The sequence below is a fragment of the Schistocerca serialis genome, chromosome 5 (assembly GCF_023864345.2).
Source record: "Schistocerca serialis cubense isolate TAMUIC-IGC-003099 chromosome 5, iqSchSeri2.2, whole genome shotgun sequence".
NCBI lineage: Eukaryota > Metazoa > Arthropoda > Insecta > Orthoptera > Acrididae > Schistocerca > Schistocerca serialis.
In genome coordinates, this window is record NC_064642.1 from 329649508 (window position 1) to 329721596 (window position 72089).

Below are 72089 nucleotides of genomic sequence, written 5' to 3' on the forward strand. Positions count from 1 at the left end.
AGGGAATTAGATTAGGAAATGAGACACTTAAAGTAGTAAAGGTGTTTTGCTATTTGAGAAGCAAAATAACTGATGATGGTCGAAGTAGAGAGGATATATAATGTAGACTGTTAATGGCAAGGATAGCGTTTCTGAAGAAGAGAAGTTTTTTAACATCGAGTATAGATTTAAGTCTCAGGAAGTCATTTCTGAAAGTGTTTGTATGGAGTGTAGCCATGTATGGAAGTGACACATGGACGATAAATAGTTTTGAAAAGAAGAGAATAGAACCTTTCGAAATGTGGTGCTAAGAAGAATGTTGAAGATTAGATGGGTATATCACATAACTAATGAGGAGGTATTGAATAGAATTGGGGAGAAGAGGAGTTTGTGGCACAACTTGATTAGAAGAAGGGATCGGTTGGTAGGACATGTTCTGAGGCATCAAGGGATCACCAATTTAGCACTGGAGGGCAGCGTGGAGGGTAAAAATCGTAGAGGGAGACCAAGAGTTGAATACACTAAGCAGATTCAGGAGGGTGTAGGCTGCAGTAGCTACTGGTAGATGAAGAGGCTTTCACAGGATAGAGTAGCATGGAGAGCTGCATCAAACCAGTCTCAGGACTGAAGACCACAACAACAACATGTTCGATATGCCTGCCATGATTGCCGATGATGTGGCGCATGCGAATAACGAAATTATGTCTGACCCACTGAAGTGTCCGAACATCGATGTTGTCGATAACCTTCTGAATGGCTACTTTCAGCTCAGTAATGGTTTTGGGGTTATTGCTGTACACCTTGTCTTTAATATAGGCCCACAAAAAGGAGTCTCATGTGTTCAGATGCGTAGAATGTGGTGGCCTGTGGATACCCCAGGCATGAATGCGGTGCTCAGAGTGCTTCTCCAGGACATCACTCTCCTGCTTCGACAGGGTCGAGCTCTGTCTTGCATGAACCAAATCTTGTGGAAATCACGGTTACTTTTGGCAATGGGGATAAAATCATCTTCCAAAATCTTTTCGTACAATTCGGAAGTCAACGTGCCATCAAGGAATACCACACAGTCACCCATTGAGGGCGAAGAGACTTCTCGATCGTAAAAGCAGATTCTCAGCCCCCCAAAAGCGCCAATTTTGCTTATTGACTACTTCACCCAAATGAAAGTGAGCTTCGTCGGTAAACCGGACCATGCATGCGTATACTACACTCCTGGAAATGGAAAAAAGAACACATTGACACCGGTGTGTCAGACCCACCATACTTGCTCCAGACACTGCGAGAGGGCTATACAAGCAATGATCACACGCACGGCACAGCGGACACACCAGGAACCGCGGTGTTGGCCGTCGAATGGCGCTAGCTGCGCAGCATTTGTGCACCGCCGCCGTCAGTGTCAGCCAGTTTGCCGTGCCATACGGAGCTCCATCGCAGTCTTTAACACTGGTAGCATGCTGCGACAGGTCTGCGTGAGGTCTCCACAGTACATCGATGTTGTCGCCAGTGGTCTGCGTGAGGTCTCCACAGTACATCGATGTTGTCGCCAGTGGTCGGCGGAAGGTGCACGTGCCCGTCGACCTGGGACCGGACCGCAGCGACGCACGGATGCACGCCAAGACCGTAGGATCCTACGCAGTGCCGTAGGGGATCGCACCGCCACTTCCCAGCAAATTAGGGACACTGTTGCTCCTGGGGTATCGGCGAGGACCATTCACAACCGTCTCCATGAAGCTGGGCTACGGTCCCGCACACCGTTAGGCCGTCTTCCGCTCACGCCCCAACATCGTGCAGCCCGCCTCCAGTGGTGTCGCGACAGGCGTGAATGGAGGGACGAATGGAGACGTGTCGTCTTCAGCGATGAGAGTAGCTTCTGCCTTGGTGCCAATGATGGTCGTATGCGTGTTTGGCGCCGTGCAGATGAGCGCCACAATCAGGACTGCATACGACTGAGGCACACAGGGCCAACACCCGGCATCATGGTGTGGGGAGCGATCTCCTACACTGGCCGTACACCACTGGTGATCGTCGAGGGGACACTGAATAGTGCACGGTACATCCAAACCGTCATCGAACCCATCGTTCTACCATTCCTAGACCGGCAAGGGAACTTGCTGTTCCAACAGGACAATGCACGTCCGCATGTATCCCGTGCCACCCAACGTGCTCTAGAAGGTGTAAGTCAACTACCCTGGCCAGCAAGATCTCCGGATCTGTCCCCCATTGAGTATGTTTGGGACTGGATGAAGCGTCGTCTCACGCGGTCTGCACGTCCAGCACGAACGCTGGTCCAACTGAGGCGCCAGGTGGAAATGGCATGGCAAGCCGTTCCACAGGACTACATCCAGCATCTCTACGATCGTCTCCATGGGAGAATAGCAGCCTGCATTGCTGCGAAAGGTGGATATACACTGTACTAGTGCCGACATTGTGCATGCTCTGTTGCCTGTGTCTATGTGCCTGTGGTTCTGTCAGTGTGATCATGTGATGTATCTGACCCCAGGAATGTGTCAATAAAGTTTCCCCTTCCTGGCACAATGAATTCACGGTGTTCTTATTTCAATTTCCAGGAGTGTAATTCCCACCGTGCCCCGCGAGCAACCGTGCAGTTTGAATCTTCTAAAGCAAACTGTTCAGAAGTTATGACGATTTTATTTTATATAGTTCAACAATTGTCACCTTGTACCTACAACACTAGAGGGAAAAATAACCTTTATTACCAATTATTAAAGCTGTCTGTGGCTCAGAGAAGAGTTCAATACGTAGCAATAAATTTTTTTGAGCATTTACAAAATAACATAAAATGTCTGACTGGTAGCTAAGCAAGTTTTAAAGCTATTTTAGAACAATTTCTCCTGCACAACTCCTTGTATTCCATTGACGAATTTGTACTTAAAACTGGTAGCCAGTAGGAAAAAAGTGTTCATTAACACTAATCATGATAAGTTTCCTGTAGAGTGACTCGTTCCACATAATTTCGACTTAAGAATCGTTCAGATGATCTATGGAACATGTAACTAATTAAGTAACAGTAGGACCGAGACGCTGTAGAAGAAGAGAGCAGAATTCACAAATACACTTTCAACGAGAAGAAAATTATTGACGTCATTTAGGAACCACAGTGATCCTAAATTACAGTTTTATCAAAATCTTCCAGACTGCAATAAATTATTTCTTTTCAAGTCCGGTAACTGGTTTCGGTCTACATGACCATCTTGAGAGCACAAGCTCAGATGACGTGACAGCCGCTATACGGATCTGCTGTGACTACCAACTGGTAGCTTATACCAACCTTTTTACCGTCTCCTCGCGTCGTCCAAGCCTATGGTCTCAAGATGGACATGTAGACTGAAATCAGTCACCAGAATAAAAAATAAATAATTCATTATGAACTGGACGTTTCAATTTTTGTCTGACCTTCAAAATAACTCGGCCCCACATAACCAACGCGGTGGTGAAGGATCTACCAAGGAAGGCTAGCACATTTCTGATAAGAATAATAAAAATGTTTAGTTACTGAATATTTTCCCCACATCCAAGAGAGAAACGACCTGGCATTACACAACAACTGGTCAACATTCTTCCCACTCTTTGAAGATTACTAGAAAGCGTGCTATTGAAAAAAAAAGCCATCTCCAACTCTTGCGGATCACAGAACATAAACAAATTGTCTTACTGTCTCACGTGGTCAGAATGGAGATACTCGATCCGTTGAATTGAAGCTGCGGATGCAGAAATAATTTTGATAGTCTAGATCTCAATTTCATTTTATCTGATTGCTAGTTTCGGCTTGCCAGTTGTTTGGAAGTTGTACTCTGATCAACGTATTTTATTTTGATCTGAAGGTGACTTCTATATATGCCGGAACTAGCGCCCAAACAAAATAAAATTACTATCCTGATTACCAGGTTTTTTTTCTGAAACCAGAGCTTCTTACATTCAAACCGACTCGTACAGAAGCAACTTCCGATAGGAGTATTCTTAGATGTGGAGGAAGCATTTAATAAACCATGCAGAGTGAATCTAGTAGCAAAATTATGTGACCAAACCCATATCTCTGACTGCTACATAAGAATCATCGATAATTTGTAACGGGACATGAAAGTTTTGTACAGATCGATGACAAGAAGTCAGAACTTCAAACCATGACGGCAGGCACCACAGAGATCTGTGATACCCCATCTCCTTATTAGTACACTGTACATGTCAGCGACCTGCCAACCAGTCCTCGCGTTAGTTCCAGCCTCTACGCCGACGTCACGGCGTTCTAACGACAGAAGGAACATTGTACAAATAATCACAACGACGCAATGGTAACTCGTCAGCACAAATGAACGGCACATAACAAACAAGATCAAACTGAATCCAACTAGACACCAGACGTCCTCTTCACAAAACATAGGCCAAATGTCAGGAAGAACTTGTAAACCCGAAACCAAAGGATACCATAGTCTAACAACTTCAAGTATCTAGGAACTGTACCAAATAAGTGCCCTGCGTATACCACACCCATTGAAGAACGGAAGAAAAATACGGCAAAAGTAACCAGAGCACTGAAACTTTCTTTACCAATAAGGAACTGAAGTCTGCCACAAAGCAAAAGCTTCACAGAGCTGCAAAACATCCAATAAGTGTGTATGGAGTGACATAATGGAGAACAACCTGTGCCTTCAATATTAAAAACGTACAACCCCTACACAACATGCGCCAGAAGTGGAGGCCACAAATGGACAAGAACTACAGACCTGCAAGAAGAACTTGGAGATAAATATCTCGTCGATACGAATAGACAGCACACGAAAAGACTTTTGAAACAAACAGTTGCAAGAAGAGGCGTTGTATGTTAACTGGAGAACGTGGAAACAGTCATGCCTGAGAGATGACACAAATGAAACGTGCCAGCAGCTGTCACTGAAGACAGATTATGGATGTTAAAATACTTTAATTAATAACTACTGTATAAGGACCAGACTAGACAGCAAGATCAGTGCGCCAATGCACCCACACCAACTCAGAGGACGAAAGGACCAAGCAGTGTGCTCAAACGCCGTGTGAAAGTGATAAATGGACACACATACACACACACGCAAACGCACACATATTGTTCTCATTGCACATGTCGCGTCAATTCTCTACAAAAAACGGAGTTTCTCTAAAAGCTATTGTCTTCGTTAGGAAGTAATTAAATGTCAAAGTAGCAACGAAATCAAAAAAGAATACTTTGTCGCCAACGATGAAACTCCTTTGTTTCTAAAACGATAAATAATACAGGCCATATCCTTATACATCTACAAAAAGAAAAATATCGGTATACTAACTTTTCGCCTGACAACTTACTAATCAATAGGTCAAAGGTGAACAGTCCGTCCTATCTGAAGAGTGGTGAATGAGAAGTATTAAAATATATATTAAGAACTATGTAATTCCTCAGTATCCAACTTCGGTATCCAGTGATCACTTCCACGTGTTTCTGAATGCGAACTCCGTATTTGTATTAAAGCTAAGTTAGTGATTCAGATTCTAATTCTCCACATTCTCTTTGACATAATTACAACTGCTAGATTCAGTATCTGCTCAAATGAATAAGCACAAAATCTGTAAGAACAGAGTTCATGGTTACATTCAGAGAATGTTGCGGCTGCAACTTAAAATAAAAGGAAGCATTAAAAAATGCAGTAATACCTATGAGGCAGGTTTATAATTGCATTTTTTTTTGTACTGCCTTCAAGTTTTTTGGGTACACTCTCGATGCCGCTCTCCGTATCTTTGATTTAGGATTATTTTATTTATGTGGCGGGCTGTTAACACTTGGTTGGAGGTAAGAATCACCAAGAATCGCACTTCCCAAGCCTGCTTCCTTACCAAAACCACAACCGCACCTGAGCAGCCCTCCGGCAATTCCCCATCACAGCGCCATTCGAAAGAAATTGTGAGATACGGCTACATGCCCTGACATGCGGAAAAGAGCGTACCACAAGTTTTCAACACAGTGAGTCTACTTCTTGGAGGCGAATATTGAAGCTCATTTTCATTGCCAATTTACGAGGGCCATTTTTTTTTCGACTTCCGATTGATCGCGAAATGGAAACCACAGTGAACATCAAAAATGTTTGATATGTAACATTCAGCTACACCTTCCAGCTACTTCACTACATAGTCGCCGCTGCAACTTAGACATCTGTCGCGCCAACTTTCCAATAATCCAATAATCTCTTCGTAGAAGGTAACCGCCATTAATTCACGCCAATGCCTTGCGCTGTTATCGAGGGCAGTAGCGCAGCAATTAGCCCACTGGACTTCCTTTCGGCAGGACGACAGTTAGAACCTGCGTCCGGCCATCCTGAATTTGGTTTCCCGTGATGTCCCTAAATCGCTTCCAACAAATTCCAGGATAGTTCCTTAGAAAAGACACTACCACTTTCCTTCTCGATCCTTCCTTAATCCCAACTTTTATTGCGTCTATAATAGCCTCGTTGTCACACGACGTTAATCACTGATCTCCTCCCTCCCGCTCCCTACGCTGCTCTGCAGCTCGTCTGTGCCGTCATAGCCAGCGGGACTGTGTGGTGGCTGTTGAAAACGTTGCAGGAGCGTCTTCGTGTATCCGCAGTATGCGACCGACAATTGTCATGAGTAAGCAAACGTATGGCAATTACATTGCGGAACCTCTCAGCAGGACTTCACACTTGGCTGGAGACATGATCTTCTAGGCATCTTTACGTGGTCACTGTGAGCTGAGAACGGAAATGTGCGACGTGACGCGGTAGATGGACATACTAAACACACTGCATAACACATCCTCGCAAAGCTTCACCGGATTTTCATTGTGGTTTTAATTTCGCGGTAGATCGAAGATTAAAAAAAATGGCCTTCGTAATTAAGATATCTCTTGACTGAATAAAGACAGCAAAAAACCATAATATGATGCACCCGAAAGTTTGCCTGACATATCGTTAACATAACAGAAAAAAAAATGTCTAACTAAGCACTGAAATAAGTGTAGCAGTTCGACTGCGCAGTCAAGGAAAATATTTTAAAAAGATCTTTTCGGATCTTTTATGATTGAACGAACAGTACCACGAGCTGGGTGTTAAAGTCAAGCTCAGTCTACTAGTAATAGGGCATATTATCTGCCGAAAGCTTGAATGACCTTACAAACAAGTCGAAATCGGTGTTTGGATGTATGAACTTAGAACGTTTCTGATTTCTTATGACCAAGTGTTCCAGTTGATGAAGCGTTATCAGTTACCGCAGTTAGCTCAGGAAAATTCACTTTTCCCCAGAAAAAATAGGAAAGTGATTGTTTCTTAGGTTAAATTTTTGTTTAAAGCGTCGATCATGTCTGCCTTATCTATGATATGGCACACATGCAGCAGCCCCCTTCCCCCTCACCACATGGGTGTAGCATCAGGGAGGACTGTGCTAAGACGTGTATGTACACTTGGTCATCAACCTCTCAGACTGGTCGAGCCTTGTAAATTTAGCAGGCGTAACCATAAGCGACGCCAGATTAGACTTATTGACGTCTGAAAATGCGCATTGACAGAATCTCTAAGCATGTCACATTTCGCTGAGTCGACATAAATATTATTGCTCTAATGGTTTACAGGAAAATGGTAGTCGGCATGGTCGACGAGTAATGACAATTACCCTGTCAGCTGACCTACATTGCCCCATCCAATAGTATGTAGATAACAGCAGTTATTTTGCCAACTGACCATCATTGCCCCACCAAACAGTATCAAGCGTAATGGTAGTCACCCAGTCAGTTGACCATAAATGGCCAACCTGATAGTATCTAGCGTAATGGCCGTCACCCTGTCAACTGAGCATCATTGATCCAGCGAATAGTATTTGGGATATTGACACTCACCCTGTCAAGTGACCATTATTGCCCCAATAGATCTGGTGTTAAGGTAGTCACCCAGACTGAGGGATAATGGATGTCACATTGTAAACTGTAATGGTAGTCATCCTGTCGATTGACCATTATTGCTCCACACAACAGTATCAAGCTTAATGGTACTCACCCTGTCAGTTGACCATAAATGGCCAACCTGATAGTGTCTAGGGTAATAGCAGTCACCCTGACCCTGTACGTTGACCTTTATTGCCCCACCTGATAGTATCTGGTGTCATGACAGTCGCCCTGTCAGTTGGCCATCATTTTTCCACCCACCAGTTATCTAGGATGATGGCAGTCACTCTGTCATCTGAGCACCACTTCCCCAACTGCATTCATAGTAATATTAGTTGCCAAACCAAGGTACCATTATTATCCCATTTGCGTTTGGGCATTGCCAGGGTAATGGCAGTCGATGCTTTTCAGAAACACGGTGATATGTATGCCAATGGTTGAAATTTTGCTATAATATTGAGAGGAAAAGCGTCATATAACTTCTGCTATGATGATGATGATGTTTGTGGGGCACTCAATTGCGCAGCGTCCGTACAAATTCACAACATTTTCTCAGTCCAGTCTCGCCACTTACATGAATGATGACGAAATCATGAGGACAACACAAGCACCCAGTCATCTCGAGATGAAAATCCCTGACCCCGCCGGGAATCGAACCCGGGACCGCGCGCTCGGGAAGCGAGAATGCGACCGCGAGACCACGAGCTGCGGACAAACTTCTGCTGTACGATAGCATAAGTTACCATTATCAAGAAAAGATGGAACACGGTTTCTACTGTAAGATAAAGTCGATTCAATAGCATGGAGTTCACTTTAATGTCTGGATGACTTTGATATCGGTTTTAGCTGAACTAACATGGAGTTTTGACTTATAATAAAGGCAGCTTAGGTGTTTGCAATATCATGGTAATTATGTCAGAAACGGGGAAATACTTGGAAGAGCAGATAAATAGAATGGATAGTGTCCTGTAAAAAAGGTTATAAAATGAACATAAAAAATGTAAAACAAGAGCAATGGAATGTGTCGAATTAAATCAGCTGATGTTGACAGAATTAGATTAGGAGATGAGACACTGAAAGTTGTCGATAAGTTTTGCTATTTGTACAGAAAATTTCCTGACGATGACCAAAATACAAAGAATGTCAAATGCAGAACGACAGTAGCAAGAAAAGCTTTTCTGGAGGAGATAAATTTGGTAACATAGAATTTAAATGGCCATTGTTAGAAAGTCTTTCCAGAAGATATTTGCATGAATTTTAGCTTGGTACGGAAGTCAAACATGGACGATAAGAGGCTCAGACGAGAAGAGAGTATAAACTTTTGGAATGTGTTGCTACAGAAGAATGTGGAAATTTAGATGAGTGGATAGAATAATTAATGAAGAGGTACTGAGTCGAATTGGAGAAAAATAAATGCACCCCACAACTTGACTAAGTAAGTTGTCGGTTGGTTGATGGGACAAGGAACCATCAGTTGTGCAGTCGGGGGAGGGGGGGAGATAAAATTATAGAGGAAGAACAAGGCTTGAATAGAGTAAGCAGGCTCAAATGTATGTCGGTTGCAGTAGGCAGTAGTTATGAAGTCATGAAGAGGCTTGGATAGGATGGACTGACGTGGAAACCTGCATCAAACCAGTCTTCGGACTGAAGGCCACAACAACAACAAGTTTTTTAACTAAAAAAAAAGAAACTGGTCAGTCAGTGACCTCGAAAGCAAATAGAAAGCAGCGCTGAATGATGTATATACATATAAAAAAAGGAAACGGTCGGCTACGCGGAAGAAATTGATCACGGGAGGTGCGTAATGAAAACATGAAATATAAGAGCCTTGTGTCAAATAAGCGGGGACAACATAAATTCAAAGGCAGGGTGGAGGAAATATTGCTAGCGAAATCCATTTCCAGGGTCCGGTTCGCCGTAGCTAACAAACGTTTAATTAATAAAAGTGGCGGCCAGCGAGAGGTGCGGACAGATAGGACGCTCCCGCGCCCGTGGTCACGGCAGCGGCGAGGCGAGGTGTAAATCCTGGAATGATGGTGCCCGGCCGCGAGCCGTCGTGTATCACCGCCCCCAGCGGAGCAATTACAAATATTCCTACCAGGCGCGCCCTCCCCGTCTTTAATGGCTGCGCCGATGTGTTAATATATCAATTAGCCGCTATAAATTAACGCTCCAGCGGGTATCGTTACGGGAACCGGCGATAGTCAGGCGGGGCGGAGAATGAGACATAGCAGAGGAAGGGTTGAGGGGGGTAGAGGCAGAATGAGAGAAACAACAGCAAAATGAAAGAACGAGAGAGGCATGCAGAAAAGAAAGAGGGAGACGGAGTGAGCGAGGGAGGGGTGAAAGAATGGTGGAAAGGGAGGAGTGAGAGAGAAATTCAGATAAGTAGAATAGCTACTGCTTGGTTGATGTTCTGTCCTGTAAATATAGCTAAGGGCACTCAAATGAAAACGAGACAGATGAAGCAAAGCAAGTAAACTATTCCTTACTTCAAAAATTATCGCCATAATTGAGCATGTGAAGGTAATTCGAAAAGTGAAGAAGGTTTCTTTTCTGCAGAAACGTCTATTTGATATAATTAAACGAAACTGCATTTTACCTGCATTTTGGTACCCAAGATACTTTTCTACGTAGTCACTGTTCAAACTTAGGCGCTTATCGAGCAGTTTTACCAGCTTTCCTATGCCTACTCCATACTCATTTGCCACCACGTTATTGAATCACTGATTAACATCTTTAAGTTCATCATCTCTTTCGTAGCACCGTCTTCTCGAAAAATCTTTCAATTTGGGGAATTAGTTATAATAACTTGGAGCTAAGTCCGGACTACATGGCGGATATTGAAATATTTCCCACATAAACAGTTGAAGAAAGTCCTGTGTCTCCCCCGATGCGTGCGGAGTGCATTATCGTGAAGGAGGATTACTCCACTGGCTAGCATTCCACGCTGCGCGGCGAATTCGTTGAGGTGTCTGACAGTAGGCCGCTGCATTTATCGTCTCACCTCTAGACATACAGTCGATGAGCAGGACATCCTTGCGATCCCAAAACACCGTGGCCGTAATCATTTTGATTTTTTGGATTTCGGTGGAGAATGCGAATTATGCCATTCCATTGATTGGCAATTTGTTCTTGGTGTGAAATGTGACAATGTGATTCAGAATTTCATCATCCTTTCCACAGCGACTGAGAAATATCACTGCAACTGCCATTCGTTTGGTTTTGCGTCCGTCTGACAAAATTTGAGGAATCCATCTGGCAGACACTTTTTATAGCCAAGACCTGCACCTGCACTAACAGTCTCGTACAACACGATTCTTGAAATGTCTGGAAAGAGTGAGTGCAGTCCAATAATTGTGAAACGCCTATCTTTTTGGATTTTTTTCAATCCCTGCTTTGAATTCGTCAGTCACCAGTGACAGCCGGCCTGAGCGACCTTCGTCGTGAATCGTGAACTACTCTTCCATCCGCCATTGAACATGATACACCAGTTCCGAACTGACGCCTCGTTCATCACATTGCCGTAAACCTTAGCTATGTGTCTATGAAATTCGATGGGTCAAAATCGTTTGAAAAGGGGATAACTCTGCGGGTCTCATACATGGCGGGATCGTCAATTTTTTCACACTTTTTATAGCCGCGCAGCTAAGCATTAAGCAACGGTGTTGTATCGTAACTGTCGCCAAACTGAAACGGATGAGTACCAAGGACAACAGTCTGCCGGCGTTAGTGGTGGGGGGATACGATCAAATGACCTTCGTACATTTATTGCACTGCGTGACAAAATGGTCAGTGCCTTCATGGAAAAATGTTAACGATTCACTACTAAAGATGCATACACCAGTGACGTTCTAGAGTATGGTAGATGGTGATATAGCTGTAACTAATTATATGCACAATATATCTTTCGATCTTATAATACACCGGTGTCCAAAATTAAAGCAAGAAACTGCTGTTTCATCGTCCTGTGTCTAATACATGATATAATCATACAAACTGTCAACAGATGTTGTTACGATTGTGTTCTGCACGGAAGATGACATTCCGGACAACCATAACAGCAATGACGTCAGGGCACCTATCAAGCGGGTTAGTGTTTGCAGGGTAGCCCAACATCAACAACCGCCGTTTACACAGTCACAGACGGTGCAGTATGGCACAGAGAAGATTCCTAAGACGCAGGAGAGTCGCAAACTGATGTGGTCCGGTGACTTAATGTGAATCTTTCTATTCCTTCTCGGAGCCCGCATCTCGTGGTCATGCGGTAGCGTTCTCGCTTCCCACGCCCGGGTTCCCGGGTTCGATTCCCGGCGGGGTCAGGGATTTTCTCTGCCTCGTGTTGGCTGGGTGTTGTGTGCTGTCCTTAGGTTAGTTAGGTTTAAGTAGTTCTAAGTTCTAGATGACTGATGACCTAAGATGTTAAGTCCCATAGTGCTCAGAGCCATTTGAACCATTTTGAACCATTCTTTCTCGGATGAGGTGACAGTTCATAAAGACCGAAACTGTATCCAGGAGAGTAGGACAGCGCCGGCCATGTGTGACATCAGAAAGAGTGGACCGTTATCTGGCTGTAAGGGAGCGACGTTACCGCCTTAGTACTACAGTGCAACTGACATCTGGCCTCGCAGCGTTCCTGGACATGTTGCGTCGAGACAATCGATGTGCAGAAGGCTTCGACAGAGTGGCCTTTGTTGTTGGAGATCTGTTGTCTGTTTACCTCTGGCGTGTCTTCACAGAAGAGAATGTCTAGAGCGGAACTGTGAATTAGTTTGAATATTGTTCTTCTGTTATTGCTCCTTTGTTCATCGAATACGTTTTAATTTTAGTTATGAAATAGTTTTCCTGTAGAGTGAGCACTCCGTTACTTTTGTTGTTATGGCATAAAACTGCTATGTCTGTTTTTATTATAATGTGTTGGTAATTTTCTTTTATTAGATTTTCTGCATATGTGTAGTGCGTTCATTTATCATTAATGCCCTTATGTATTCTCTGCATTTTATATTAAAATTTCTGCAGTTATTCCAAATACTTACAGGTGCAGCTACTACATCTTAATTCATAATATTCCTGAACTGTTGTATTTGTCTTTCTGTTCTGTCACAGTTTTTAATATATTTTGCATTGTGTTATTCTTGTGTAAGAATAGATTAATTCTACGTTTTTTGAAGATGTTCAAAATCTTGTATGTGAGTTGGATGTCGTATGTTACAGTGTGCCATTTTGTGTTTGTGTTGAAGGATGAGTGTCTCGAGTAAATCTGCGTTGTACGTGAAACAGCAACTGAGGAATAATGACTGAAAATACTAACGACATTCATCATGTGCATTTAAGCAAGTTTTTCTTTTTCTCCCTGTTTCACTCCCTGTCCCATGTCCATTACTGACAGCACTCATAATTTTCAACCACCTGCCTATGATTTGTCTTATCACGAACGGTTATATACTGTGTTTTCCCGCACGATAGCAACTTCTACATATTTTATATTAAATGTACACTACTGGCCATTAAAATAGCTACACCACGAAGATGACGTTCTACAGACGCGAAATTTAACCGACAGGAAGAAGATGCTGTGATATGCAAATGATTAGCTTTTCAGAGCATTCACACAAGGTTAGCACCGGCGGCGACACCTACAACGTGCTGACATGAGAAAAGTTTCCAACCGATTTCTCATACACAAACAGCAGTTGACCGGCGTTGCCTGGGGAAACGTTGTTGCGATGCCTCGTGTAAGGAGGCGAAATGCGTACCATCACGTTTCCGACTTTGATAAAGGTCGGATTGTAGCCTATCGTGATTGCGGTTTATCGTATCGCGACATTGCTGCTCGCGTTGGTCGGGATCCAATTACTGTTAGCAGAAGATGGAATCGGAGGGTTCAGGAGGGTAATACGGAACGCCGTGCTGGATCCCAACGGCCTCGTATCACTAGCAGTCGAGATGACAGGCATATAAATCCGCATGGCTGTAACGGATCCCTGAGTCAACAGATGGGGACGTTTGCAAGACAACAACCATCTGCACGAACAGTTCGACGACGTTTTCAGCAGCATAGACTATCAGCTCGGAGACCATGGCTGCGGTTACCCTTGACGCTGTACCACGAACGGGAGCGCCTGCTATGGTGTACTCAACGACGAACCTGGGTGCACCAATGGAAAAACGTCATTTTTTCCGGATGTATCCAGGTTCTGTTTACAGCATCATTTTGGTCGCATCCGTGTTTGGCGACATCGCGGTGAACGCACATTGGAAGCGTTTATTCGTCATCGCCATGCTGGCATGTCACCCGGCGTGATGGTAAGGGGTGCCATTGGTTACACGTCTCGGTCACCTCTTGTTCGCACTGACCGCACTTTGAACAGTGGACGTTACATTTCTACCCTTCATTCGATCCCTGCGAAACCCTACGTTTCAGCAGGATAATGCATGACCTCATGTTGCAGTTCCTGTATGGGCCTTTCTGGATACAGAAAATGTTCGACTGCTACCCTGGCCAGCACATTCTCCAGATCTCTCACCAATTGAAAACGTCTGGTCAATAGTGGCCGAGCAACTGGCTCGTCACAATACGCCAATATGAACTGTGGTATCGTGTTGAAGCTGCATGGGCAGTTGTACCTGTACATGCCATCCAAGTTTTTTTTTTTTACTAAATTCCCAGGCGTATCAAGACCGTTATTACGGTCAGAGGTGGTTGTTCTGGGTACTGATTTCTCAGGATCTATGCACCAAAATTGCGTGAAAATGTAATCACATGTCAGTTCTAGTATAATGTATTTTTCCAATGAAGACCCGTTTATCATCTGCATTTCTTCCTGGTGTAGCAATTTTAATGGCCAGTAGTGTAATTTATAACACGCCTACAACAATAAATGTAAAGTAAAATATGTACAATACCGTGTCACACGTATAAGGAGCCCACTGGTCCTACCCTTTCCAGGCGAAATAAATCGGTACTATGCTTGCACAAAATTCTCAACTAACTGACAACCAGTTATCTTTGATACCTGTTACATTCTTCAGATTAGTTCCATTCTGTACTCCAGTTATTCCTGTCCCATTCTGATCTCATAGTCCTCTATCTGCCTGCTAAACCCAACGTTTTCGTTAGTTTTTTTAGCGGTCTTTGAGTACCGGTAGATATTTTATCTCTATAGGCTTTCTCAGTGCAATCCATTCCTAGCTGACGTAGCACATATAGTGCTAATCTGTTCCTTAATACGACAAAAGTTTACCTGACCCTTTTTACTTGCCTGTTATTTTGACTAGCATTTAATTTTGTGTTTTACCGGTGCATCCAATTTTTACCATCCTTCCATGGCACAATATCTCAGCAACTTTCGGTTCCTTTTGCTTTCGTTTCCGCACGATTCATGGTTCATTTCCAAACAATACTGTAATCCTTAGTTTTTCATTAATTCGAGATCGATACATGATAACAGCAGAGCTGTTTATTGAAAAAGCTTTCTCCAGCTGCACCAATTTATTTCTTCTGAATGTCCTGTTTCTTAGATAGGAGAATCTTTTCGCCGCTTCTGTCACAGTATCTTTCTCAAGTCTGGTATTAAACGAGCCGATTTTTACCTTTCTTTTAATCTTCTCCACCATTCTCTTAGATCGATTTTCTTTTAACCAATATCTAAGTGTGAGCCGTTGGGTGCTCTATTGATTATTTTACTTTAATTTTGCGCAACGTAAACCCAGCACGCCGGTGGGACTAGGCTTCGTGAATTTAGTCAGTGACTGCTTGATATAGCAAAACATCAATACCATCGCGACATTTCACTCATACCTCACAGAAATACATTAGGAGGCTCAGTTGCTTATTAAATTTCTTAAGTATTACCGGCTACTTTTTTCATTACTCGAAGATGTACGTTTATTTCGTTAGTATATGCGTATTACAAGAGTCAGTGATAATACTGCGTCTGCTGACAACAATATTTTAAATCACTGTGCTCTTGGTATTGCAATTCCGTATCACGCAACTTCTCTGACCTTTCTCCTCTGCGTGTAAACAAACTAAATCAATTCAGCCTAAACAATACGCATGTGACTACTCTTTTCATAACTATTATATACAGTACATTCGAATGAGCCCTATTTCGCTGTAAGAACGTGAATTAAAATCGGGAGCTTATTTGTCAAAGAGTATATTTTTATGAATCATTAGCTGTTATTCCATTAACAATTCTTTAGTGGATATTATAATACAAACTGGAGTATTTAGACTTCCCATGCAATTCATTTTTGTTTCATTAAATCAGATTTAAGGGCAAGTAAATTTTTTTCTTTAATAGTTTTTACTGCACTAGCTGGTTATAGTAATAGCGCAGTCAAACACACACTGTCGTGATACTGCTCTCGCTTTTGTTATACACTCCGACAGCAGCGTTCCAAGCGGACAGTATGCTACACTTCTGAATATGATATCGGATGAGTGCTAGTAGTGTCGTTTATATTAATTAGTAACAAACTTCTGGCAACAGGGATCGTATGTTAGGCCATTAAAATCGGGAATAAATAAAAAAATGACAGCAAATTTGTCTTTCTTTAGTTTGCTTTGACCCCAAGAAAATGCAATGGTCATTCCACGTCAGTTTAAGATTTTCCTGTAACCTACAGATATTTACTGAAGACTGTTGTTTTCTTTTAAGAACAAAAAATGGCTAGTAAAGAGCAGAAGACATGACATTTTACAGGAAGACGTCGTGGGGTGATAAGCGCTAATGGTAGAGCGCTTCAAAAAGAACCTGGAGAATATCGTTGATAATTTTCCTTATCATGCCGTTGTAATAAGGGGGACTTCTACTTGCTAGTTTCAGACTGGGTGCGTCATGCTATCAGATCTGGTGTGACATTGTTCTGGATGTCTTGTTCGAAAATTAACTTGAGCGGATAGTTAGGGAACCAACTCGTGGCGGTAACGTCTTAGAGCTCCTGGCAACAAACAGACTTGAACTTATCGAATCAGATGACGTAGAGGAAGGTATCAGTGATCATGAAACTGTGATAGCATCTATGACAACAGCACAAAGAATGTTAACAAAGATGAAACATCTCTGTTAGATTCGTTTCATACTATTTCACTTGTATTTCGCGCATGACGCACAATTATTTGTAATTCAGTTTTGTACTTCGTGTTTGCCCCGTTCAGTGGTACACAATCATATTACAGGATCAATTTTTCCGGTAAGCATCTAATCCTATGTGCTGTACCTACATTTTGTGCTCCCAAATTTTCTTTCTGTCTTTATCATTTGTATAAATGAGTGAGAGACTGTCTATGTTGAATCTGTCTTACGTATGGTAGCAGTAATGCATCTGACTGTCTGTTGTGGTAGCAACAGTGTAGCCAACGTAGCTTTCTCAGACAAGTCAAATAGATTTGTACCCTTTGGTAGTCATTCGACAGTAATTAAGTTGGTGGCGGGAATGACTCCTGTGGTCTCTTCCGGCTACCTGGGGGAAGTTCGCTGCAGGGAGAGCGTGCTCTCGGCACTCGGGACTGGATCTTTGGTGAGTAAAGACGGTACTCTTAAGAGCGGTTCGGCACTGTTAAATCTGTTAATGCGTGATGGCGTGTAGCTATCGTAACTGATGTGCATCTGCTAGTTCATTTGCAAGTTCAGTAATCGAATTCTTATATTCTTCAGAATGTAGTCACGGTATATTTTCTGTATTTAATAAGTTTTTCCGATCTTTGCTTCGTGTAACCAGGCCACGTGGTGTAGGAAGTTCGTTACTCAAGCGAAGATTTAAAATTCAGTTGGCTAACTTTTCTTTTCATTGGAATATACGTGTGAACTTTTATCGTGTGTATGTGTTTTATTTCTACTAATTTTCATTTAGTTTCAGTTTTAAGATCGCGCAGCTTTGTTCATGCAACGCGGTGGTAATTTCACGGTATATAATTTCAGTACCGTCTTGAAAAAGTTTTATTCTTAATTTCGCGTGATATTTTATTGCTTTTTGTGTATATATGATTTACATTTGTGTGCTTGAAGTTTTCACGAGTCTTAATAATTTTGCTTTGTTCATGAATATTCACGGCATTTGGGGTGTTTCGTGCCAATGTAGCTCAGTTTGATATGCAAGGTGATGCGGATAAATTTCTTTTTCGGGAAGTGTTTCGTAGTATTCTTATTCACATTAATTCAGTCATAGTGATAGGAATGAACCTCTGAGCCTCTAACTTACTGCGATGGACAAAATTCTTTTTATCTATGCTCTTTTGTGTGAATCGCGTATGTTTGTGTGAACTTTTCCCATGCACGCCGAAGATTTCCTTTCCATTTATCACCACAATGAACCACAGCACACAGTATAATAAGATAAGTGAAATAATAAATTACTTAACGGACAACGACGGATCATAATTTAGAATCATCTTGTGAATTTTAAGTACGATGTTTTATTTTAATAAACTGTGTTAAACAGTGATGACTATTTCTCAGACAAATCCATCCCCTTTAGTAAGATTATTTTTAACACATCCCACATTGGGTTTCTGAATGCAAAAGGTACGCCTCATATATGTAGACTTTGCCTGAATGTATTATTATTTTTTTTTTTTTTATTGAGGCTTAAGCTACTGCTTGCTCTGAATTATTTGATTTAACGATTGTTCTTGGATTCTTGCCATATGCTCATTCCTTATACTCGCTTGGATCTTTTTATTAATATTAACGCATTAGTTACGCTTACCAATTCAGCGAGAATTCCACAGTCGCTAACTACCCCTGTTTCTGTTTGCATATCCACCCACCCACCAATAACCATTCAAAGGTAGGAAAATATTTTTGCTTATCATAAGTGACAGGGCACAAATTTCTGAGTATCTAAGGAGTCAGCATCAAATATTAGGTTATGAGGACAAAGATGTGGAGAAAGAAAGGAAAAAATTCAACGGTATCGTGCAGTATTCCCGAGATAAATACACTCCTGGAAATGGAAAAAAGAACACATTGACACCGGTGTGTCAGACCCACCATACTTGCTCCGGACACCGCGAGAGGGCTGTACAACCAATGATCACACGCACGGCACAGCGGACACACCAGGAACCGCGGTGTTGGCCGTCGAATGGCGCTAGCTGCGCAGCATTTGTGCACCGCCGCCGTCAGTGTCAGCCAGTTTGCCGTGGCATACGGAGCTCCATCGCAGTCTTTAACGCTGGTAGCATGCCTCGACAGCGTGGACGTGAACCGTATGTGCAGTTGACGGACTTTGAGCGAGGGCGTATAGTGGGCATGCGGGAGGCCGGGTGGACGTACCGCCGAATTGCTCAACACGTGGGGCGTGAGGTCTCCACAGTACATCGATGTTGTCGCCAGTGGTCAGCGGAAGGTGCACGTGCCCGTCGACCTGGGACCGGACCGCAGCGACGCACGGATGCACGCCAAGACCGTAGGATCCTACGCAGTGCCGTAGGGGACCGCACCGCCACTTCCCAGCAAATTAGGGACACTGTTGCTCCTGGGGTATCGGCGAGGACCATTCGCAACCGTCTCCATGAAGCTGGGCTACGGTCCCGCACACCGTTAGGCCGTCTTCCGCTCACGCCCCAACATCGTGCAGCCCGCCTCCAGTGGTGTCGCGACAGGCGTGAATGGAGGGACGAATGGAGACGTGTCGTCTTCAGCGATGAGAGTCGCTTCTGCCTTGGTGCCAATGATGGTCGTATGCGTGTTTGGCGCCGTGCAGGTGAGTGCCACAATCAGGACTGCATACGACCGAGGCACACAGGGCCAACACCCGGCATCATGGTGTGGGGAGCGATCTCCTACACTGGCCGTACACCACTGGTGATCGTCGAGGGGACACTGAATAGTGCACGGTACATCCAAACCGTCATCGAACCCATCGTTCTACCATTCCTAGACCGGCAAGGGAACTTGCTGTTCCAACAGGACAATGCACGTCCGCATGTATCCCGTGCCACCCAACGTGCTCTAGAAGGTGTAAGTCAACTACCCTGGCCAGCAAGATCTCCGGATCTGTCCCCCATTGAGCATGTTTGGGACTGGATGAAGCGTCGTCTCACGCGGTCTGCACGTCCAGCACGAACGCTGGTCCAACTGAGGCGCCAGGTGGAAATGGCATGGCAAGCCGTTCCACAGGACTACATCCAGCATCTCTACGATCGTCTCCATGGGAGAATAGCAGCCTGCATTGCTGCGAAAGGTGGATATACACTGTACTAGTGCCGACATTGTGCATGCTCTGTTGCCTGTGTCTATGTGTCTGTGGTTCTGTCAGTGTGATCATGTGATGTATCTGACCCCAGGAATGTGTCAATAAAGTTTCCCCTTCCTGGGACAATGAATTCACGGTGTTCTTATTTCAATTTCCAGGAGTGTATGTTCCGAGTAAGGGATGGGAAAGACCTACGATGGTTTAAGAGCCGTGTTAGAAAACTGCTGCTTAAAGAAAGAGAGCGGCATCACAGATTCAAGAGAAGTAAAAATCTATCTGACAAACAAAAGCTGAACGAAGCGAAAATGAGCGTAACGTGAGCAACGAGAGAAGCGTTCAATGACTCTGACAACAAAACTTTTTCAACTGGTCTGAGTAAAAACCATAAGAGCTTTTGATCATATGTAAAATCAGTAAGCAGGTCAAAACCATCTATCATTCACTCAGTAACCATATTGGCACCGATAACAGAGAGAAGGCCGAAATACTGAATTTGGTCTTCTGAAATTTTTTCCGCACTGAAGATCTTAGCAAGTCCCTCCTTTCAATCGTCGTGCAAATGTCGAAATGGCAGATACTGAGATAACCGATCACGGAACAGAAAAACAACTACAATCGCTTAGTAGTAGAAAGGCGTCAGGACCAGATGAAATACCTATAAGATTTTACAAAGATTATGCGAAAGAACTTGCTCCCCTTCTAGCAGTAATTTATCGGAGACCGCTTGAGTAACGAAGGGTACCTAGCGACTGGAAGAAAGTGCAGGTCATTCTTGTTTTTAAGAAGCGCTGTAGGACAGATGCATACAGTTATAGACCTATATCATTGACGTCAGACTGTTATTGAATAATGGGACATGTTTTATGCTCAATAGTTATGACATTTTTGGAGAGTGAAAATTTCCCCTATGAAAACCGCAAACAGAGATCCTGCGAAACTCAGCTCTCTCTGTTCCTCCATGAGACCCACAGCGCAGTGGACAACGGCGCTCAGTTGACGCCGTGTTCCTTGACTTCGGGAACGCAATTGAGAACATCCCGAACTGCCGTTTAGTGAAAGAAATACAAGCTTATGGAGTATCAGAGCAGATTTGCGACTGAATTCAAGACTTCGTTGCAAACAGAATTCAATACGTCGCTCTTCAAGGAACAAGATCAATTGTGAAGGAGATTTCCGGTGTACCCCAAGGAAGCTTCCAGGCTGAAGCGCCTAGAACCGCTCGGCCACTGCGGCCGGCAGTTCATTAACTACCAAGTGATAATAGGATAGACAAAATGTTCGGTGAAAAACCATACATGATGGGCTTGCAGCCTATAATTATAAATAAACAAAAAAATGCACATAGGTGAGACACTACTTCAAAGAACAGATGGTCTAATGAATCTCATTTTCCTAAATCCTGCAAAATTAGTGGATTATTCACCCAAAGATCTAGAGTCGTATGGTGAAGTACTGAAAACGACCGACGTACATAGGAAAGCGGGAAAATGACAGTGTGAAGTACAGAACCACCTTTTTTTTTTTTTTTTTTTTTTTTTTTTTTTTTTTTTTTTTTTTTTGGTCATCAGTCTACTGACTGGTTTGATGCTGCCCGCCACGAATTCCTTTCCTGTGCTAACCTCTTCATCTCAGAGTAGCACTTGCAACCTACGTCCTCAATTATTTGCTTGACGTATTCCAATCTCTGTCTTCCTCTACAGTTTTTGCCCTCAACAGCTCCTTCTAGTACCGAGGAAGTCATTCCCTCATGTCTTAGCAGATGTCCTATCATCCTGTCCCTTCTCCTTATCAGTGTTTTCCACATATTCCTTTCCTCTCCGATTCTGCGTAGAACCTCCTCATTCCTTACCTTATCAGTCCACCTAATTTTCAACATTCGTCTATAGCACCACATCTCAAATGCTTCGATTCTCTTCTGTTCCGGTTTTCCCACACTCCATGTTTCACTACCATACAATGCTGTACTCCAGACGTACATCCTCAGAAATTTCTTCCTCAAATTAAGGCCGGTATTTGATATTAGTAGATTTCTCTTGGCCAGAAATGCCTTTTTTGCCATAGCAAGTCTGCTTTTGATGTCCTCCTTGCTCCGTCCGTCATTGGTTATTTTACTGCCTAGGTAGCAGAATTCCTTAACTTCATTGACTTCGTGACCATCAATCCTAATGTTAAGTTTCTCGCTGTTCTCATTTCTACTACTTCTCATTACCTTCGTCTTTCTCCGATTTACTCTCAAACCATACTGTGTACTCATTAGACTGTTCATTCCGTTCAGCAGATCATTTAATTCTTCTTCACTTTCACTCAGGATAGCAATGTCATCAGCGAATCGTATCATTGATATCCTTTCACCTTGTATTTTAATTCCACTTCTGAACCTTTCTTTTATTTCTATCATTGCTTCCTCAATGTACAGATTGAAGAGTAGGGGCGAAAGGCTACAGTCTTGTCTTACACCCTTCTTAATACGAGCACTTCGTTTTTGATCGTCCACTCTCATTATTCCCTCTTGGTTGTTGTACATATTGTATATGACCCGTCTCTCCCTATGCTTACCCCTACTTTTTTCAGAATCTCGAACAGCTTGCACCATTTTATATTGTTGAACGCTTTTTCCAGGTCGACAAATCCTATGACAGTGTCTTGATTTTTCTTTAGCCTTGCTTCCATTATTAGCCGTAACGTCAGAATTGCCTCTCTCGTCCCTTTACTTTTCCTAAAGCCAAACTGATCGTCACCTAGTGCATTCTCAATTTTCTTTTCCATTCTTCTGTATATTATTCTTGTAAGCAGCTTCGATGCATGAGCTGTTAAGCTGATTGTGCGATAATTCTCGCACTTTTCAGCTCTAACCGTCTTCGGAATTGTGTGGATGATGCTTTTCCGAAAGTCAGATGGTATATCGCCAGACTCATATATTCTACACACCAACATGAATAGTCATTTTGTTGCCACTTCCCCCAATGATTTTAGAAATTCTGATGGAATGTTATCTATCCCTTCTGCCTGATTTGACCGTAAGTCCTCCAAAGCTCTTTTAAATTCCGATTCTAATACTGGACCCCCTATCTCTTCTAAATCGACTCTTGTTTCTTCTTCTATCACATCAGACAAATCTTCACCCTCATAGAGGCTTTCAATGTATTCTTTCCACGTATCTGCTCTCTCCTCTGCATTTAACAGTGGAATTCCCGTTGCACTCTTAATGTTACCACCGTTGCTTTTAATGTCACCAACTGTTGTTTTGACTTTCCTGTACGCTGAGTCTGTCCCTGCGACAATCATATCTTTTTCGATGTCTTCACGTTTTTCCTGCAGCCATTTCGTCTTAGCTTCCCTGCACTTCCTATTTATTGCAATCCTCAGCGGCTTGTATTTCTGTATTCCTGATTTTCCCGGAACATGTTTGTACTTCCTCCTTTCATCAATCAATTGAAGTATTTCTTCTGTTACCCATGGTTTCTTCGCAGCTATCTTCTTTGTACCTATGTTTTCCTTCCCAACATCTGTGATGGCCCTTTTTAGAGATGTCCATTCCTCTTCAACTGTACTGCCTACTGCGCTATTTCTTATTGCTGTATCTATAGCGTTAGAGAACTTCAAACGTATGTCGTCATTCCTTAGTACTTCCGTACCCCACTTCTTTGCGTATTGATTCTTCCTGACTAATGTCTTGAACTTCAGCCTACTCTTCATCACTACTATATTGTGATCTGAGTCTATATCTGCTCCTGGGTACGCCTTACAATCCAGTATCTGATTTCGGAATCTCTGTCTGACAATGATGTAATCTAATTGAAATCTTCCCGTATCTCCCGGCCTTTTCCAAGTATACCTCCTCCTCTTGTGATTCTTGAACAGGGTATTCGCTATTACTAGCTGAAACTTGTTACAGAACTCAATTAGTCTTTCTCCTCTTTCGTTCCTTGTCCCAAGCCCATATTCTCCTGTAACCTTTTCTTCTACTCCTACCCCTACAACTGCATTCCAGTCACCCATGACTATTACATTTTCGTCCCCCTTTACATACTGCATTATCCTTTCAATATCCTCATACACTTCCTCTATCTGTTCATCTTCAGGTTGCGACGTCGGCATGCATACCTGAACTATCGTTGTCGGTGTTGGTCTGCTGTCGATTCTGATTAGAACAACCCGGTCACTGAACTGTTCACAGTAACACACCCTCTGCCCTACCTTCCTATTCATAACGAATCCTACACCTGTGATACCATTTTCCGCTGCTGTTGATATTACCCGATACTCATCTGACCAGAAATCCTTGTCTTCCTTCCACTTCACTTCACTGACCCCTACTATATCGAGATTGAGCCTTTGCATTTCCCTTTTCAGATTTTCTAGTTTCCCTACCACGTTCAAGCTTCTGACATTCCACGCCCCAACTCTTAGAACGTTATCCTTTCGTTGATTATTCAATCTTTTTCTCATGGTAACCTCCTCCTTGGCAGTTCCCTCCCGGAGATCCGAATGGGGGACTATTCCGGAATCTTTTGCCAATGGTGAGATCATCATGACACTTCTTCAATTACAGGCCACATGTCCTGTGGATTCACGTTACGTGTCTTTAATGCAGTGGTTTCCATTGCCTTCTGCATCCTCATGTCGTTGATCATTGCTGATTCTTCCGCCTTTATGGGCAATTTCTCCCCCCTAGGACAAGAGGGTACCCTGAACCTCTATCCGCTCCTCCGCCCTCTTTGACAAGGTCGTTGGCAGAATGAGGCTGACTTCTTATGCCGGAAGTCTTCGGCCGCCAATGCTGATTATTTATCAAAATTTAGGCAGTGGCGGGGATGAACCCGCGACCGAAGAAGTTTTGACTATGAATCGAAGGCGCTACCCTTTTTTTTTTTTTTAAATTCTCATTTTGTCCGCGTTTGTTCGTTGTATCTGCTCGGGGCGGACGTCGTAAGACATGCGATTAAGTTCGTTGATGATCGATTAACTCAGTTTTTTTTATTACAGAGGGTATGTAACCCTCTGTCCGAACACGCTGAGCTACCGTGCCGGCGCCCCTAGACCACTATAAAACCTATACAAGATGCTCGATATAGCACCGACGATGGTACTGACACATAGCATAAAAGAGTCAGAAATACAATCGTACTAAAATGCCGGATCCACATAAACAGAAATTTAATGTAGGTAATTTGGTATACATCTCAAAACTCAAGACGGCATACCTTCTTAACTGGTCGAGTGAGATATTCACAGTTTCCGCAGTGCAGAGAACAAATCCTGTAACTTACATCTTAAAGGATTGCAGTGGCAGTGAAATTTCAGGTTGTTATTACAAACTGCAGAAGAATTCAGAACTACACGCGTTTCTCATAGAGTTATAAGACGTCAAGGGAATAGAGCACTAATTAAATGCGTTGGTTTTCTTGCCACACAAAACTGTTGGATTGACACTGACGATGTGCTATATAACGGGGTGCACAGAGCACAACCAGCACAGTACTCTAACATAGATGATAGGACACACATTATAAGAGGTGCTGATATTCGCAGCAGGTTTCTGGCTGAATTGCACATTCCGGGGTATAACTACTGTGAACCTGGTATAAAGCTTCAAAAACGATTGGCTCGTGGTGATAAGGGAATTAACCTGCTTAAAGAAGCGTGTTTGCAACACAGTATTGCGTACTCAAAGCATAAAGATCTGCCAGAATGCAGTGCAGCAGATCGAATTTTCGCTGATAGAGTCAATGCGAGAAATGATATCGGTATAGGGCTGCAGGTGGAGAATTTATAGTTGATAAAAACCATGCAAAGTAAAATTAAGTTCGGCTTGGGTATGAATTTCCAGGAAATTATGAACGCCACACATCGTGCACTAAAGAAGAAGAAGAAGAAGAAGAAAATTAAAAAGAAGAAGCCAGGGTGTCTAAAAAACTGTATTCTGACAGGACTGTTTGGTACATTGCAATAAGTAGGCACTCGCGCCTGGCCAAGAAATAAGGATGTTTGTCGGTACCTTGTATGTGGTGCGCTGCGATGTGTGCGTTGAACTGTGTGATGTACTCTGTCCAGTTTTCCTTCGCCTTGTCAAACTCACGAAAAGATGGCACATATGCGGACAGTGCAGGCGCTGGCACTGCCTTTGAATCCAGTGTCTTGTGTAAAGTCATCTGCGCTGTCATGAAGTCATTCACAACTTGAAGCAGCTGCGCCATTTTTTTAGTATGAACCTGCATAAACTGAGTTAGATCAAACGCAGGCGGCGCAGTAGGCGATTGTGGCTCAGTAACCATATGAACTAAGTAACGCGTAAAATAACAAGACAAACACAGAGGAAGCTAAAAGGGGTGCACAAGCAGTAACTGTGGAACCTGAACATAAAGAGCACAAGCAAGGCAAGCGCTGGGGACACCAAACAGAAGTAATAAAAACAAGAACAACCAAACGGACGACAGAATAGGAGGACGTAAACTTGAAGACCGCCACACATAGGTACTACTGCTTGTCGCCAAGTATTTTGTGTGTGAACTCGTGCACAATGGTAAGGAAAGGCCGGCTGCAGACCGGTGCAGCAACTGTCGTAGGAAAGCTGGACATGAGCAGAAATGATTAATGAACAAGCTCACATGTATTTATTCAAACGTATGAAGACTCATTACAAATAATGCTGCAAGAAACAGAGTCCAGCTATCACAACGTGAACAACGAAAGACTCCATAAAGTAAGCATCAACGATGGTGTCATAGTAAAGAGACTCCACGTGCGATTAGGTTGAGTGGCTGCCGCCGGATGTCTTATATTGCGGCAGCCGAGTGTGCTTGTGGTACTTAGCTACTGGAAGCATGGTTCAAATGGCTCTAAGCAGTATGGGACTTAACATCTGAGGTCATCAGTAACCTAGACTTAAAACTACTTAAACCTGACTAAGCTAAGGACATCAGGCACACCCATACTCAAGGCAGGATTCGAACCTGCGACCGTAGCAGCAGCGCGGTTCCGGACTGAAGCGCCTAGACCACAGCGGCCGGTACTGGAGGCATGGCGCGGCGAGTCTGCGTAATTGGGTCCATTGGATCCCGCAAGAACGCTGTCGGCGTCTGACAGAAACTTGCAATTCCGTTGCCGCCAGTCGGGCGGTACCGTTACTTGTACCACACATCATATAGGAAACTGAATCATAGACAACCTGTGTAGTTCTCATTCATCTTTTTAATAATGAGTGTTACAGTGCCATGAGGTTCAAGCAGAAGTAACATTTTTTTCCATCTGTTATCAGCAAAAATAATCAATAAATTTAGCACAATAGAGTATATCTGAATGTTTTTACATACCTTGTTACTATTAAAGTGATGGAACTTAACAGTTTTATTTTACGTGCCACTTGTTTTACCATGCTCTTTTGTCTTCTTTAAACGTTTTTATTGACTAAGAGTTGCTTGCACAGTCAGCAGTGATTTATACAGCGACAAGATTATTGGTACCATCTTTTTATAATCTTTCCGAATTCTGAAGGTAAGTTTGTATTGAAATCTTCGTGGCAACTAACGATACTTCATAAGCCATGCCCTGTTTATTTTATTATTGAGTATTTTCAGTCTTTGTGTGGATGTACTCTCATTGCACATGCTTTATCTATAAGATAGGGCATTTACACATCTTTTAAGACAAGACTGGTATAAGATTGAATCATTAAGGTATATTTAAACGTTCATTTAAGCCCATAGATTATGCTTGCGCAAGGTTGGTGCTCCCTGTGTTAACTTGACTTAAAATAAAGTCAGTTAGCTTTAAGTAAAACTTCGAAGGGTCGGTATTTACAGATTAGAAGAGGGCAATTTAATCAGGCTAAATTTGTGTAGACATTCTTACCTGTACTAGGAATTTTAATAACAAGCAGAGCACTTGCAACTTTTGCTTTCGTGAGATACTTTCCTAACTTGAGTGTTTCTCGTGAAAAACCTCGACGATAATTATGTTCCCGCATGAAGGACAGGTAAATTAATGAATTTCCACTGCAGACGCCAAACAAACATTCAGTTGTAAATTTTTCAGGTTCTGATAAAAACAGAAACATTTAACTTCATTTATTTTGTAGGAATACAGGCATTAAACGGCCCTCTGGTGTGTAGACCTGTCCGCGTAAATGGCTGCCAGTGGGAGGCATTAATCGCGCTCAAAAGTTACTTAAACAATGAAAGCACATAACTCAGGCTGATGAATAGGCGGCTGTCGGTGTAGTCGCGCGGACGCCGACACTTGTTCCGCGGTACATATGACATATCGGAGAAGTCATCAAGTTTAATGACTCCATTAGTCAAGCCGTCATCGAGAGCGCAGTGGCCGGCGCGCTGAGTAATGAAACGGGCAATCCCCGGCGCGACAGATAGCCGTCATTTCCCGCGACAAAATGTCCGCGCCTGGCCGCTCCGGCAATTACTGGCCACTTTGCGGCGCCGCCTGCCGGCACTCCATCCCAGCCGGCGACTTTCGGCACTCTGATTGGAGTACGTCTCTACTGATGACCGCGCGCCTCTGCGTATTTGAGTAGCTTGGAGGCCAAGAGTCCACAAAAACACACCTAACATGTGTAACGTAATGGAATGGTTGTATAAAATACTCTACAAAGCATCTTTTGGTGTGTGGTAGAGCGTACCTCTGGCACAACTATTGTCTATTCCAGTGGTGTGTGGGAAGCACTTCCGTATGAGCTCTAATACTCTAATTTCTAAGATTTTTTTTTCGTCGTGATTATTTCGCGAAACATACGTGGAAAGAAGTAATACGTAACTTAACTCTTTTTCGAATCCAGGCTGGAATAATTTCAACAGTAACCTCTCTTGCAGCAATTGCCACTGCAATTCAACCTCTCCTTAATACTCTCCAGCTCACTCGACGAAACGTGTCGCTCTTTTTTAAGATTATTTCAATGAATCTCATCCTGGCATCTGATTTTCCTACTGATGCGTCTTTTTGGGTTAAAGCGACAGAAGGTGCAACGCAAAAGGCTGTGGAGTGGAAGGCTAGACCAAGAAAACACGCAAGGGTAGCAGAGTTCACAGTTACGCTCACTGACTAATTTACAACAGATTACAATTAACAAATAAACTTTGCAGCTGATTAGAAAGAAGCTTTAAACAGTAAAAAAATATTTCCAAGAAACGAAATTTCTACTACAGCTATCAAACTTCAAAATACACTACTCTCCATTAAAATTGCCACACCAAGAAGAAATTCAGATGAGAAACGGGTATTCATTGGACAAATATATTAAATATATTATACTAGAACTGACACGTGATTACATTTTCATGCGTAGATCCTGAGACATCAGTACCCAGAACAACCACCTCTAGTCGTAATGACAGCCTTGATACGCCTGGGCATTGAGTCAGACAGAGCTTGGATGGCGTGTACAGGTACAGCTGCCCTTGCACCTTCAACACGATTCCACAGTTCATCAAGAGTAGTGACTGGCGTATTGTGACGAGCCAGTTGCTCGGCCACCATTGCTCAGACATTCTTAATTGATGAGAGATCTGGAGAATGTGCTGGCCAGGGCAGCAGTCGAACATTTTCTGTATCCAGAAAGGCCCGTACAGGACCTGCAACATGGGGTCGTGTATTATCCTGCTGAAATGAAGGGTTTCGCAGAGATCAAATGAAGGGTAGAGCCACGGGTCGTAACACATCTGAAGTGTAACGGCAACTGTTCAAAGTGCCGTCAATGTGAACAAGAGGTGTCCGAGACGTGTAACCAATGGCACCCCATACCATCACGCCGGGTGATACGCCAGTATGGCGATGACGAATACACGCTTCCAATGTGCATTCACCGCGATGTCGCCAAACACGGATGCGACCATCACGATGCTGTAAAAAGAACCTGGATTCTCCGAAAAAATGTTTTGCCTTCGTGTACCCAGATTCGTCGTTGAGTACATCATCGCAGGTGCTCCTATCTATGATGCAGCGTCAAGGGTAACCACAGCCATGGTCTCCGAGCTGATAGTCCATGCTGCTGCAAACGTCGTCGAAGTGTTCGTGCAGATGGTTGTTGTCTTGCAAACGTCCCCATCTGTTGACTCAGGGATCGTGACGTGCATGCACCATCCGTTACAGCTATGCAGATAAGATGCCTCTTATCTCGACTGCTAGTGATACAAGACCGTTGGGATCAAGGACGGCGTTCCGTATTACCCTCATGAACCCACCGATTCCATATTCAGTCATTGGATCTCGACCAACGCCAGCTGCAATGTCGCGATACGATAAACGGCAATCACGGTAGGCTACAATCCGACCTTTATCAAATTCGGAAACTTGATGGTACGCATTTCTCCTCCTTACACGGGGCATCACAACGTTTCACCAAGCAACGCCGGTCAACTGCTGTTTGTGTATGAGAATTCGGTTGGAAACTTTCCTCATGTCAGCACGTTGTAGGTGTCGCCACCGGCGCCAACCTTGTGTGAATTCTTTGAAAAGCTAATCATTTGCATATCACAGCATCTTCTTCCTGTAAATTTCGCGTCTGTAACACGTCATCTTCGCGGTGTAGCAATTTTAATGGTCAGTAGTGTAGTAGGGCACTTAGCCAGTCAGCCCTTTTAAATAGTCAAATAATATCTTGACAGTAAATAAATGATTGATTTTATCCCCAACAATAAATAACAAATGTTAGTCACAACAATACATCTTAAAAGATTCAAAATTTTATTCCAGAACAATAATAATGATAAAGCTTCGCTTAAACAGCGGGACTCCGATACTATTTTTATCCCATACAATAACAATGACCAAAGCGTATGCAGATCAGCTTAAAAAGTGTTAAAAATTTTGGGAATAGGCTTGGCTATGTTATAACCATGGCACTCACCCACGAACCTTCGAAGATCCTTGCACAAGGTGGTCCACGTGAAGAGCTCTCTTAACTTGGAAATGATTTTAGCGGCTCTCAAATGACCACTTATTAAAGAACCGCGAATGTAATGGAAAATAGCCAGATTAGTTCACCGTGCAAGCAAATCTTGAAGTGCTTAGCGCTCCTGGATTGGTAGCAAGCGCTGACTTCCTTCAGACTATGACTCAGCACCTGCATACCGTCCAGAAGCTGCTGTTTCATCTTCTTCAAGAAGGGCTCCTGGCTCAGACTTTCTCTCAAATTACTAAACGGCCAGACACGTCCGAGAGGACGCCCATCACCCAGCTGGAGATCTCCACGTGGCAATTGTCCTTATCATTGTGCCTCCCTCATCAAAAATCCAAATCCGACTTAAAGGATCGTCTACTGAATGGTCGGCGCCCTTACATGTTTGATGGTGAAACGGAAGGCGGATATGCGGACCCCCCACTGGGCAATACGTCCGGACTTCCTGTACCAGCCCAGGACATAACTTAAAGCTTGGTTGTCGGTTTCAGGAACAAAATGTGGATGCTCAAGATAAAGTCGGAGTCTGTTCAGAGCAAGCTTCACGGCCGAGACCTGCCACTCATACACGGAATATTTTAACTCGGCTGGAGAGAGCGTTCTAGACGCGTAAGCTATAGGACCCCGCTCGCCTTCATCATTCTGAACCAGCTTGGCAGCCACGCCTGCATTAAAATCATCTGCCTGCACAATAAAAGGTTTTTGAAAATCAAGGACAGCCAGAACCGGTGGATTAGCCAAGGTGGTCTTAAGTGCATCAACGGCTGACTGTTGAGGCTCTCCCCACCTGAACTCCTCATTCCTCTTATGTAGTTCGTTCAGTCGGGCCGGCCACTGAGCGAAATGAGGTACGAATTTCCTAAAAAAAGTGGCCATACCAATGAACCGCGCGACTTCCTTCTTGGACTTAGGTGGGGGAAACTTAGGTAACTCCTCTGCCCTATCCTGATCGATCCTTACCCCGTCGGCGTACACTAAATGCCGCAAGAAGGAAATTTCCTTGCGTGCAAGACATTTTGCGTGGCTTAACAGTGAATCCGACAGAACAAGACTGGAGTAACATCTGTGTAATATGTTGAAGGTGTTCTGTGCTGAAAAAAGTGGTACTACAAACTACCACGTTACCAAGGCAATTATAAACCTATTTATATTTCAGACTGCCGAAGACATTATCCAAAAACCGAGAAAGAATGGCTGCTCCCGTGGACAGGCCAAATGGAACTCGGTTAAATTCATATAGATTGCAGTCTGTGCAAAAAGCGCTCACCGGCTTGGAATAATCAGTCAGGAGGACCTGATAATGGGTCTGATTAAGATTTAAGACCGTGAAAATCTTAGCCCCTGCAAACAAGGTAAAACAGTGATGTAATTCTGGCAGCGTAACAGATTCCAGAGCGACCTTCTGGTTTAACGGCCGACAACCCATGATCAGCAGATACCCCGACTTCCCTTTAGGGACTGAAGACAAGCTAGAGGTGTACGAAGAAGCAGACGTCCTAACAACTCCCTCCTTCAGCATTTCGTCCACTATCCATTGTAACGCCCCCACCTAGGGCGGTGAAAATCGATAAGGAGGTTGCTGAACCGGAGAAACATCTGTCAGCCATATTTGATAACTGATTCTATTGGTGAAGTCTAGCTTATTTGTCAAAACATTTGGAAACTCATTAAGAAATTTCAGCCCGGCTTCCGCCTCCTGACTGGATAAATGATTCAGGCCAAACTCAACTCTTCTCAGATTCATTATTAAATCCGTCTGCAATCTGACACGAACGCAGTCTAAATTTCCTGACAGAACAAACCCTAGAGGAAGAGGCCTTACCAGCGTACTCTAAAATCAACCCCACCTGCTGAATCCAATCACAGCCCAGTATCAAACTAACCATAAGATCTTTAACGGCCATTATCTGAAACGGCCACGAATTTTCTTGTATTGACAAACTGCCTTGCAGAGGAGAAAGGCTATAAATGGAACATCTGTTAAGGTAACAAGCAAGGAACCATTACTCCCAGAGTCAACCAAAGTAAAGACGGGTTCATGGTTCGAGGCAGCACAGATAAACGGCAGGGATTGTTTAAGTAACAAGATTACGCGATTACAGCTCTTAATCAGCTGCTCAGCTGTTGGGGCGGTCGCGAACGATATGTTTGGCACTCCCATAGCGAAAAAATCTCTTGTCTCCCATCCTACTTCTCTTCCCGCCTGTAGCATTGGACTGCATGTGGAAGGGTCTCGGACCCAAAGTTCCCTCTTCTTCGCGCTTACCGTCAGCAAAATGCACCTCCTCAATCCTGTGGACCAATTTCGTTTATGGCCGAACGTAGTCCGCGATCGATCCTCAGAGTTAATACCCTCCAAAATATTTTCTATCGCTTCTACATCTACATCTACATTTATACTCCGCAAGCCACCCAACGGTGTGTGGCGGAGGGCACTTTACGTGCCACTGTCATTACCTCCCTTTTCTGTTCCAGCCGCGTATGGTTCGCGGGAAGAACGACTGCCGGAAAGCCTCCGTGCGCGCTCGAATGTCTCTAATTTTACATTTGTGAACTCCTCGGGAGGTATAAGTAGGGGGAAGCAATATATTCGATAACTCATCCAGAAACGCACCCTCTCGAAACCCGAACAGCAAGCTACACCGCGATGCAGAGTGCCTCTCTTGCAGATTCTGCCACATGAGTTTGCTAAACATCTCCGTAACGCTATCACGGTTACCAAATAACCCTGTGACGAAACGCGCCGCTCTTCTTTGGATCTTCTCTATCTCCTCCGTCAACCCGATCTGGTAAGGATCCCACACTGATGAGCAATACTCAAGTATAGGTCGAACGAGTGTTTTGTAAGCCACCTCCTTTGTTGATGGACTACATTTTCTAAGGACTCTCCCAATGAATCTCAACCTGGTACCCGCCTTACCAACAATTAATTTTATATGATCATTCCACTTCAAATCGTTCCGCACGCATACTCCCAGATATTTTACAGAAGTCTCTGCTACCAGTGTTTGTTCCGCTATCATATAATCAAACAATAAAGGATCCTTCTTTCTATGTATTCGCAATACATTACATTTGGCTATGTTAAGGGTCAGTTGCCACTCCCTGCACCAAGTACCTATCCGCTGCAGATCTTCCTGCATTTCGCTACAATTTTCTAATGCTGCAACTTCTCTGTATACTACAGCATCATCCGCTAAAATCCGCATGGAACTTCCGACACTATCTACGAGGTCATTTATATACACTCCTGGAAATGGAAAAAAGAACACATTGACACCGGTGTGTCAGACCCACCATACTTGCTCCGGACACTGCGAGAGGGCTGTACAAGCAATGATCACACGCACGGCACAGCGGACACACCAGGAACCGCGGTGTTGGCCGTCGAATGGCGCTAGCTGCGCAGCATTTGTGCACCGCCGCCGTCAGTGTCAGCCAGTTTGCCGTGGCATACGGAGCTCCATCGCAGTCTCTAACACTGGTAGCATGCCGCGACAGCGTGGACGAGAACCGTATGTGCAGTTGACGGACTTTGAGCGAGGGCGTATAGTGGGCATGCGGGAGGCCGGGTGGACGTACCGCCGAATTGCTCAACACGTGGGGCGTGAGGTCTCCACAGTACATCGATGTTGTCGCCAGTGGTCGGCGGAAGGTGCACGTGCCCGTCGACCTGGGACCGGACCGCAGCGACGCACGGATGCACGCCAAGTCCGTAGGATCCTACGCAGTGCCGTAGGGGACCGCACCGCCACTTCCCAGCAAATTAGGGACACTGTTGCTCCTGGGGTATCGGCGAGGACCATTCGTAACCGTCTCCATGAAGCTGGGCTACGGTCCCGCACACCGTTAGGCCGTCTTCCGCTCACGCCCCAACATCGTGCAGCCCGCCTCCAGTGGTGTCGCGACAGGCGTGAATGGAGGGACGAATGGAGACGTGTCGTCTTCAGCGATGAGAGTCGCTTCTGCCTTGGTGCCAATGATGGTCGTATGCGTGTTTGGCGCCGTGCAGGTGAGCGCCACAATCAGGACTGCATATGACCGAGGCACACAGGGCCAACACCCGGCATCATGGTGTGGGGAGCGATCTCCTACACTGGCCGTACACCACTGGTGATCGTCGAGGGGACACTGAATAGTGCACGGTACATCCAAACCGTCATCGAACCCATCGTTCTACCATTCCTAGACCGGCAAGGGAACTTGCTGTTCCAACAGGACAATGCACGTCCGCATGTATCCCGTGCCACCCAACGTGCTCTAGAAGGTGTAAGTCAACTACCCTGGCCAGCAAGATCTCCGGATCTGTCCCCCATTGAGCATGTTTGGGACTGGATGAAGCGTCGTCTCACGCGGTCTGCACGTCCAGCACGAACGCTGGTCCAACTGAGGCGCCAGGTGGAAATGGCATGGCAAGCCGTTCCACAGGACTACATCCAGCATCTCTACGATCGTCTCCATGGGAGAATAGCAGCCTGCATTGCTGCGAAAGGTGGATATACACTGTACTAGTGCCGACATTGTGCATGCTCTGTTGCCTGTGTCTATGTGCCTGTGGTTCTGTCAGTGTGATCATGTGATGTATCTGACCCCAGGAATGTGTCAATAAAGTTTCCCCTTCCTGGGACAATGAATTCACGGTGTTCTTATTTCAATTTCCAGGAGTGTAAATTGTGAAAAGCAATGGTCCCAAAACACTCCCCTGTGGCACGCCAGAGGTTACTTTAACGTCTGTAGACGTCTCTCCATTGATAACAGCATGCTGTGTTCTGTTTGCTAAAAACTCTTCAATCCAGCCACACAGCTGGTCTGATATTCCGTAGGCTCTTACTTTGTTTATCAGGCGACAGTGCGGAACTGTATCGAACGCCTTCCGGGAGTCAAGGAAAATAGGATCTACCTGGGAGCCTGTATCTAATATTTTCTGGGTCTCGTGAACAAATAAAGCGAGTTGGGTCTCACACGATCGGTGTTTCCGGAATCCATGTTGATTCCTACAGAGTAGATTCTGGTTTTCAAAAAACGACATGATACGCGAGCAAAAAACATGTTCTAAAATTCTACAACAGATCGACGTCAGAGATATAGGTCTATAGTTTCGCGCATCTGCTCGACGACCCTTCTCGAAGACTGGGACTACCTGTGCTCTTTCCCAATCATTTGGAACCTTCCGTTCCTCTAGAGACTTGCGGTACACGGCTGTTAGAATGGGGGCAAGTTCTTTCGCGTACTCTGTGTAGAATCGAATTGGTATCCCGTCAGGCCCAGTGGACTTTCCTCTGTTGAGTGATTCCAGTTGCTTTTTTACTCCTTGGACACTTATTTCGATGTCAGCCATTTTTTCATTTGTGCGAGGATTTAGAGAAGGAACAGCAGTGCGGTCTCCGTCTGTGAAACAGCTTTGGAAAAAGTTGTTTAGTATTTCAGCTTTACGCGTGTCATCCTCTGTTTCAATGCCATCATCATCCCGGAGTGTCTGGATATGCTGTTTCGAGCCACTTACTGATTTAACGTAAGACCATAACTTCTTAGGATTTTCTGTCAAGTCGGTACATAGAATTTTACTTTCGAATTCACTGAACGCTTCACGCATTGCCCTCCTTACGCTAACTTTGACATAGTTTAGCTTCTGTTTGTCTGAGAGGTTTTGGCTGCGTTTACACTTGGAGTGAAGCTCTCTTTGCTTTCGCAGTAGTTTCCTAACTTTGTTGTTGAACCACGGTGGGTTTTTCCTCCTCTGTTATATGAGGGTCGTTACGAAAGCAATGCCTCCTATTTTTATTCGTGGAAACTACAGGAGATAGATAAATCACAACAGCACAGCTAAATAGAGCAATATTTCAGCTACAGATTATCATTTTTTCACGTAGTCATCGCCATTCGTTATCCACTTCACCCGCTTTTGCCAGCGATGAAACGGCCACGAATGCCGCTTTTGTAAATATCTGAACAAGCTGAGGCTAACTGCTTCCTTACAGTATATGATAAATGAATATAGCTTTCTCAACAGCATCCGAGTCTTGAAAATGTTCGCCACGTAGTCCATCTTTCAGAGACCCAAAGAGATGGAAACCTGAAGGTGCCAAATCTGGACTGTAAGATGCAAGTGGTAAGACAGTCCAGTCGAGTTTTGCAGTAAGTTGCGTGGTCACAAAACTGGTGTGCGGTCTGTCGTTGTCATGTTGCCAGTGAAAGTTGGTCTTCATCTCTGGCCTTACCCTGGAAACTCGGGCTTTCAGCTTGGTCAGTGTCGTCTTGTAGCGTGCTGAACTGACAGCTTCTGCAGGCTCAACGACATACAAAGGAACCACACCCTGGCTATCCCAGAAGACTGCGAACATCACTTCGCCTGCAGAATTTCTTCTTTAACAGAGAATTCGTATGCCGCCATCGGTGGACTGTCTTTTGGATTTCGGCTCGTAGTGGTGACATCAAGTCTCATCTCTGTTGACGATACCGGTCCAGCAGGTCCCGACAAATTTGCATTTGATGAGTTTTTTTTTTCTTCTGTAAGCATCTGGGGTTCCCAAATCGTATAGACTTTGCGATAACCAAAATGGTCCAACATTACTTCTAAGGCATTACAGCAGACATTCAGCTATGCACACATTTCTCTGGCCGTTATCCGCCGATAAGCACGGAGGAGATGATCAAGACACTCTTCATTGCTAGGGATTACAGCTGTGCAGGGTCGACCGGCCGTGGCTTGTCATGCGTACCGTTTTCGCCACCTTGATAATGCCGTACCCATCGCCTCGTATTACTCAGGTCTATTGTATCGTCTCCATACAACTTTAGCAAGTGTTGATGTATTTCAGTAAGAGCAATTTCGTCAACAGTGAGGATTTCAATCACACGTCGCTGTTTTACACGCGTGTCACATCGGAATCCATTTTGGAACACTCTTCTGCTGGCGCCAACTACCGCAGAACAGCGGAACCATCTGCAAATGGAAGAGGAAGGTTCAAGAATTAGCACTGCACTAACGAAATCTGGCGCGGACATCCAAAGTCACCACAAAAAAAGGGAGGTGAAACTTTCCCTTTGAACAATTCTACATGACTGTGCTTAAACTGACACAATATTTTGTTAGCGCAACGCAATCTGACTTTCAAAATTCCCTACAAAAGAATGGCCCTGACTAACATTAAACTATACCTTTCACAAATCACTTACCTCACAAAAATCTTCGCTGCTCAAGCTACTGCAATACAGCTAGCGCCACTACTGCCAGCTAAATAAAAGATTCAAACTATGGAAGGCACTAACTACTGATAGGGATAGTTAGCAAATGAAAGATATTAATAGAGAACAAACAATGTATTTACCTTGATATCATCATATATAAATATAGCAGTTCATGACAAATTTCAAAACTCCGCCATCTCTCTCCCCACATCCACCACTGCTGGCGGCTCACCTCCAACTGCGTAACGCTACGCGCTGTTAACAGCCCAGCTGCCCAACACTACAATGGCGAGTATTACAACAATGCAAAGCAGCCACAGACTGCACACAGCACAGCCAGTGATTTTCATACAGAGGTGGCGTTACCAATAAAAAAACCTAAACAGCCTACTTACACCTTCTTTCAAAAATGGTTAAAATGGCTCTAAGCACAATGGGAACATCTGAGGTCATCCGTCCCCTAGACTTAGAACTACTTAACTAACCTAAGGACATCACACACATCCATGCCCGAGGCAGGATTCGAACTTGCGACCGTAGCAGCAGCGCAGTTCCGGACTGAAGCGCCTAGAACAGCCTACTTACATAGAGAAAACATAAACAGCATACTTACATAGCCCCCATGCTCCCCACAAAAAATTTTACAAAATTTTTTTGGGCAGTGGCCAATAATGATTTGATAAAATTTTTCATAATTACAATAACAAAGAAATCAAATGCACACACTTATTGATACAATGTTGGTCAAAAGCTAAAATTTTCTCACAGTCCATAAAGATAGTCCTGATCATTCATCATAACAGTAATTACAGGTTTTTTTTCACAAAGTCTCATTAGTAAAATAAATTGCACACAGAAGTAGTGGATTTCCATGCAGTCTTGAAGACGTTGTGTTGTCCTTCCAACGGAAAGACAGTGCTGACTCTTGACATGCTGACAGGTAATGGGCCACAATGGAGCAAACCCACAGCAGAGTCATTCGAAGTTTTGAAGAATATTGGTAGGTAGGTCATCACAGAGCAGACCCACTGTAGTCCTGGTAGAGATTGTGGTATTGGTGGGCCACCAGAGGTGCAGACCCACTGTAGTCCTTGTAGAAATAATGGCATGGTGGGTCATCAAAGATGCAGACCCACTGTAGTCCTTGTAGAGATGATGGTATTGGTGGGTCATCAAAGATGCAGACCCACTGTAGTCCTTGTAGAGATGGCCAGGAGCCATCTGTTGCGATCTGTTGCGACTGTGCAGGTGCACAATCACCATCGAAGAGTCTTGCGAATAATATAGCAAGTCCATAAACACCACTTGTGCACTCACAAAGTTTTTGGAATTGTCCTTAGAACAAGCAATGCTGTTATCCAGTCCCTTGCTGAATTATCAACACACGTGCAAACACTAACAGTCCCTACTTCTCACATATTGTCCATATACTATGACCAACAGAAACGTGTGCAGTGAAATGTAACTTACAAGTTAATAATAAGATGAACTTGTGTCAATTACAATTTTATAACATGAGAATACAGTTACAAAGGTACAAAATACATCACTAAAAACATAATAATACAGATAACATTTGTAGTAATAGGGGCTTTACAAAAGAATAGAAATAAACATATACATCAGTGTTACAGGAATTATGACATGAGTACATAGATAAAAGATCAGAATAACTTTCGAAACATCAACTTCACACATGAGCATTAACACAAAACAGAGTAAATAATGTCTAAACATCTTTACAAAGTAAATAACACATTATTAATGCCAATTGTATTTGAGGATAACAGTATTCCTCATCATAGTGAATGTGACTTAGTATTAGAAGAGAAAAAAGTTCTATGAAACAGTACACAGAGACAGGAAGAAAACAAATACACAAGGGTACACAAACATATAGTGGGATAACACCAATAGGAAAGGACAGGGTTCGTTTTCAGTGTAACATGTGGTACTGCAGTCCAGCCCAAAACTTCATATATCTTTCCTCTTATTTCATCCTTTGTTTCCACCAAAAAAATTCTATCTAAGCATGCTTTCTGTATTTATATGTTCACACATTTCTTACCTCAACATTTATTTCCAAGAAAATCCTACCTAAACCTGTTTTCTGTACTTTTTTTCGTATAGCCTCTCAGTGCATTTCTTCAAATTCATCGCAACTCATTCTCTTATAGGCTACCCCCTCTTAAGCTAACTTAAATCTACTGAGCTCAGATGCTAAACTAAGGGACGAGGCAATGCAGCAGCACAAAACAATTAACACAAACAGCAATGACAAAAAATGGAAATTTGCAAAGCAAGCTACAGTAAATCTAAATTACCAAGCAATGCAACATTACAACTAATATGAGCCAATGTGCAGCAACAAGAAAAATAAATGAGTAGTAAAACTGGCTTAGCAGAGTAACACAAAGTCAAATTCAGTAACACTATGGCTGGCAAACAGCAGCTTATATCTAAACATGACATAGCTCAAGCAGGAAAAATAGTACATTAAAGATAACAATGCAGATAAGGGAAATGTATAATCACATCTTAATGTCTAAGTAATTAAAGTGGTGCACCACAACAACTTATTGTAAAAATAATATTACCATGTACTTGAAAAGAAAATTATGTGTCCAGTTACTGTTACTAGTCCCTTCTTATTGTTCTTTCCTTTCCAAGTGCTCCTTTTTTAAAGAATGTGGATTAAAAAATTATTATTTAATAGATCTGTTGACAGAAAGTGTTCACATTAGCAAATGCGTTTTATTTTATAAAAGCAATGCTGCAACACAGCTGGAAACCAGATATCAAGTGAAATAAGCAACTACGAAAAGCAAAGCATAAAAATATCATTCAATAGTCATGTGACATTTCATAAGTCAGTAGCTCTCAACTCTCGTAGAAAGACACTTGTCATTATAATGGCCTCCCCTTTTTTTTTCTACCTGTGCCGCTGAAAGGCTAATGGCTTTTTTTTCTGGCGGCTGTCGCCCAGGTGGGTGCCCGCGACGCATTACGTGCAGGTGGTCACTTAACTTTCTTACGGAAATATTTACGACAGCAGTTTCCGCTACAGTGACAGTCTCTCATAAAAATATTTCACAGGTCAAGAATTAGCATTGCAAATATGTAGAAACAAAACCCTATAAATATAACAGTGTCCAAAAAATTTTCGCCAGCATTGTGATACATTCACTCATATACACACATTTCATAACTCTTAAAGTACGATTCTTGGTTTCCAACAACCTTTTTCACAAATCAGAGTCCCTAATCACTACTCATTATTCCTTACCTTATTCGTTGACACTTCTTCAGTATTTCATCATAAGAAATACGTAGCATAATCAAACTCCTCATATACGGTATCATCATGTTATTAATCATAAACATACCTCAACAGTATAATACACATCGTCGTCGTAATAATATCATCATAACACCTCAGTCAAATCTCAAAAACGTCGTAGCTTTCTGCAATAATTTCAAAACCTAAAAAAAATTCTCTGCTCATTTCAATAGTGTCATCTACCTCAAACGTACTTTAAAATCATGCTCCCTTACCAAATACATCATTCAAAGCTCTCATAGTATCACAATGATTCCGAAAAAATATGAGCATTTCACAAAGTACAGACAAAATACAGTTTCAGAAGTGTGAAGTTACCCAACTATGTATTGCGTAAAAATGTGTCACTGATGTAGTAAAAAAATGTTTATCTCTCAGTTAAATGATCAGATAGCTGTGTAATTTGTGTGTTAGAGAAATATGGTACCGATGTGTAAAGTTGTATAAGCAAATACCATATTAGCTAGGGTTTCTTGTGGTTGCCACACACATGGTACACAAAGTAAGCGTGTACCCCCCTGAGGATTAATATCCTGGCAGGGTCGCCATATGAAACTTCCCCTTTGAACAATTCTACATGACTGTGCTTAAACTGACACACAATATTTTGTTAGCGCAACGCAATCTGACTTTCAAAATTCCCTACAAAAGAATGGCCCTGACTAACATTAAACTATACCTTTCACAAATCACTTACCTCACAAAAATCTTCGCTGCTCAAGCTACTGCAATACAGCTAGCGCCACTACTGCCAGCTAAATAAAAGATTCAAACTATGGAAGGCACTAACTACTGATAGGGATAGTTAGCAAATGAAAGATATTAATAGAGAACAAACAATGTATTTACCTTGATATCATCATATATAAATATAGCAGTTCATGACAAATTTCAAAACTCCGCCATCTCTCTCCCCACATCCACCACTGCTGGCGGCTCACCTCCAACTGCGCAACACTACGCGCTGTTTGCAGCCAGCTGCCTAACACTACAATGGCGAGTATTACAACAATGCAAAGCAGCCACAGACTGCACACAGCACAGCCAGTGATTTTCATACAGAGGTGGCATTACCAATTAAAAAAACCTAAACAGCCTACTTACAGAGGCATTACTTTTGGAACGTCCCTCGCATCTAAATCGTGAGCTAGGATGGCAACCCGACTCTACTCTGTATACTGGTGGAGTGTTTCTTTAGGGCTCTGAACTCGGAAGAAATATTTACTAACTGAATCACCCTTAAACCGAGCGGTAATACTAACGCCAGTTTTCTTCCACAAATTGTACAATCTGCCTTTAAGCCCTAATGTCTGAGCAACAATACAACTCAGCAACCCTTTTGTCAACGGGTAAATCAAATGAAGAATTGTTTGCTGTGTAACAGCCAATGCAGTTGTATGAATTTGCAAACTCGCCAGCAACCAAAGGACCTCAATACCGCACGGAAACTCAAACAGTAAGAGCTCTCAATCCCTGGACAAAGGCAAATATGGGCTCAGGGAGCTTATCTTAAGGTTCGGCGACGAGGTGACTTACTACTGACCTCCCTTCCAACAGGACTGCGTCATTCCCCTGTTCTGCTGCTGAAATGCCTCCGTCTACTGCACCACCCTCCTCTTGATAACCTACTGCATTACGACCTATTCGCAAATGTATCACTTACTGAAGCAGCTGCCCGATGGTTGTATTCTACTTGGGAGTGACCTCTATCTGTTCTAAATAAGCCCAGTGGTTACGTTGGGGTTGAATTTCACTGATTTGTTCACGGAAGGTAATAATACCGTGCACAAATTCTAAGTTATCTCGCACACGGAAAGAGACGGAGCACTCAAAGCCACCGCTACCTTATCAGTACGTTCGGCAATGGGGCACAGCGGCCGGTCCAAGACTTTCCTCAAGTGCGCACTGATCTCCCTCACGGTACCATCGGTTGGCACCCCTCCAATTTTGAAACAAATGGTTCAAATGGCTCTGAGCACTATGGGACTTAACATCTGAGGTCATCAGTCCCCTAGAACCTAGAACTACTTAAACCTAACTAACCTAAGGACATCACACACATCCATGCCCGAGGCAGGATTCGAACCTGCTACCGTAGCGGTCGCGCGGTTCCAGACTGAAGCGCCTAGAACCGCTCGACCGGCAATTTTGAAACACAGCTGCTCTCTCTGAAGATGGTTCAAGTCAAGGCAACCCATGGCTTGCGAATGGCTGCTTCTGTCCTGCTGTAACGCAACTGAACACAAAGCCTCTTCGCACAAATTAATGAACCTTAAACTAGATAAAATTTACTATGAATGTTGACGCTACCACTAACAATGGCTACCAGAACGATGCACCTCTCTGGTTTAAAACGATGCAAGGTGCAATGCAAGTGGCTGTGGCGTGTAGGGCTGGACCAGGAAAACATGCAAGATTAGCAGCACCAAAATTACATACAATTACTATTTTAAATAAGGTTTCAAACAACCTTCCAGTTTGATAGGTAAGCAGTTTTAAACAGTAGTTTTTTTCATCTCCGAGACAATGTAGTTTTGAGAACAGGTATCGAACCTCAAAATACTTAATAACAATGTACTCAGACAGCCCTTTTAAATAGCCAGACATTATCTCCAGAGTAAATATTCAGTGATTCTACACCACAACAATAAAGGATAAATCTTATCCACAGCACTAGGTTTTAAATGGTAATTTTTTTCCCAGAACAATAATAACGATAAAGCTGTACATAAACAATGGGGCTCAAATAATTATCAATTTTACCCCACATGATAATAACGACATAAGCTTGTGCAAAACGAGTTTTCAAGCAGTTAAAAATTTAAACAATAAATCAGTTCATTTCGATATGTTACAACAGCTGAATGTAAATACAGCCTGTGGCCCCACCAAATGGCACACCAAGGACCCCTCGCCTTCAAACGAAATACACGTCACTGCTGCTCTAAAAAGACTACTGACCGAAATTTCAATTAGAACCAAATTTATAACACACAAACAAAATTTGTGAACGACTTACAGTGGAACACATAATATTCGGACATAAATGAACCTAATGAGATTTTCACTCTGCAGCGGAATGTGCGCTGATATGATACTTCCTGGCAGATTAAAACTTTGTGCCGGACCGAGACTCGAACTTTGGACCTTTGCCTTTCGCGGGCAAATGCTCTACCAACTGAACTACCCAAGCACGATTCACGCACTGTCCTCACAGCTTTACTTCTACCAGTATATAGTCTCCTACCTTCCAAACTTTACAGAAGCTGTCCTGCGAACCTTTCAGAACTAACACTCCTTTCTTTCAGCTGCTAACGCGAATTCTTTACAGACGAATGGAAAAACTGGTAGAAGCCGACCTAGGGGAAGATCAGTTTGGATTCCGTAGAAATTTTGGAACACGTGAGGCAATACTGACCCTATGACTTATCTTAGAAGATACGTTAAGCAAAGGCAGACCTAAGTTTCTAGCATTTGTAGACTTAGAGAAAGCTTTTGACAATGTTGAATGGAATACTCTCTATCAAATTCCGAAGGTGGCACAGTTAAAATACAGGGACCGAAAGGCTATTTACAGTTTGTACAGAAACCAGATGACAGTTATAAGAGTCGAGGGACATAAAAGGGAAGCAGTGGTTGGGAAGGGAGTGGGACAGGGTTGTAGCCTATCCCCGATGTTATTCAATCTGTATGTTGAGCAAGCAGTAAAGGAAACAAAAGAAAAATTCGGAGTAGGTATTAAAATCCATGGAGAAGAAAAAAAACTTTGAGGTTCGCCGATGACATTGTAATTCTGTCAGAGACAGCAAAGGACTTGGAAGAGCAGTTGAACGGAATGGACAGTGTCTTGAAAGGAGGATATAAGATGAACATCAACAAAAGCAAAACAAGGGTAATGGAATGTAGTCGAATTAAGTCGGGTGATGCTGAGGGAATTAGATGAGGAAATGAGACACTTAAAGTAGCAAAGGAGTTTCGCTATTTTGGAAGCAAAATAACTGATCATGGTCGAAGTAGAGAGGATATAAGATGTAGACTGGCAATGGCAAGGAAAACGTTTCTGAAGAAGAGAAATTTGTTAACATCGAATATAGATTTAAGTGTAAGGAAGTCGTTTCTGAAAGTATTTGTACGGAGTGTACCATGTAAGGAAGTGAAACAAGGGCGATAAATAATTTGCCCAAGAAGAGAATAAAAGCTTTCCAATGTGGTGCTACAGAATAATGCTGAAGATTTGACGGGTACATCGCATAACTAATAAGGAGGTATTGAATAGAACTGGGGACGAGTTTGTCGCACAACTTGAAGAAGGGATTGGTTGGCAGGATATGTTTTGAGGTACCAAGGGATCACCAATTTAGTATTGGAGGGAAGCGTGGAGGGTAAAACTCGTAGAGGGAGATCAAGAGATGAATACACTAAGCAGATTCAGAAGGATGTAGGTTGGGGTAGGTACTAGGAGATGAAGAAGCTTACATAGGATAGAGTAGCATGGAGAGCTGCATCAAACCAGTCTCAGGACTGGCGACCACAACAACAACAACAACATATACACACGGGACAATCGACTGCACAATATTAAAGAACAGTAAAATCAATCTGACTAATAGGACGTTAATAAAATTTGAGAGCATCGCTCTTGTTGCCTAGAGTAACTTTACATTACACATAAGTGCAAGCTACTGCGCCCAAACGAACAATGAGTGGCAGTAGAAATAAACTCATACAATGAGGGCAGCTATCCAATCACCAGTGCCTAAAATGTTGGGTTCACTTCACTTTAGGGAACCGAACCAGTGAACGGCCGCCCGCGGAAATATTCAAGATAATAATCACAGTGAAAAAATGATTACAAGGTGAAACAGTATATCAGACGGGCGTCGCACAACCTACACGAGCGCTCTGACCCACTGTCGCTTGAAACAACCAGCCATCAGCAGATTCAGGGGTATGAAAATAACATACCAGCAGAGTACACTAGCCGCTCCCGAGGAAACACTCTGACAGGTCGCCGGATGTCCACAGCACAGGCGCCTGTCGCTCATTGGTGTTGGTTGCCCACCCTTTACCATCCGGAGCCACTCCTCCCAGCTGCACGAGACGTCCAGCAGATGGAGCTGCACGCAACGGAAGGATAACGCAAAGTGCTCACTCCGAGAAATCTCACGCGGGTCACCTACACTTTGTTTTCTATGGTCATTCCACTTTAGATCTCTCTGGACGGTTACTCTTTCGTATTTTACAATTGCTACTGTTTCTGATTCTGTTTCATCAGTAGCATAGTCGAGCGGTAATGGGTCTCTTCTCCTGTTTATGAGCAATACTTTGCATTCATTTACGTTCAGAGACAACTGCCAGTCCCTGCAACAGTCATCGATCCTCTACGCGTCATTCCGCATTTCGCTACAGTCTTCTATCGTTGCAACTTTCTTATAGACATCATACTCTGTGAACAGGTTCGAGTATCTTCCCATATATGCTGGATGGCTCTCAAAATTACTTTAGATCTGTCGATTTTTTCCGACTAAGCGCTAAGAATAACGTGTTGAGTTCTGTCTGCTGGGATGTCCTGATTCCAGTCACTGATCTGATGCAAAGCTAGATAAGCTCCCATTTTGCTTCCTAAACAATAGTACGCAACTGTATCGATGTCCACCAGAAGTCAAGGAACACGCCATAAACCTGGGCGCCTTTGTCTATGATGCTATTGATTTAATACATGTTTTTCTCGTTTTGATGCTTCGTGAGATCTGAGTAAAATCTTGAGCTTTGCAGCATCACCTCTGCTGCTCCCCAGAATGATATTCGAGGAGGATGTGAAAAAAGTGATCACTGGCCAGCGCCAGCCCCAAGGCTGAGGCCAAGGCAGGCAGTATCTAGATTGGAGTGCAAGCAAGGAAGAACGGCCAGTGTTTCTCGTAAAATGCGCTGACTGCCACACACCACCCGAGCTGGAAGACCGAGGTGCCGATACAGGAGAGTGACCTCACGGAGAAAGGACGGCACGGAGAAGGGAGCGTAACTTCATACCACGCACGCTGAAATAACAATGCTTTTCGGCACACACGCTGCAGAGGTAACCAAACTGAAACCGTGAAGAGAGGAGATGGGACACTGCGCCGTGGCGTAGAGCGCTGACAGATCCAGAAAACTACGCCACATTCACACATTCTTGCCGCACGATAACGTCACAGTCGTAGATCTACCGGTAGAAATACGTATACCGAGTGGTATAAATACTCTGACTTCCCAAACGAAGTACTCATTTTGTGGACATGCAGTTCTGAGGTGGGACCTGCGACGTACCTTCCATGGTCTGCCAAGATAACTTTGATCTACGATGCAACAGCAACCTGATCCGAATGACTTGGCTGCCGAAGGCTGCTGCCACTTCGTTTTTGCCTTTGCTGGTGAGAAGACTTGGGTGTCTCAACTACCAGGACCTCTGGAGGCCTATCTGATGGTACCTGGTGACCTACCAAACTACGATCCTCCCAGATTGAGCGCAGCAGCTTCTGGCCCCTAACCAGCATTGCTGACCTTTCTTTCGCTGAGAGGCCGTGCGTAACACTTTATGATTTCGGTCACCTCATACAGAGCGGTCGGGTCTCTTTTCGGGGCATCCTTATACGAAGTCAACCAGAGTACCATGGTAGCCTGCTAGTCTGCTGCAACCGCCCGTGACGTAGCTGCCCACTGTGTGTGCAGTTCCATCACTGCAACCACCTAGACTGCAAGGCCGTCGGCGCATACCGACATGGCTAGCGTCCTCTTGTTCACTACTGGCAACCGCGGAAGAAGACAGCTGTGTAACGATGAATAATAAATGCCTATTCTGTTAACAGTGTCTTACTAGTGCGTCCATACGTTCGGCAGATCCTCATTACCGCACTTCGCTCCTCGCTATCCTGGCAATAGTAGAGGCCACAGCTCCTGTCTGCTATGCGCCCTTCGTCGTCGCCAGGAACCACTGACTGTGCTAGCTCTCGCTGCTGTTGTAGTGGCCTCTTGCAGCCCACATACGATTTGCGATTCGTTGGCATACACCATAATTACTTCATGCCGCCGAAGATTCTGCAAATGTCTGCGTCGCTTCATGTATAAGCATGGCACAAGATAAAGTTTCATACAACATTATTCTGTGTTCACTGTGTTTATTCGCTAAGCTGTGCTCAGTAACTGCGAATTCCTCAAGATCTAGGTTTTCAGTGTACCTCTTTTTTATTGCATGACACGGAACTATCTGTATGTTTTTTATTATCACCATTAGTTCTCATTTTAAATTCTTCTGTTTGTAATAAATGCACGCATCCAGGCTCAATGGAACAGCAACTGTCCCACATAAGACTAACAGTTTGTTTGTAGTATCAATTTTGACATTACTCAACTAGTGAAGTGTAATGTTTTAGTATCTCCCTTTTTCTGTCACTTTTTCTCTTTCAGTGCAAATATTTATGCGTAACTGTGCAAGTGATCTATATGTATCAAAGACTTACTACGATTGCAAGAGATACATTGGCTCTGACTCGTGATATAAACACTCTGTGGATATAATGTGGAACCTTACGTGTACTGTGGACTTACTTACTTCTGATTTAGCAATTGTTGAGAGGAGGGTCGCAGCGGAACTGTAATTGTCCGCATTGTTGTAAGCTGCAAAAAAAAAAAAAAAAAAAAAAAATGGCTCTGAGTACTATGGGACTCAACATCTCTGGTCATCAGTCCCCTAAAACTTAGAACTACTTAAACCTAACTAACCTAAGGACATCACACACATCCACGCCCGAGGCAGGATTCGAACGTGCGACCGTAGCGGTCACGCGGTTCCAGACTGAAGCGTCTAGAACCGCACGGCCACACCGGCCGGCCGTAAGCTGCCATTTTGAATGTTGTGTTACTAGAGGAGGCCGAAATGCACGCGTTTTAGCTCACGGAGGCTGGCGTGAGGAGGGAAGGACTGTACTGACGTGAGGTCTGGAACATGACAAGGAATGAGAATTCAAAAAGCGGACGTAATTAATATGATACTTAACTTTAATTCATTAATGATAAACGTCGCTTTTGACGGTACATGATTCACAATATTATCTGTTCAGAATACATTCTGGAAGTAACTGAATATGGCGCCTTGCTAGGTCGTAGCAAATGACGTAGCTGAAGGCTATGCTAAATTGTCGTCTCGCCAAATGAGAGCGTATGTAGACAGTGAACCATCGCTAGCAAAGTCGGCTGTACAATTGGGACGGGTGCTAGGGAGTCTCTCTAGACTAGACCTGCCGTGTGGCGGCGCTCGGTCTGCAATCACTGATAGTGGCGACACGCTGGTCCGACGTATACTAACGGACCGCGGCCGATTTAAAGGCTACCACCTAGCAAGTGTGGTGTCTGACGGTGACACCACATTGAATATGTAACGAAATTTGAATAAGTATAACATTTTATGTTATACAACGGGATGACGAATCCTGAGATACAGCTACGAAGAGCATTTATCGAAAAATATAATTTCATGGATGGGAAAGGTACTTTTAAGTCTCTGGTTATTTTAACTTCTCCCTTGTCTGTGGCTCGGAACATTATATGGTGTTTCGTGACTCGTAGGGAGCTTTGTGTCCTGTCGTTTATGCTCTATATTGATAGGTTAATTTCTCGACTTTTATCTAAATTGATGTATAACTTGCACAATGATTCCCACGTTGCAGAGTGAGTACATCATAACATCCAAGATAGCTTCCCCACGGCGTACAGTTGGGCCTCTGTCTATTTTAAGAACCCTCAGAGTCGACGATCGCCGAAATTCTGTAGAGCCACAGAGATTTTGATCCAGGTGCTGACTTCGACATGGAGAGGCAGACAGAGGATGATTATAAACTGTAACGGTCTCATCATTTTCTTTTTACTCTTGAGAATTCAAAATAGGTACTCAGTTTATACCTGGGAATGTGAGAGATATTTGTGTTAAAATACTGTGGAAGTGATTTCTCTCGTCCAAAAGTTTCCATTCAGATAACTAGATATTATTCAATGTCACGTCTCCTTTTCTCCCCAGGCACTTAACTTTATTTCATCAATGAGAATACACTGACCAAAAAAAGTGAAACTTCCGTTACCTCGAGCTCCGCGTTTTCGTGACGTCTCACGTGCCTCCACTGCAGCAGAGATGTGCGACGTACGGCGTGTGAAACGAGCTATGAAACATTGTACACAGATGATTAGTTACGAAAACATTTATGACGAGCCGCGCGGAGTGGCCGCGCGGTTTGAGGCGCTGTGTCACGGATTGCGCGGCCACGCTCGCCGCAGGTTCGAGTCCTCCATCGGGTATGGGTGTGTGAGTTGGTCACAGCGTAAGTTAGTTTAAGTAATGTGTAAATTTAGGGACCGATGACCTTAGCTGTTTGGTCCCTTAGAAACTCACATACATTTGATCATCTGAACTTATGAGGAAGAACCCGGATCTGTTCTCTTCTCTTCGTCGCCGATGAGCAGCAGTCAGCATTGTTGCATGAACTAAGTGCCTGTTGCGGATGCCAATACGTGGAAACATTTGCTGAACGGTAGTTGAGGAGACACAGTTGGTTCCGTGGATCATCCGGGCAATCAGTTGCTCAACAGTCACTCACCTTTCCGCCCGTACATATCTCCGAAAGCGCCGTTCATCCCCGTCATCTAAGGACCGTGGTCCAGCACAGTTGCCTCGGCGACGGTTTTGGATAGCGTCATATTGCCGTACCCGTGTGTACTTCAGCTATGGTGTCCGGTGAATAGTTTACAAATTTAGCCATTTCGCAAATAATTCCACCTTTCGGCCGAAAGCCAATAGTCATGCCTATTTGGACGTCGAATCGCTCCGTTTCTTTATAACAACGACTGCACGGTTTTCCACACCCTCTGGCACGTTTTATATACCTCCACTGCTGGTACTGCCACCCCCTGTCTGTGAGTCGTTACTGCGCGTTGATGTGGAACGTAGGTTTTTGTCACACTACTGTGACAGGACCGAGTGTAGCCTGCACCGCAATGGCTGCTACACCAACGAGGGCTGCTGATCCAGTGCCAGATTTAGTGAACTCTCGTCTAACCACGAAATTCCAGAATGAATTTGCACCCTGCGGTGGAGTGTGTGCTGGTGGAAATAAAACTGTTAAGACGAGTCTTGGATTGGGCTTGGATAGCTCAGCCGGTAGAGCACTTGCATTAGAAAGGAAATAGTCCCACATTCGGGTCCCGGTCTGGCACACGGTTTTTCTCTGTTAGGGAAGTTTCAGATTCCGAAATTTTTTAAGCACTGATGTGTTTCAGCGATCCGATCCTGAGAATGATTCACTTTGGACTCAAATGTGGACATTGACACCGGTCACCCTCCCCTTCCTCCAATGATAGTACTTGTGCAATATGATCATCTCTTTTTGTATTATTCTTCTCTCAGCTAGATTAACAGTTAAGGAAAAACTCTGATCGTGACTGTGCACATAAGGTATGTCTCTACTTGCAGTTTATCATATTGCAAAACGTTTGGAAACAATGAAAATAAGCAAATACCTCTGGTGTAGACCAAATTCCCATTTTTTAGATGTCTGAGTTTTTGTATTATTCTTTCCTCTGTTGTAATAACAACACAAGCGGGATTCTGTTTACGACTAAGCACTTGCGTTTCTGTTTCTTCACTCACAAGGGGAGGCCGCCAATTGTGAAATTCAGATTCGATTCATACTGCGCATAATAAAAGCTCATGGCCAGAGATGTAATGTGGCAAAGCACCAAGATGCACTTCTCAGCCGTTGTCGAGAAAATCGACAGTTAAAAGAAACCATTGCGGCGAAATTCTACGATTAATGGTTTTCTACAGCGTCATAGCGCAGCGGTAAGCGCTGGGGTTCGTAATCCGAAGGTCGCCGGATCGAATCTCGCACCATGCAATATTTTTTTATTATTAGTTTTTTGCAATTCAAATATATATATATATATATATATATATATATATATATATATATATATATATATATACTATTAATGAATTACTTATGCATGTTGGTGTAGGCGGATCGCTCTCCAATTGTACCGCCTCCATTTTTCCGTTTGTTTAAGAGGGTGTATCAAAGCTCTCCCGTCGGCACTGATTTTCGACGATGTTATAAGTTGCGCTAGGGACCGCATCTACCTTCTTTCGAAGTTAGCAGGCAACTACGCTGTTATGGGGCGGCTCGTTTCGGCCCATTCAACATCTGTCCTTCAAGTGTAACGAGCGAGTAACGGAGTTTATATTTCATACCTCCCACAGCAAGTTTGTGTTCGTGGGGTCTCTATTCTAATTCGAACGTTTGACTTACGCTATACGTATTCGTTTCTACGTCTTCCGTTAACTATACGTGGTTAACATTACGAAGACAATTAACAACATTTGTGAAATACAACTTTGTTTGCGGAAAACATGATGATGTTCGAAGTCGCCAGTTTTTCCACGACAAACGACTTTCAACAACTTATTATATGCGTAATTGTTGCAACTGATTACCGGGAATTATATATATATATATATATATATATATATATATATATATATAAAATTCCCGGTAATATATATATAAATTACAAAAAACAAATACTAAAAAAAAGGTTGCATGGAAGGAGATTCGATCCGGCGACCTTCGGATTACGAACCCGAGCGCTTACCGCTGCACCACCACGCTGTAGAAAATTACTAATCGTAGAGAGTATTTCACCGCAACGGTTTCTTTTAACTGTCGATTTTCTCGACAACGGCTGAGAAGTGCATCTTGGTGCTTTGCCGCATTACACCTCTGGCCATGAGCTTTTATTATGCGCAGTATGAATCGAATCTGAATTTCACAATTGGCGGCCTCCCCTTGTCAGTGTGTCATATTACCCCTTGGCGACGATGAAAAATAAACAAATAGCATCCATTTACTGATGAAGGTCGATATTACAACTTTTTATTTACATCGTTGCTTAGCTGCTACAACCACACAGCTTACAGTCAACAGTGCGAATCAGAACATGAGCAAAGCCTGTTACTGTGACCGAAATTGTCATTGATCCACACCGTATTTCACAACTGGCTCCGTTGCGTGATCTCCAGTCGTAAACAGTACGTGGCCAGTAAATTATGCGTTCGTGCCGCATACTTCCACTAATCAAATGTACGTGTGTTATCGTGATGACACATATTTCTCGCACTGTGCCTTTGCCACTTGCGTGTTGATCTCAGATTTTCCTTTTCTTGTTTAGTAGTCTTAAAAAAGAAAAAATCGTTCTGATGATATACTCTCAAGGAAAAAAGCGCGATACATATTAACATAACTAAAATATTCTTTTAAATAAAGTTTTAGAGATCAGTTTATCGACGTATGGTGTCTTTTTTTCAGAATTCTGCTGGATTATAGAACGGCTAGTACCTCCCTCAACATTTGTGATTTCACAATGTATCACGAAGTGTCACATATGTCTGCTACTAAACTCCGTGCATTTCTGTTTACGCATCGTACGAACTATGGGACGTACCTCACCACCATCTGTTCAAATAATATGGAAGGAGTCAATTCTGCTTTGTATTCTGCTTAGTCACGTATTCCGCTCTATGCGGCACATCAATTTGCACTTTTGTAATGAAATTTGCCAAAGAGGCTGTCAATTCCATTAACAGTTTGTAACTATTCTGCTTCCTGATAAGGGAAAGCAGCCTATTCAGTAGTATCATGGGCAACTGTCTGGATGATTGACTTATCCAGCCTTGTAACATTAACCAATTTGAAGATGCTATGTTCGTACTGCGGATCACAAACAGTAAAGGGGAACTACATCCGCTATACTTCACCTAAAACATTCAACCCTACTGTATGATTTAATGATAATAGCAGTGGAATACCGTTGGGTAAAAAATTCCAGAGGTAATATAGGTCCCCATTCGATTAGGATCTCTGAACGGAGACTACCGAGGAAGATATCAAGATGTGGAAAAAGTAACCGTCTACGCAAAGCGTGTAATGTTAGTTTCAGCTTCTTAATGGCGTAGGTAGGTTAGAGAACTTGAAGAGAAAAGTGGATACGTTGAAGCCATAACGAGGATTAGTGAATTGTTATAGCAGCTTCAAGAGGATTTCTGGCCAGATGAGAACAACGTCATCAACATAAAATCAAATTGTGGTAAGACAGAAGTAGGTGTAGTAATTAAACAGATATAGCAATACTGTTAAATTACTATGGGTAGTATGGCCGAAGCGTTATCATATCCAAGACAAATTCAAAATAAAGACCCACCACACTAGTACAGGTGCACAGGCTACTAGCTCCGCAGATCATTACTAGATTGAAAGAACATAACATGATGTAAAAGAAATTATTCAGTTCAATAAGACAGATGGGAATTTTATTGTGGATGGGGACAAGAAGTCTATAATAGGCAAAGGAAGAGAAGGTGAAATACAAGGAGAACATGAACTGGAGGAAAGGAACTAAAGGGGACTCTGCCTGGCACAATTATGAATAAAGCACGATTTAATCTTCGCCAACGCTGGGTTTAAGAATCATTTAAAAAAGGATATCTGGCTGGAGACACTGGAGGGTTTGTGACAGATTACATAATGTTAAGACAGATTTCAAAAAGAGATTTTGTACTGCAAAACATTTCCAGGGGTAGATGAGAAATTTGACGATAGTTTATTCATTATGAACGACAAATTAAGGAGATGGGACTTGTTTATGTTGAAACAATCGATTTTTTTTCAGAATCAAAGCGAGCATTAGGCAATGACCGACAGAAGTAGGCTACATAAATACAATGGTTAGGTTGGAACATGAACTAGAGGAGATAGCAGAGGAACAAGTAGGCAAAAAGCGACGGTCCAGTAGGAATTCTTGAGTTACACACGAGATACTAAATTTGAGTGATAAAAGGAGGTGATAAAAAGTAGCAAATGAAGTTGGCAGGAAGGAATACAAAGTTGTAAAAACGAGACTGACAGTAGATGCGAAGTATCAAGCTGGAATGGCTGTAGGAATAGTTCAGTTCTGCAGACGCGTGCAGGACTTTAGAAAAGGTAGATGCCAAAGGGCATAAAATTAAAGAAACCTTTGAAGGAACGAGAAGCAGCTATATAGAGGAGAGACACTTGAAGACAATGTTACGGAAAGGGAATAGGACTGGATAAAGTTAAGATGGAGGATGTAATACAGCGAGAATAATTTTACGTAGTACTGAAAGGCATAAATGTAAATAAGACCCCTAGAGAAACGACACTCCCTCAGAATATCCCTGGGACAACAAGAGATGGCAAAACAGTTCCATCTGGTATGCAGGCTATATGAGACAGGGGAAACACCCTCCGACGTCAAGAAGAATTAATTCCAGCAGCAAAGACGACAAGTGCTGATAGGTATGAATAGTGCAGAACTATCGTTTTTATGAACACTAACAAGAATTATTTACAGAAGAACGAAAAGACAGGTAGATGCCGATCTCTGAGAAGATTTTATTTCCTGGAGAAGTGCAGCAACAGAAGAACGAAAAGACTGGTAGATGCCGATCTCTGAGAAGATTTTATTTCCAGGAGACGTGTAGGAACACGTGAGCAGTACTGACTCTTCGACTTATCTTTGAAGATCGCCTGACGAAAGGCAAACCCACATTTACAGCATTAGCAGATTTAGAAAAAAAATGTTTCACATTGGTGACTGGAACACGCTCTTTGGAAATTTGGAAGTGTTAGGGATAAAATATACAGTTTCAAAAATCATTTATAACTTGAATGGAAACCACACAGTACACACAAGAAACGAAGAATATGGAACGAACAGACGGAAGTGAGACCGGTTCGTAAGTTATGGCCCATATTATTCAATCTATACATCGAGCGAGCTCTAATGAAAACTGAGGAAGAATATAGAAAGGTAAAAAAAGTTCTGGGAGAAGAAATAAAAGTTTTGAGGCTTGATAATCCCAGTTCTGGCAGAGACGGTAAAGATCAGTTGAATGGAACAGGAATTATCTTAAGTAGAGGTTATAAGCTGAGTACCAACAAAAGTAATACAGGGTTAAGTTGGATATGATATTGCGACAAATAAATTGGAAAATGTGTCTCTAAAAGTAGTATACAAATTTTAGTATTTGGGCAGCAATATAACTGACGATGGCAGAAGTAAAGAGGATATAAATGCAGACTGGCAGTGGCGGAGAAAACTCTTGTGAAAAAGTAAAACCTTTAGTATCAGATAAAATCTAAGTGTTGAGCAGTATTTCCAGAAAGTATTTTTCTGATTTGTACTGTTATATGGAAGTGAAATTTGGCGATAAGCATCGGAGACTAGAAGAGCACAGAAGCTTTTGAAATACGTCGTAAATGAAGAGCGCTAGTCATATCACGGCTAGATAAAATAAACACTGGAGACGTACTGAATCGATACAGAGGTAAAAGATCTTTATGTTATTATGGATAGGAGAAGTAGATAAATCCAGACGACAGCTACCTCCGCCTAAAGAGTATCTCTAGCAGTCTAAAAAGTTCTGAAATAATCACTTGCAAGATAGATTCTGACACACCATATGACACACATACTAAATGAAAATAGAGTTATCGAAAAAAGTAATACGAGACATTTCACAGACTTAACAGTCCTTCAGCAAAATATACAATAAAAAAAGAAATAAATAAATAAAATAAAAGACACCAGTCCGAAGCTGAGGTCCAGTATCGGAGCTGCACTGCTCTGAGCACTGCTATACAGACACAGCGATCACCTTCTTGGTGGTGTCAACTCCTCTTAATTCAATAGTTTCTTAACAACCATTTTATGTGTATTGTAAGTGGCTGTTTAGGTTTTTTTATTGGTAACGCCACCTCTGTATGAAAATCACTGGCTGTGCTGTGTACAGTCTGTGGCTGCTTTGCATTGTTGTAATACTCGCCATTGTAGTGTTGGGCAGCGGCAGCTGGATGTGAACAGCGCGTAGCGTTGCGCAGTTGGAGGTGAGCCGCCAGCAGTGGTGGATGTGGGGAGAGAGGTGGCGGAGTTTTGAAATTTGTCATGAACTGCTATATTTATATATGATGATGTCAAGGTAAATACATTGTTTGTTCTCTATTAATATCTTTCATTTGCTAACTATCCCTATCAGTAGTTAGTGCCTTCCATAGTTTGAATCTTTTATTTAGCTGGCAGTAGTGGCGCTCGCTGTATTGCAGTAGCTTGAGCAGCGAAGATTTTTGTGAGGTAAGTGATTTGTGAAAGGTATAGTTTAATGTTAGTCAGGGCCATTCTTTTGTAGGGAATTTTGAAAGTCAGATTGCGTTGCGCTAACAAAATATTGTGTGTCAGTTTAAGCACAGTCTTGTATAATTGTTCAAAGGGGACGTTTCATATGTCGACCCTTAGCCGAGGATACCTCACTGGAATCTTCTGATTTTTTCTTGTAGTTTGTGTAATTAGTGTAGCTATTGTTTACTGCTAGCGCGTAATTGTAGAGAAAATCTCCTTTGTAGTTGCAGTCTTTCATTGTTGTACAGTAAAACAGTTGTGGCATGCATGTAGATTTGCACCAAGTATTTCGCAGCTGCAATTAACTAGATATTATTTTCAGTGTTATGTTAATGTGTTCTCTTATTTTTGCTCTTCAAATTGTGTTTTTCTGTGTTATCGTGTGAAATATTGTGACAATTATGGCGTGTGAAAAACGTAATACTAGGCTCCAAAGTAAACTGAGAAATGACAGTGGAGACGAAAGCAGTGTGTTAGCGCCACCGAGAAGTGAATTAACTGATGTTCAAAGTAGTAATTTGGTAATTGTGAATAGGGAAATGGAGTGGGCTGCAAACAATGGTGTAAACAGTGAAACAGGTAGTGAACAGGGAAGCATTATCGATCGATCGGTCGGCAAAAGCTCGCCTCAGGAATCCGAAATGACAGGACACAATTTCGCAAATACTGTAGATTCAGGTTTTGGGTCATCACCGTTTTCTCAAATAAGTCAAGACACATTTTCTGCTTGTCAAAATGTGAATGTTGCCGGTGCAAATGCACTGCCGAAAAGCGTAGAGAAACAGATTCCAGACACTAATACATTATTATTGCAATTAATGCAACAAATGGAACAAAATCAGAGACAAATGGGACAAAATCTTAAAAAGTTAGACACAGTGGAACAAAATCTTAAAAAGTTAGACACAATGGAACAACACCAGAGACAAACACAGCAACAGTTAGACACAATGGAACAAAATCTTCAAAAGTTAGACACAATGGAACAACACCAGAGACAAACACAGCAACAGTTAGACACAATGGAACAAAATCTTCAAAAGTTAGACACCACACTTGAACAAACACGTGAAGATTTAACTACTGAGTTACATAACATTGAATCGCAATGTCAAAAAGTCTGTAATGACGTAAAAACACAAATTTGTGAGCATTTTCAACCTATTTTTTCGCGGCATGAAAATGCATTACAGAATCACGAAGCAGCCATAAAAGAACTGCAAACCATTGTTCATAAAATCATGAGACCTTGTGGGCTAAAATTGACTCAGTTGCATCTACCGATTCGGTTACGCAACTTGCAAAAACTCAGGAAAACTTAAAGGACACAGTAGATTCGATTTCAACACAAATGGACACTCTGAAACTTGGTTCAGAAAAACACACTGAGGAAATGTGTTCACTATCGGAGAAAGTAGCCGAACTTTCGGATCAGGTCACTAACTTATCTACAAAGGTAGATGATGATCTGAATGACACAAGACCTGTAGCCTTCACTGACACAGAAGAGTATGAACAAATTAGAAAACTCAAACAGAATCAAAATCAAATCAATACACAGTACAAAAGAGAAATCCGGGAAGTACAAGATCAGCTGACATAGGTAATACAAGAATTACGTATTTCAGAGGATACTCGCACCCCAATACGGGAAGAGGGACACAGAAATACGGAACAGCCACAAAATAATAACACAGGGCATTTCGGAAGTTATGAAAGAAATTGGCAATGTGCACCGAATTTTGAGATGGAACGGCCGACACGACCTAACAATGACCGATATGCGACTCGCCGACATGATGATTTTGACTATAAGCTGTTCATTACTACACGTAAATTCAAAACATTTAAGAATTCTGCCAACGACATTCATCCACAAGCGTGGCTCCATCAAGGAATTTTATCATGCCTTCCTCTCAGCATATTGGTCTCAAGCTACACAAGACCGAGTAAAACATGGCATCATGATGATGAAACACTTTGAACAATCTGAATTTTCCAGTCTTGTCAAATATTTTGAAGACATGTTGCATAAGAATCAGTATCTTTCAAACCCATACAGCCCCTCAGAACTCATCCGCATTTGCTTAATCAAACTGCCTGAACATTTACGACACATTATTTTGGCAGGACGTTGCAAAGACCACATTGAAGCTTTTCAGGGACTGTTACAAGAATTAGAAATTGACACAGACAGTCGCGGGATGCGAAAACAGGAAAACAATCACTACAGGTCACATACGTCACAATTCCATGACGACAGAAACAATAACTGGACACGACTAGGCTATTCTTACAACGCAAATCGTGACCAAAACAGACACCACCCATATGACAACCACTGGCAGAGTAATAATAGTTACAGAGAAAGATCGCATTTCCGTAGTAATGAATATGACAGAGATAACCACAGAAACAGACAATATGGGAACCAAAACAATTATTACCAGGGGAGACAGAATAACTTCAGACGCAACAGTTCAGCGCGGAGTTACGATTCAGGGAGAAATTCTCCACCACGTGACCGACAAGGAAGAAACTACGGAATCTACCGACATGACGACAGACGATATAATCATAACGACAGACGTCAATTTCATCAGAACTGGCGGGATTCTAACACAGCTGGGCCCTCTCGGCAAGGCGAATTTGTAGAAGTTGGGTCTCCTAATCCCAATAACGACGCGCGTCAACAAAGAGACAGACAATGACTCGCACAGCAGGCAGCCGCGTGCGCCAGGTCACTCAGAGAAAAATAACATAGACGCTAACCTTGAGAAAAATTCCAGTATTCTTTACCGACGTATACCGCCTGACAATTGCATTCAAGTTCAAACTCTGAGTACTATGAAGAGTAAAGGATTGCACCACACTTCACATGTTGTCTTTGCCATAAAACTCTTAACTTCACATTTCTAGTATGCTTGTCAGACTTAGAATCTGTTAACATGCAACAATGTTTGAAGTTAAATATCCAGTCAAGAACCAAGAGAACTTATTGAAACAGAAATGACGAATGCATTGTTATAGTGAACAGACGTCACAGTGTTATTGTGTGTGTACATTCTTGCTTGTTAGTTGCACGATTACGTAACGACTATAAGGCTCACATACTTAGAACATTTACCAGTACTGCTAATGAGATTTTAATGCAACATTTTGGTTTACTTGAAAATACATTCTGGATTTAAAGTACTTTCTGTGGAATTAATGATGACTTAGCATTTGGTTTCTTTGACAGCTACACGGTTATATTACGACACTACTAATGTGTGACATAATTTACATTGTTGCTTTTGCGGTGTATCTGTTTTATATCCGCACAGTTTTTCTGAATTCTTCTGGAAAGCAAAACATGTTTTAGTAGTAAGCTACAATGTGAGGGCCTTTTTCGTAGCACAACAATACTTTACAGTATAGTATTTTCTTGATCACAGTAATGCACATAATAATTACGATATCTATACACAAAGCATTTCACTTTCGTTTATGATGGGGTAAGTACATTGACTTCTGCAGAACTTAGCTTTCGGAGGACGATAATTACGACACTTCCACAGAATTATCTTACAGCAAGACGCACATTTAGCGCTACAGGACACGAATTTGAGTGATCAATTTTGTACTTAAAACATTTATTTTTAAAGATATTTGAAGTACAATGATACGAAGTTTTTCCATGATACATTTCATTCCATTGCTGTAATCTGTAACACCTGAGGGTACAATTACATTAATCCTCAGGGGGGTACATGTTTACTTTGTGTACCATGTGTTTGGCAAGCACAAGGAGCCCTAGCTAATATGGTATTTGCTTATACAACTTTACACATCGGTACCATATTTCTCTAACACAAATTACACAGCTATCTGATCATTTAACTGAGAGAGACAAACTTTTTTATTACGTCAGTGACAGATGTTTACGTAATTACACCGTTGTATAACTTCACACTTACAAAATTGTATTTTGTCTGTACTGTGTGAACTGTTCATATTTTTTCGGACCCATTGTGATATTATGAGAGCTTTGAATGATATATTTGGTGAGAGATCATGATTTTTAAAGTACGTTTGAGGCAGATGACACTTTTGACATGAGCAGAGAATTTTTTTAGGTTTTGACATTAATGCAGAAAGCTACGACGTTTTTGAGATTTGACTGAGGTGTAATGATGTTATTTTTACGACGACGATGTGTATTATGCTGTTGAGGTATGTTTATGATCAATAAGCTGATGTTATATGAGGAATCTGATTATGCTATGTAGTTATTATGTGTTGATGAATACGAATATGTATAGGTGTAATAAGGTAAGGAATAATGAATAGTGGGTAGGGACTCTTGATTTGTGAAAAAGGATGTTGGAAACCAAGAATCGTACTTTAAGAGTTATGAAATGTGTGTAAATGCGTGAATGTATCACAATGCCGGCGAAAATTTTTTGGACACTGTTATATCAATAGCATTTTGTTTCTACACATTTGCAACGCAAATTCTTGACCTGTGAAATATTTTATATGAGACTGTCACTGTAGCGGAAACTGCTGTCGTAAATATTTCCGTAAGAAAGTTAAGTGACCACCTGCACGTGCGTCGTCGGCACACCGCTGTGTCAGACACCTGGAGAACAAGCCATTAGGGTGTGCCTTTCCGGAAGCACAGGTAGAAAAAAAAAGGGGAGACCATTATCCTCGCTATTGACATTTCCTTGTCGAAAGCATACTGTGGAGCTCGTAATTTATGATATTTACTGAAATGCCTAATGAAATGACGAGAAATATTTTTACATCTGCACACCTGATCATGACAAGCGTCTTTCTACGAGAGTTGAGAGAATTTCTACTAATTTACGAAATGTCACATGACTATTGAATGATATTTTTATGCTTTGGTTTGCGTAATTGCTTATTTCATTTGATACCTGTTTTCCAGCTGTGTTACAGCATTAGTTTTATAAAATAAACTTAGATGCATTTGCTAATGTGAACACTTTCTGTCAACAGATCTATTAAATGATAATTTTGTAATCCACATTCTTTAAAAAAAGGAGCACTTGGAAAGGAAAGAACAATAAGAAGGGACTAGTAACAGTAACTGGACACATAATTTTCTTTTCAAGTACATGGTAATATTTTTTTTACAATAAGTTGTTGTGGTGCACCACTTTAATTACTTAGACATTAAGATGTGATTATACATTTCCCTTATCTGCATTGTTATCTTTAGTGTACTATTTTTTCTGCTTGAGCTATGTCATGTTTAGATATAAGCTGCTGTTTGCCAGGCATAGTGCTACTGAACTTTAATTTGTGTTACTCTGCTAAGCCAGATTTATTTTTTTGTTTGCTGCGCATTGCCTCATATTAGTTGTAATGTTGCATTGCTTGGTAATTTAGATTTACTGTAGCTTGCTTTGCGATTTTCCATTTTTTTTTCATTGCTGTTTATATTAATTGTTTTATGTGCTGCTGCATTGCCTCGTCCCTTAGTTTAGCATCTGAGCTCAGTAGATTTAAGTTAGCTTAAGAGGGGGTAGACTATATGAGAAACTGACTATGGAGAATAGGTAAAGAATGCATTGCGAAGTTATATAAAAAAGATTTGGGCCCAAATGAGTATTGTACAATCAGAAATAATTATTTTGAAAGAAATATGAACAGAATACAGAAAGCAGGCTTAGATAGGACTTTTTGGGAATAATGATGAACAAAGGGAGATCTCCATGCAAAATACTGCAGTAAAACAAACTCTGTCCTTTCCCTTTTGTGTTATCCCACTATATGTTTGTGTACCCTTGTGTATTTGTTTTCTTCCTGTCTCTGTGTACTGTTTCATAGAACTTTTTTCTCTTCTAATACTAAGTTACATTCACTATGATGAGGAGTACTGTTATCCTCAAATACAATTGGCATTAATAATGTGTTATTTACTTTGTAAAGATGTTTAGACATTATTTATTCTGTTTTGTGTTAATGCTCATGTGTGAAGTTGATGTTTCGAAAGTTATTCTGATCTTTTATGTATTTACTTATGTCATAATTCCTGTAACACTGATGTATATGTTAGTTCGATTCTTTTGTAAAGCCTGTACCACGAATGTTATCTGTATTGTTATGTTCTTTAATGATGTATTTTGTACCTTTGTAATTGTATTCTTATGTTATAAAATTGTAATTGACACCAGTTCATCAAATTAAGTAACTTGTAAGTTACATTTCACTGCACATGTTTCAGTTGGTCATAGTATATGGACAATATGTGAGAAGTAGGGACTGTTAGTGTTTGCACGTGTGTTAATAATTCAGCAAGGGACTGGATAACAGCATTGCTGGATCTAAGGACAATTTCAAAAACTTTGTGAGTGCACAAGTGGTGGTTTATGGACTTACTATATTATCCGCAAGACTCTTCAATGGTGATTGTGCACCTGCACAGTCACAACAGATGGCTGCTGGCTATCTCTACAAGGACTACAGTGGGTCTACATCTTTGATGATCCATCAATATCATTATTTCTACAAGGACTGCAGTGGGTCTGCGCCTCTGGTGGCCCACCAATACCGTAATCTCTACCAGGACTACAGTGGGTCTGCTCTGTGATGACCTACCTACCAATACTCTTCAAAATTTTGACTGACTCTGCTGTGGGTTTGCTCTGTTGTGGCCCATTACCTGTATGCATGTCAAGAGTCAGCACTGTCTTTCCGTTGGAAGGACAACACTACTTCTTCAAGACTGCATGGAAATCCACTACTTCTGTGTGCATTTTCTTTTACTGCTCAGACTTTGAGAAAAACTCTACATTTTTACTGTGATGAACAATCTGGACTGTCTTTATGGACTGTGAGAAATTTTTAGCTTTTGACCAACATTGTATCAATAAGTGTGTGCATTTGATTTCTTTGTTATTGTAATTATGTAAATTTTTTTTCAAATCTGTATTGGCCACTGCCCAATCCAATTTGTAAAATTTTTTGTGGGGAGCATGGGGGCTATGTAAGTAGGCTGTTTAGGTTTTTTTATTGGTAACGCCACCTCTGTATGAAAATCACTGGCTGTGCTGTGTGCAGTCTGTGGCTGCTTTGCATTGTTGTATTACTCGCCATTGTAGTGTTGGGCAGCAACAGCTGGATGTGAACAGCACGTAGCATTGCGCAGTTGGAGGTGAGCCACCAGCAGTGGTGGTTGTGGGGAGAGAGATGGCGGAGTTTTGAAATTTGTCATGAACTGCTATATTTATATATGATGATATCAAGGTAAATACATTGTTTGTTCTCTATTAATATCTTTCATTTGCTAACTATCCCTATCAGTAGTTAGTGCCTTCCATAGTTTGAATCTTTTATTTAGCTGGCAGTAGTGGCGCTCGCTGTATTGCAGTAGCTTGAGCAGCGAAGATTTTTGTGAGGTAAGTGATTTGTGAAAGGTATAGTTTAATGTTAGTCAGGGCCATTCTTTTGTAGGGAATTTTGAAAGTCAGATTGCGTTGCGTTAACAAAATATTGTGTGTCAGTTTAAGCACAGTCTTGTATAATTGTTCAAAGGGGTCGTTTCAGTATATCAATTACCCAGTTGTAATCTGGACTTTTTTTTCGGTAAATTAACAGAAGCTCTAGAATCAAAGTACAAAAATCAATGTAGTTTTATGTGGAGACATGAACATAAAGACATCAGAAAAGAAACTTTTAGCACCCTCATAAATGTCCTTCGGAGTTTTGGCATGTTCCTGTTGGTTGATAGCACATAAAGGGTTACTACGATGGCTGAACCAGTAATCGACCCTGTGGCCACATATATGGACATGGAAAGTGTTGTGTAACAGTATAGGATCTTGGACTATCAGATCATTTCTGCCATATAATAACAGTAAACTGCAGCCCCAAAAAAACATTTATCAGAAATCAAAATACGAGATGTGAATGGAGAGACGTAACAAACCAAAGATGGGAAGAAGTGTACAGAAAACTCAATGTAAATGTGAAATTCTCTAAATTCTCATATTATTTAAGTTGAACTTTGGAAAGATATTTCTAAAGGTATACACATCAGTAACAATGTGTCACGAAAAATGGATAACATCAGGTATTAAAAAACTCTCCCAGTATATTAAGTACCTCAGTTTCATGAAAAAGGATCATAATGAGCCAGAGGTCTTAAATTTCTATAAGAGGTACAAAAATACTTGTAGGAAAGGGCTGATTATTGCAAAAAAGCCAATTAAAAACAATATACAGTGCGGAGAATAAAAGCAAAATGGTATGGGAAACAGGGAGAGGCAAACAAAGGAATAATAACGTACTGGTACTGCAGGAGGGATAAATTAATAAATGATTCACACTACCTACCAATCTATGTGAATGAATGTTTTCTAAGTATTACAGAGAATTTACAAGAGAAGTTCTCAGAAGACAATATAGCACTTGTAAATAATTGAACATTAATACAATGGTGTCACGGTCAGCCATAGGACATGAAGTAAGTAAAAGTATACAAAACCTAAAAAACAGTCATATCACTCGTAAGTAATTATACATTAATACAATGTGATTACTATCAGCCACAGAGCATGAATTCAGTAAAAGTGTATAAAACCTTAGAAATGAAAAGTCAGTAATAGCTGATGAATTTCCAATGTGTGTGCTAAAACAATGCATACAAAGATACAAGCTCCCTTAATAAACGCAATAAATGAATCATTCACATGAATTCTGGAGTATTTAAAATAAACAAGAGTTGTACCTCTGAAAAAGAAAAGTAACGCAGAAGACATAGAAAACTACTGGCCAATTTCTTTGTTGTCATCATTTTCAAATAAATACAACCTTTAAAATGAATCACAGTTAGTTTTCTGAAGTAGTAGAAGTACATAATAAGCAACTGCAAAATTCAAGAAAGTGGTGCTTGAGTCATTTGACATAGATGACTATGGCTCAGGTGTACTTTTAGTTCTGTTTAAGGTTTTTGATATTGTTGATAATGTTCTACTAAATAAGGTTTAGGAATAAGAGTAGTAGTTTCGATCATACCCAGCAGAAACGCTGTAAAGTGTGGAGATAACAAATACCCCAAATAAGCCTAAACTTGAAGTAAAACACTTATGAGAACTAAAGTACATCAATGCAGAAGTTCCTCAGTGTAGCATTTGAGGCTCAATACTGTTCCTCATGTACATAAATGACTTTGCAATAGTGTAAGTTTCGGGGTAAAATATTTCCTTGCTGATGACAGTGGTATTATAGTCAGTGATAAAACGAAAACACTTTGTAGAAAAAGCAATTGAAACCTTCAAGGAAGTTTACAAATGACCAATATGGAACAAAGTGAAGTGGAACATAAAGAAAGAGTTCAAATGACACTGTTAAATTAAATACAGATGGCACCTCTATACACTACGTAACAAACACGAAATTTCTAAGAATGATAATTGATTCTCAACTGAAGTGGCACGATTGCAATAACAATGTCATCAGTTTTTTATGCCCTCAGAGTCCTGTCATTAGTGAGTAACATCCAGTGTCTTTTCTGAGGAACAAATGCACAACATATGAAAACAGTTTTCAAACTAAAAAAAAGACCACAACAATACTAATATAAACTAGTTGTTAACCTGTTCAAATAATTGCAGATTTTAACGACATGATGTGAGTACGTTTGCCTGTCAGTTGTGCACAATAAAATTAACATTGATAATTATGGCACAAACAACTCCATCTATGATCATGGAACAAGAGTTTGACTTACTTGTATTAATCAAGAAAGAATAAACATAAATCACAAAACAGCATTTTCTACCAAGTAATAAAACTGTACAATAACGTGCCCAGGGTGACTATAGACATTAATAAAACGAACTTATAATACATTGTTTTTGTAAAAATGTAATACAAATTAATACTATTAGCAGTAACATATAGTTAATAATGTTACATAACATGTTTTTCCGTCTGCACTTTTTACTGGAAAGCTTACTTTCAATGCTATGCAATATATAATACTAACGTATTTTCCTATTTCTGAGATCAACATAAAACTTGTTACAGATGGTTGCTGACTCAATTTTTCAGCCTAGAAAATTGGAAGTTGCGGTAAACAAAATGGAAACCAGACACCATCGTTTGTCACGTCAGCTGACAGTGTGTGTTATGTTACAATATGAAACAATGTGAGTCTATTGCGTGCAGTTACTGTGAGTAAGAGCTGAATGAACAGTGTAGTTCTAGTCTATTACAATATTAAATAACTTCTTTGTAAAACAGTTTGTGCACTAGGGATCAACCAAATGAAGTAGAAATGTTAAAGAGTCTAGCCAGGTATTCGGTAGTGTGGGGGCTCCATACTTCATCCTATCATCTTTATTTTGGTGTTCTGTGCTTTACCTAAATCACGTCAAGCATATGCTGCGATGGTTCCCACTATAATACCACACCCAACTACGTTCCATCATCATCAAGCTGGAGTTGTAAGTATGCAAATGCCTTTGTATATGAATTATGTTATTTTTATTTTTCTTAAATTGTAATACCAAAACATGTACAGTATCCTTGTAAACTCATCTACAGTAAATACTACTACTACTACCACTAAACTACGACTACTACTGCTACTTCTACAATGCCACAACTTGACTAAAAGATGGAGAGATTCACAGGACACACATTAAAGCATCAACATGTAGTTGATAGGGCAAAGCACGTGAGCGAGTTCGATGAAAATTGTACGGATAGTCCAAGCTGGAATTAAGTTCAAAATGGCTCTGAGCACTATGGGACTCAACTTCTGAGGTCATTAGTCCCCTAGAACTTAGAACTAGTTAAACCTAACTAACCTAAGGACATCACAAACATCCATGCCCGAGGCAGGATTCGAACCTGCGACCGTAGCGGTCTTGCGGTTCCAGACTGCAGCGCCTTTAACCGCACGGCCACTTCGGCCGGCTGGAATAAAGTGAGCGAAATCAAAAGAACATAGGCTGCAGTAACTATGGAAATGTGAAGAGACCTGCGTATAGCGGGGAGGTATGTATTGAAGTAATTGGTTTAGTTCAATACCTCTTTAGTTAATTAATGAGTAGAACTGATCTTGAAAAATGGTGCGTTCAGTATACGACAAGTAATTACGTATAACGTATGTATTGTTTACTGTTTCTTCACGCTGCGGGGCGAATTATTAAACCGATATGTTGAAACACACACATCAGCGGGTCTGCATCGTATATGTACTCCGGACCAGTTTGTCTCTGATTCAGATATTACGCCCGCGCGTACTAAGCGAATAACAAATATCGTTCTTAAAACATTGTCGGCGGGCAAATATTATTTCTACGTCTTAGTATAGTTTAACTAGCTATTGTTGCGTAAGTATCTGTAGTGCGAAGCTAGATATGCAGTCACACGAAAGAATAACGTAAGTAAAGGTCCAAGAGAAAAATGAGGAAATGGTACGTATGAGGATAAAGGATCTTCACAATGTCTTCTAAATGCGCCGCTTTTTCAACTATAATTCTGTGTTAGTTTTTAACATTATCATTTTTTTATCATGCGCCTTCACTCCCATTCCAGACTTCTTTTCCATTTTCCATATTTATTCTCCGACAGAAAAATTAAACAACTGTGCAGATATCATGCATCCAGGTCATCATTCTTCTTATCTTTAGTTTCTCCATCTTTCAGTTTGTTATACTCAATCGATTTTCATCTGTAGTGAATGAAGATTACTTCATTACTTCTTCGATTACTGATGATAGCATCACGATTGTTTCTCTGACACTCATTCCAATTTTTATTTAGTGTAACTAATGTTCGACAATTTTCTCAACTATGCTTTCTCTTTTATGATACAGTATAACAAGTTTCAAGTGTTCTCGTCAAACATTGCTCCTAACAGATAAAAGTTGCTGGACGTAAAAAGATCCGTATTCGACCTCAAGTGTAATACATATTTCTTCTGCCTCAGTTAAACGGTACGCCCCAGTTCCCAAAATCGTGAATAGTGAACTGCTAAATAATATGGTTCATATCATTTTCGTCAGGCAAATGTCTTGAACTGGTCTACATCCCTGTACAGGTAACAGACGATTGTTGGTCAAGACTGCGGGAATGCATGTGATCGCTTACACAAAATAATACAACTCAGCAAATGTGGATAAATAATCCTGTAATAAACTAGATATAAGAACAACAATTAAATATTGAAAATTAATTCTAATAAATGTATGTAACTAAATGTAACAGCAAAATAGTTTCGGTGTTCAAGCTGCTAGGAATACGAACGAATGGAGATACAACTGAGTCCATTTTACTTCGCGTTAATTATGTTTATTTGGACCATGAGTACATAAACTTCATGCTTCTATTATCATTACCACATTTTTGAACCCATAGCAGCCAGGAGCATAATTCATTTGGCTACATTCGCAGTAGATAGTGATGCTCAAAAATTACTTAAAATTTAAGTTAAACTTCCCTTTCTACCGAAACTTTTCGAGGAGCTCTTTGCCTGGTCGATTTTTTGTTACCCGTTTGGTAAGTTGGTTGGTTAGTTGATTTGGAGGAAGGAGCAAACAGCGAGATCATCGGTCCCATCGGATTAGGGGAGGTTAGGGAAGGAAGTCGACCGTGCACTTTCAAAGGAACAATCCCGGCGTTTGTCTGAAGCGATTTAGGGAGCTCACAGAAGACCTAAATCAAGATGAGTGGACGCGGGTTTGAACTGTCGTCCTCCCGAATGCGAGTCCAGGGTGCTAACTACTGCGCCACCTCGCTCGGTATATGTGGTAAGTGTTAGCGGCAATGGCTAGGAGACGCTTATTAGGGTGCACCACCCTGTCTTTGCCAGTTAGCGAGCACTGGCGGGGCAACTGGAGGCACTGAGCGACAGCAGGGTAGGAGCGGTGTGACGGTGGCTGTTGTGTTCCATGCAGGAGAGAGGTAGCTGCAGTTGAACGGGTCTATGAACAGCGCTCCCTTGGACGAGGTCTACTTCTCAGTAATGTTTCGTTGACGATAGTGATACGTGTTCACCTGACCAGCCCTGTGTCAAGCTCTCTCAGAAATAGTGTTCGAGCAGCACTAAGTCAAAGAACATTAAGTGAAAAATTACTCAACATGTTACTTACCATAAAAGTTTCTGACTTAAGGGGAGTTGGAACGGAAATTTTTTTTCACACTTGCGGATTCTTATCTCATAAAATTTGCAATTTTTGATAAAAATTATATATATATATATATATATATATATATATATATATATATATATATATGGGAAGTATTTTTTTTTAATATAATCCACACCAGGTGAAAATGTTAAATTTTTTACGCGCATTACTTCAAGATCTAATAAAACCGGTAATTCTTTTTATGTAGAAGGCTGTGGATTGCGGTGTTATAAGGGTTAAGTCCAGAAGAGGAAGTTCAAACAAAGTTTGAGAGACAAAGACTTTCTGATGGTAAAACCATAAGAGGCAGACTGACAGACAAAATGACTGATGAACTACAGCAGTATTATGGGATGGCCATTAGAAATAATACTGAGGGTTTGTTGAAAATGAAGCAGTCAGTATGGGCTACCTTCTTTCACAGACTGTCAACTGATGAAAAACCAGTACACTACTCTGCCCTCCTGAACCTGATTCATGGTGCAATTACCCCAATTCCCAGTACTCAAACAGTTCATACAGCCATAAATATTCCATCTCAGCAGCAGTCACGGATATTATGAAACCTTTTTACAGAGACTTGGCAAATCAGATCAAAACGTTGAGCGTTTTCGAAACACGTTCGAGTGGTGACCTAAAAATATACAGAACAAAAAGCAAAGATATTTAAACTCCTCAATAAACAATATCACATCCATAAAGGCTATCTGCATATGCTGTGGAGTAAACTCTAGTTTCTGCAGGTAGTGATATGTTACAATTTTTCATTGCGCACCTAATGGATGAAGAACGAGAGTTCTCGATCAGACCGTAACTTTCTTAAATTCCTATTTTAGCTATTAACTAGCGATCTTCACCTGACCCCAGTTTCCACTCACTCCCTACTATGCCCATTTCTTAGAAAATATCTGAATAAAAAACTCTGCGTGTATAGTTTTCCTCATTGAAAAATGGATATGCCAGTGTTAATCACTTCTCTTCTTAGCCCAATATACTTCAACAAGTATCTTTTCAAGATATTAAATTAGGCAAATATAAGGACAGTATCCTGACTGACTGACTGACTGACCCATCATCACCCACCCCCAAACCGCTAATGACAGAAACTTGAAATTTGAAAGA